At 34.4% G+C, this 72,089-nt stretch overlaps 2 protein-coding genes and 1 pseudogene across 15 annotated transcripts; all 3 read left to right on the forward strand.

Moving 5' to 3' along the window:
• Positions 1-7,486: 7,486 nt before the first annotated feature.
• LOC107024343 (probable disease resistance protein At1g61300) lies at positions 7,487-12,279 on the forward strand. Its single transcript, XM_027913764.1, has 3 exons — positions 7,487-10,758; positions 10,946-11,440; positions 11,600-12,279. Exons 1-3 carry the CDS (start codon positions 8,197-8,199, stop codon positions 11,651-11,653), a joined length of 3,111 nt encoding a protein of 1,036 aa, XP_027769565.1. The 5' UTR covers positions 7,487-8,196; the 3' UTR covers positions 11,654-12,279.
• Positions 12,280-23,924: 11,645 nt separating this feature from the next.
• LOC107026554 (cullin-1-like) lies at positions 23,925-51,822 on the forward strand. Of its 14 annotated transcripts, none has more exons than XM_027913781.1 (32): positions 23,927-24,158; positions 24,262-24,317; positions 24,405-24,588; positions 24,668-24,810; positions 24,918-25,164; positions 30,768-30,967; positions 31,051-31,150; positions 31,886-32,071; positions 37,452-37,499; positions 37,580-37,783; positions 37,906-37,983; positions 38,130-38,219; positions 38,302-38,382; positions 38,464-38,526; positions 40,255-40,290; positions 40,364-40,450; positions 40,566-40,715; positions 40,823-40,878; positions 40,969-41,089; positions 41,163-41,324; positions 41,501-41,644; positions 41,752-41,970; positions 42,063-42,230; positions 42,319-42,770; positions 43,543-46,470; positions 46,631-46,803; positions 46,903-47,014; positions 47,712-47,896; positions 48,381-49,940; positions 50,171-50,496; positions 50,672-51,136; positions 51,215-51,809. In XM_027913781.1, exons 6-24 carry the CDS (start codon positions 30,834-30,836, stop codon positions 42,418-42,420), a joined length of 2,229 nt encoding a protein of 742 aa, XP_027769582.1. In that variant the 5' UTR covers positions 23,927-24,158; positions 24,262-24,317; positions 24,405-24,588; positions 24,668-24,810; positions 24,918-25,164; positions 30,768-30,833; the 3' UTR covers positions 42,421-42,770; positions 43,543-46,470; positions 46,631-46,803; positions 46,903-47,014; positions 47,712-47,896; positions 48,381-49,940; positions 50,171-50,496; positions 50,672-51,136; positions 51,215-51,809. The 14 variants fall into 14 exon arrangements, with proteins under 14 accessions (XP_027769703.1, XP_015083074.1, XP_027769582.1 ...); XM_027913788.1 differs by having other exon boundaries at positions 43,543-44,866; XM_027913815.1 differs by having other exon boundaries at positions 43,543-43,779.
• A 17,912-nt stretch (positions 51,823-69,734) lies between these two features.
• Positions 69,735-72,089, forward strand: part of LOC107026577 — a 29,991-nt pseudogene continuing 27,636 nt past the window's right edge.

Here is a 72,089-nt window from a genome sequence, read left to right on the forward strand (position 1 = left end):
ATCCTATTTAACCCTCCACTCCTAATTTTTATTTCTTTTTACATTTTTTTTATTTTGTGTTAGATATGTATGTACATATATTTTAAGAAAAATAATTTCTATTTAGTGTATCGAATGTAAAATAAATAAGTACAAAATTAAAAATGTCTTGCAACGACAAGTAAAAAATATTTTCAATATGTATTGATCTAAGACAAAATGAAAAAAATTGAAGCGGAGGATTCAGTGAATGGGTACATTTATTTTTTAAAAAAATTAAATATATCCAAATTAGTATTTGAGGGGGGGGGGGATGAAGTAAAAAAAATTATATTATAAAATAAATTTAGAAAAAAAAACTTTAAAAAGTGGTTGGGGGGTGGGGGACGGTGAGAGGAAGTGATGGATTGGGGTAAGAAAAATATTTTATATTTATTTTATAAAAAAAAATATAATTTTTTTGGATATAATTTTTTAATGTTTAATTTTAACTAATACTAATAGTTTATTTAATTTTGTCAAGGTTGAATGTTTTGTCCATGTGGAGTGTGATGTGACAATTTTTAAAAATAAAAGAGAGTGTATTATACACATCATGATGACAGTAATATAAAAGAGAGAGATGTTCTCAAACTAAAAAGTGATAGGTTATGTATGAAATTCACACTTTCAGTAGTTTAGGTATGAAACTCAAACAAATGATTTAGTTTAGGTGTGTTTTTGAAACTTATCTCATATATATATTATATACGAAAAATGATCAAAATTGCCCCTGAACAATGTGAAATAGACCACTTATATCTTTCGTAACATTTTGGGATAAAAAATGCCTCTGCTGTTATCCTAGGAGACCATAAATACCCTCAAGAGTTAACACTCCTAATTTTTATTGACGTGGCAAGCCACGTCGAACTAATCTTTACACCTAAGCGTTGTCAACTAGGATTCACTACAATAGAACTAGACCTTTAGCGGCGACAACAGTCGCCACCAAAGCCCAGAAAATCGTCACTAAGACTTTTTAACATTAAATTATAATTTTGTGTTCTCTTCTTCATTGTTTTTAAAATATCAAAAATAATATCGATTAAGTATGATTTGAAAACACTGTTTTTTTTTTATGTCATATGTAAATGTATAAAGTGTACAATGATGCATTATATAGTAGGAGATTTGAATCAAAATGTATTTTTGATGATTTTTCATAATAATATTGAATGTTTTTAATATTGATATGCAAGTTATTTATTTTAGAAAATTAGGTTGAAATCAAAAATTAATTATCATATTTTTTTGTTTAAAAAATAGGTTGTACTAGCGAATGGTTCTGGAGCCTTAGTCGTCACTAAAAATCACTCATAGTCTTTAGTGACAATATTTTGGGATTTTTTGGCGACTTTGTAGCCACTAAAGGTCAAGTTCTTTTGTAGTGAATCTTAGTTGGTAACGGTTAGGTGGAGGGATTAATCTCATGTGGCTTGCCACGTCACTAAAAATTTGGGCTGTTAACTCTTGAGGGTATTTGTGGTTTCCTGGGAGAACAACAGGGGTAGTTTTGATCCCAATATGTAATGGAGAGTATAATTGGTCTATTTCGCATAGTTTAGGGGCAATTTTAACCCTTTTCCGTTAATTTAATATAAAGCGAAAAGAGGGGGGGGGTCTAATATCCCATCTTAAAAAGGACTAATTTTACCAAGAATCATTTTGGAAAGAACCAAGTTATGCTTAAGTTATGTGTTTTGCATTCACTTCAAATGACCATAACTTTCATTACAGAATGAGTTAGATGCCCCGTAAGATATCAAATGAGAGGTCATGGAATCCTATTTCCAACGCCACTGAGTTTGCTGAATTTCAAATTTAGATGAGGGAGATATGCCCAGCTGAAGTCCAGGAAAACTACCCAGATTAGTGAGGGGTACTTTGGTCTTTTCCATAACCCCATCAACTTAAAACGAATTTAGTAATATTTTTGGGGTCAAATCTGATTTGGGTCAGTTTTCATTATCCTAAATACGCTTAGGGTTTTGAGAGGATTTCAACGTTCGTCAAGATTCAGGAGATTTGTTGACGGATTTCGCCAAATTAAGGGATGTGAGTTCTCATAGTGTTAGGTTCGTTCACCCACATGCCAATCATGCTATTTTAAAGAAAATTCTGTTCTTGAGTTTTTAGGATTGTAATTCTTGATGAGTTTTCTTGAAGTTCCATTCTAAATCTTGATTGTTGGGGTTTTGATGAATTCGTGAGGTGAATCTTAGTGATTTGAGGGTTTGAGTAGATTATCGTGTACTTATATTGGGTATTAAAATCTAAGTAAGTTGAGAAGAAACCATTCGTTTATAGGCGAATTGGGGTCAGAAAATGAGCAAGAAAATTCGTGGAGGAGTTTCTGGGTAGTGGTTGGTGCGCCGCCCCACCAGTGCGCCAGGAACAAGTTCTTGTAGTTCAGGAGATCGCTCCCCGGGCCACTATGTGTGCCAGGGTCTTCTGCCCCACCATTTTTCCATCGTTTTGTCCGTCTGAGTCCTTTTAAGTGTACCTTTACTCTCTATTGATTCTAACTTCTCTAAACTAACTCTAAACATCGACAGATCATCCATGACATGAAATCATAACCCTTGAATTCATAATTCATAATTAATAATTCAAATTCAAGATACTGTTAAGAGTCAAGTCTTGAGAGTTCTTTCGAGTCATTTTGAGAAGTCTTTTACAATCTTTTAAAACTTGCTTCGAGTCATTTTGAGAATCTGAAAAGCTGAAGAATATCAAAAGTGAGGTGCAGGAAAGAGCGGAAGTTGCCCGGAGAAACTTAAAATGCATTTCACGCAATGGCGAGGCTTGGTTAACTAGTGTTGATACCATTTCTGAACATGTGAAAGCTTTAAGGCAAGGTGCACCTGAGGTTAAAAGGGGTTGCTTTTATTGTTGGTGGCTAAACCTGAAGTCACGTTACTCGATGAGCAGGAGAGCTAAGAAAATTACACTGGAGTTGATTCAACTTCAAAATGAAAGCAACAGGCCTTATATAATCTCCTGTGATCATCCAGTTCAAAGGTGAGGCTATGGTGAGGTGTTTGACTCCAGAAAATTGAAAGAGGAAGAGGTCATGGCAGCTTTGAGAGATGACGGGGTTACTATGATTGCGATATGTGGTTTGGGAGGTATTGGTAAGACAACACTGGCTAACAAAATCAGACAAAAGGTGAAACAAGAAAGGTTATTCAAAGATGTCGTCATTGTAACTATCAGTCAACAACTAGATTTGAATAAATTCAGGGTGAGATCGCAGAAGGACTCAGGCTGAAATTAGAAGGGGATAATTTGTGGAGTCGTGGAGATCAGCTGCACACAAGGTTAATAGATCAGAACAGCCACACCCTTGTAATTTTGAATGATGTTTGAGAGGCTCTCCGTGATCTAGAGAAACTTGGAAGTCCCAGTGGTAGCAACCACAACCATCGGTGCAAAGTGACAGATGCATCATGGAAAATGCCAGGGTTTCAACAGTTGGTAGGTTAAAAGATCCCCATCAGGAAGCTAATGTCCCAACGATGGCTCCAGTACGACAGCACACAACGGAGAAATCAACGACTGCTGGATCCGGTGAAACTGAGGAGTCTAGAAATTCAGGCTTCTCGCTTTTCTCTTTCACACCCGATCCTTTTTCTTTAAAAGAAGGGAAGGTAAGGAACTTATCTTCAAATTTGACAATAAACCACATTGCGGGTGAAAGTGGCTACAATAAGAAAGAACCCATTGAAGAGTACAATTCATTTGCAAATCATATTGAGTTTCCCTTTGCCGATAGAGAAGGTGGCTGCCTGCCTGAGATTTCAGTTTCTATCCTCTGCTGAGTGATGGAAGTTTGAGAACTTGTAATTTTGGTGCACAATAATCCACCTCAGGATTTTCTTTTTACTTTGTCATGACTTCCTTTATATGGTTTGATTTGCTTTGAGTTTTTAAAAATTGTCTTTTTCTTACTGATGCAAGGAGAGTAAAAGTTGAGTTGAGAGGATGTTATATATTTCAATGAGTATTTGTCTTTACAGATAGAGGTGGAAACAGAATTTTTAATAAGGAGGTTCAAAATCTGTAAAAATAGACACATGAAGTAGCCGAAAGGGGTTTGACATCTACTATATATACGTATAAAATTATTTTAACCATGTAAAAATAATATAATTTTCCGTCGACCCCTTCCTAGAAGGTAGCTCCGCCCCTGTTTACAGACTACTATGGTTCTTGGTTGCCAAGAACAAGATATCCCTTATATTCAGAATCACAGAACCATGGATCATGTTATTCAGTTCTTTTCAAAAGATTGCCTAGATTGGTTGTTACTTCATTGCTTGGAATCTGAGTACTCTTTCATTTGTTTAGGATTAAGTTTGGTCATTGTCCAACTATATATCTCAGGGACGGATTATGTGTTATGCAAATCATTGAGCAGTGAAAAGTCTATACAGAGATGTACTCTTTTGAGAGTATCAACAAGTTGTAGCATTTCACTTGGAAAATGTTACAAGTTTTGTGAGTAGAAAAAGATCTTTGCACCAAATACTCCTTCAGTCCATTTTTACTGTTTTATTATGTTTAAAATAGACCTTCACTTTTGTTTGTCTGAATCAAGAGATACTTTATTACTTAGTTTCTAAATTACTCTCCTTATTATCTATAGGTTCTCAAAGTAATTTATACTTTTTAGAAGGTGATATAACAAAATTGTTATTCTATCTTGTGGGTGCCCCAAGTTGATGAATTTCTTCAATGATCTAAAATTAATACTACGTTAATAAAGATTGAATTTATATTCTAATATTTATACATATTTAGTATAAAAATTGTTGTCGAGTCCATATTTAGAACAAGTGAAAATGGTACTCTGGCAGTAATGTTTTTAAAAAATACATGAAAGAACGAGGAAATTTACAAACGGGGCTCTATGATAACCTTGAAGTCCACATACCATGCAGCCAACGTGCTGTTCCGATAAATCCCAGGAGTCTAGGCTCCATTACCGGTGCCGGAAAAGGGACGACAGAAGATGGCCGGAATTCTATGCGATTGTGGAAATACAGTAAGTATGATGAATGCAACGACAATGTTTAAGTTTAACCCTATAATGTCAGGTATTCATCTTTCAATTTCAATACCTGAAAATTGGGGTTTTTACTCGTATATATGTTCAAGCTTAAAGTCCCTTAGTGTATTATCTTAGCTTGAAACTAAATCAATTTGTTGAATCTTGCGAAAATGTGATAGTTTAGCTGCTCATATATATATATTATCAAAATTAACAAATGTTACAAAGAAAGTGATAAATTTGTACTTTTGGCCCCATTTTGTGCTAATATTTAAATTTTTCAGCTCAAGCTAAATAACTCTATAAGCTTATATGTTTCATATCATAACATCCCACAAGTTATGCGAAGGATTGTGTAATGCTTTTACTATGAGAGCAACATAAATCTTTGGATAGTGAATCTCAGAAGCGGGGTGCAGCTAGGAGTGGAGGCTGCCCGGAGAAACTTACTAGTCATTTCCATCCACTGTTGAGGCTTGGTTAACTAGTGTTGATACCACTACAGTAAATGTCTCAGGTGTAACGCGGTGAGATAGAATTGAGGTTTCTTCTATGGTTGATGTCCAAACTTGAAGTCACATTAGTTTCTAAGCAGCGAATCTAAGAAAATTGCAGTGGATGTGATTGAACTTTGAAATAAAGGCAACAACTATGCTGTTTTTTCCTGTCGTGCAGTTGAAATTGAAGCTATACCTATGTAACAGCGGTGAGGAGTTCGTTTCCAGAATAATGCAAGTATATTTGAATTCCTTTTGTAAATATGTGTTTGAACATTTCTATGCATTTCGAACAAGGAGAATAATAACCAAGATCATACTTTCATTCATAATATAAAGTGTAGGTTCCTAAATATCATCAAGATACTGAAGGAGGAATTATAAGGGAGGAAGGATCCAGATATTTACTTACAAACAACATACTAATATAAGAAATAAGACTACTCTTGAATAGCTAGCCCCAATAGAATATCGGCATCTTCACACACGCTGTGCACATGCTTCTATTTAGAGGTGGCAAATGGGCGGATTGGGCTGAATTTAGGCGGGTCAAAATGGGCTGAGTTGATAAATAACCTGCCCAAAAGTTACTTGAGCTGAGCTAATAAATGGGCGGGTCAATAATCAGCCCAAACATATGCAGGTTATGATTTCATGGACTAATTTCACCACCTCTACGCCTTATAACAAGGTACCAAATGTAATTTGCTAAGTTTCTAAATCTGCCCTATGCCTTGATCTTTTTCTCATTTTTATGCAGAAGTATAACACAGAAATTAAGCAGCAACCATGTAAATTTTTCTTTCATTATATTGACATCTAATCTGTATCTGTATTTTCTCATGTTATCTTGCATTCTATGTCTTTATATATAATGGTGTTTATATGGGATGTTTCCCAAAAGAGAAAAGTTAAAACTATAACTATGGCTTTATAATAGTTTTAATCAAACCTTCAATTTATAAAATTTGTCTTCAGCATGTTAAAAATTAAACAACATGCATTAGGAGTATTTCCACAATCAGACACCTCTGATTTTAGAAAACAAATTAAAGATTTTAAAAAACCATTTTGGTGCTAAAATCACTTAAAGCTGGATTACTAGGGATAAGGTGATATCCTCCGATGGAATAAGTGATCACATAAAAGGAACAATAAGTAGAAGAAATGACTAGAGCCCTTTCTCCGGGGTTGGAAGTGCTGGAGCTTTACGGCTGCCAAAGCTGGGGCAGACGTCAAAATCTGCTTATTATGAAAAGTATTTTTGGTCAGAAGTGTTTCTCCAAAAAGTAATTTGAGAGAGTAGCCTGTTTATCTTTCACTTTCTTTATGGTGTCATTTGGTTGTAGTAGAAATTATTCTAAAAAAAACATCAAGTAGTCATTTGTGTGAAACTGAAAGGGAAATACTTTGTTAAAAGTGTTAGGTTTTATTTGTCCTGATTTCTTACCATAAATAAATTTTCCTTTTAGGAAAAGGTTTTGGATTGACTAATCCTTTTTCTAGTAGGAAAAGGTTTAGGACTCTATAAATAGAGGAATGTTTCTTCTAACTTAATTAGCATTCACAATGTAGTCTTAAGGGCTTTGAGAGTTTTGGTTAGAGGGAAAATTTATGGTTCACAAGCTTGATATGTTGTCACTTGTGTGAACCTCCCATGTATTCCGAGTGAATTGGTTGAGGTTGTTTCCCTCTGTATTTTGTACTCTCATATTTATAGTGGATTGCTCATCTCCTTTGTGGACGTAGGTCGATTGACCGAACCACGTTAAATCTTTGTGTCTTTTGGTATATTTCTCGTTGTCTTCTTACTCGTGGTGTTTCGAGGTTTGCTTTGCTAGCTTCCGCATTTACACCTGCTTATTTCCGGTCCTAACAAAAAGTTGGAGAGAATGTCTGATCTTTGAGTACTTTGAAAGCAAGTGGAAAATTCCGAAAAGCAACAATTACTTTTCCTTTTTTTCTTCTTTATAGTGTCTGCCATTGCAAGAAAGCATATATTTTGGGAAATTCTTAACATGAGCTTGAGTGAAGGAAGATATGGAATTAGATGTTCACTTCTTTAAAATGTTAGCTAATCAATACTCTCGCTTTAAAGATAATTATTTTGACCCCACTCTTGTTATTCTCAACCCTGAATGCACACGTTATAAATCTCTGTGAATCTGTTGCTTGGAATAACACAATCAAACTCTCCATTACCTCTCTTAAGCTTTCATTTTCACATAAAATTCTCGAATCTTTGATTTTCATACCAAATTCTCCATTTCCCGCTCTCTGATATTTCATTTTCATACCAAATTCTACATTCTTACTCTTTTAGCTTTCATTCCAAATTCTCCGATTGCTCTCTCATATTTCATTTTCATACCAAATTCTCCAATTCCGCTCCTCTCATATTTCGTTAATTCTCATTCCAAATTCTCCATTAGCGCTCTCTGATATTTCGTTTTCATATCAAATTTTACATTGTTGCTCATTTAACTTTCATTTCGACACCTTCCAGTAACTAAGAAAACCAGTCAAAAAGAGAGAATTAGAAAGCAAAAAAGAAAAATAAAAAAGAAATAGCAGAGTTCAGACTTGATAGTTGAAAAAAAGGCTTATTACTAAACTATACTAGCAATGGAATTGTTATCTATTTTTGTGGAAAAAGTCACAGATTGCTTGATGCAGCCAGTTGTGCGAGGGATTGGGTATTTGCTTTACTACAAGAGAAACATCAGATGTATGGATAAAGAATCTGAGAAGCTGAAGAATATCAGAAGTGAGGTACAGCAGAGAGCGAATGATGCCCGGAGAAACTTAAAAGACATTTCACCCAATGGCAAGGCTTGGTTAACTAGTGTTGATACCACTACTGTAGATGTCACAGCTGTAATGCAGCGAGGTAGAACTGAGGTTGAAAGATATGGTTGGTGTCCAAACTTGAAGTCACGTTACTCACTGAGCAGGAGAGCCAAGAAAATTACACTGGAGTTGATTGAACTTCAGACTGAAGGCACCAATCCAAATGCTTTCTCCTATGATCTTCCAGTACAAAGTGAGGTTACATATCGTAACACTGTTGAGAAGTTTGACTCCAGAAAATTGAAAGAGGATGAGGTCATGGCAGCTTTGAAAGATGACGGGGTCACTATGATTGGGGTATGTGGTATGGGTGGTGTTGGTAAGACAACACTTGCTGAAAAAATCAGACATAAGGCAATACAAGAAAGGTTGTTCGATGATATTGTCATGGTAACTGTCAGTCAACAACCAAACTTGAAAGGAATTCAGGGTGAGATCGCAGGAGGACTCGGGCTGAAATTAGAAGGGGATAATTTCTGGAGCCGTGGAGATCAGCTGCATACAAGGTTAATGGATCAGAACAGGCGCACCCTTGTCATTTTGGATGATGTTTGGGAGGCTCTTCATGATCTAGAGAAACTTGGAATTCCCAGCGGTAGCAACCAAAACCATCGGTGCAAAGTGACATTGACGACACGTATCCGAGATGTTTGTGAAGCAATGGGAGCTCAGAAGATCATGGAAGTTGGAACTTTACCTGAAGAGGAAGCATGGATCCTTTTCAAGGAGAAAGTTGGTAATTTAGCTGACGATCCTTCTCTACTTGATGTAGTAAAAGATGTTGCCAAAGAATGCAAGGGGTTGCCACTTGCAATTATTACAATTGCAGGAGCGCTTAAGCATAAAACCAAGCCTTCATGGGAGGATGCCCTTAAACAATTACATGATGCAGAAACAAGAAATATCCCTGGAGTGCACACTAAGGTGTATAAACATCTGAGGCTAAGCTATGATTACTTGGAAAGTGATGAAGCCAGGTATCTTTTTTTGCTTTGTTCTTTGTTCAAGGAAGATAGTAATATTTGGTCTGAAGATTTGCTTACATATGGAATGGGGCTTGGCATCTTTTCGGAAATTAAAAATATAGAAGGAGCAAGAAATAGGGTGTGCCTTCTGTTAGAAACATTGAAAGATCGTTTCTTGTTATCCGTAGGTTCAAGAGAAATTTTTGTCAAAATGCATGATGTGATCCGTGATGTGGCTATAAGTATTGCGTCTGAGGGAGAGCATAACTTTATGGTAAGTCACGATGTTAACTCAGAAGAGTTCCCAAGAAGAAGTTCTTATGAGCATTTCAGTCACATGTCAATTATTGCAAATAAATTTGATGAGCTTCGTAGCCCAGTAGTTTGCCCAAAACTGAAGCTCCTAATGTTACAGCTCTATTCTGAAAAGCCATTAAAATTACAGGACAACTTTTTTGATGGCATGTGTAAACTCAGTGTCTTAAGCATGAGGGGACACAGAGATTACGAGTCCATTCTGTCTTTTCCAGCATCCATTCGGAGGTTGTCAAGTCTGAGGACGTTGTGTCTGAATTATTTAAGGTTAGATGACATATCCATTATTGGGGAACTTGTCACTTTAGAAATTCTCATCATAAGTAATTCTCAGTTAGAGGAGGTGCCAGTGGAGATAGGAAAATTGACCAATCTAATTATGTTAAAGTTTTGGGATGGGTATAAAATACGTAAAAGGATTTCAGCAGGGGTGTTATCAGGACTAGTTCGATTGGAGGAACTACTTATGGTGGGAGTAGAATATTGTAGTTACTCCACCTTGAGGGAACTGGAATCCTTATCAAGATTGACTGCACTGACATTGGGTGACTGTTCTGTTGATGTGATCTACAATAACTTGGGCCTTTCCTCCAAGTTGACACAGTACACTCTTATAGTGGGTAGAGAAGGTTCCAAAAGAACTTCTCAGTTCGACAAGAAAATTTCTTTAGAGGTCACCAAGACTGCCCCATTGGGTGATTGGATCTGCCACCTGTTGAAGGAGAGCGAATTTGTAGAGTCAATCGGAAAGGGCTCTAATAATGTGTTGACTGAGTTACAGCTGAATGGATTTCAGAATGTGAAACGTCTCATCCTCTCTAATTGTGATTTAACATATTTATTGAACATCTCACACAAAGTAATCAAGTTCCCCAATTTATATCAGTTGGATCTTCAATCTCTGGAATGCCTCACTCACTTCTGCAGTGAAAACGTTGAGGGCATTGAGTTCCCTCAGTTATGGAGAATGAGATTCTATGAGTTACCTGAGTTCCAAAATTTGTGGCCTACAGCCAACAAATCCATCACTCACTCAAATCCTCTTTTTCATGAAAAGGTTTGCTTCTTATCATGAAAAAAGAAAAACTTCTTTAAATATGAAAACCAGCTTTATGAATAAAACTTTTACCTTTTACTCAAGCATGAAGATATTTACTCGCACAAAGTCTACACTTTTATCATTATACAAATGACTCGGATATACCCTTTTTATCTAAAAAAATTTAATACTTGAACGTTTGCAGGTTTCTTGTCCCAACCTGAAAGATCTTACCATCTGGAAACTTGAAAGCATAAGTGCTCTATGCTCTCACCAACTTCCAACTGACTACTTCAACAAACTTGAAACATTGACTATATATAGTTGTGGAAAATTGAGAAACTTGATGTCTCCATCAGTGGCCAAAGGTCTTTTGAATCTCCAACTGTTATGTATAGAACACTGTCAATCAATGGAAGAAGTGATCACAGAAGGAGAAGGAGAAGGAATCATCACCTTATTTCCCCTCTTGTTAGAACTGGAGCTTCGCAGGCTGCCTAAGTTGGGGCATTTCTTTCTGACGAACAATGCTCTTAAATTTCCAGTTCTTAGACATGTGACTATCCGAGGCTGCCTTGAAATGAAGACGTTTGTTCAACAGGGAATATATGTGAGTACACCTTTTCTTATAAGGGTGAATCGTGCTAGGATGAAAGAAGATGATCTGAATAAATGGGTACAACAGAGGTTCAATTCTAAGGTTTGTCTTGTTTCATACCTATATAAGTAATTGCTACATAATTCTAATTAGGTTCTACTGCTCTCTTTCCGTTTTAGATACTTATTTACGTCCGATAACTTTCTTTTACTTAATAAGCTAGTCATCTCTCTCTTCTTTTGCATTCTCTGTTTCCTACAGGAACAAAAGGCTACTGATGGCAACATCGCTGAATCTGGTCATGGAAAGAGTTAGGGAAGTAGTAACAACTCAAACGAAATAATGCAAGTAGGACAGCACACAATGGAGAAATCAACGACTGCTAGAAATCCAGGCTTCTCTCTTTTCTCTTTTACACTCGATCCTTTTTCTTTAAAAGAAGGGATGGCGAGGAACTCATCTTCAAATTTGACAACCTATCACATTGCGGGTGAAATTAGATGCAATAAGAAAGAACCCATTGAAGAGTACAATCCATTTGCAAATTGAATTGAGTTTACCTTTTCCGATATAGATAGATAGAGAAGGTGGTTGTCTGCCTGAGATTTCAGTTTCTATCCTCTGCTGAGTGATGGAAGTTTGAGAACTTGTAATTTTACTTTGCTTCGAGTTTTTAAAGTTGAGATGAAAGGATGTCAAGGCTTTTTGGTTGGCAAAATTATTCAGTACTTATGAAAAGATTGAAGACTAGTTTTCTTGGAATCTGATCTCTCTTCCATTGATTAAGGATTCAAATTCGGTATCATTATTGTGCAGTGAAATTCTATACATAGATATACTCTTTGAAGAACATCAACAAGTTTGATAGCTGCTACTCAACCCCAAATTGTATCCCTTCCATTCTATTTCATGCATCAACTAGTATTTTTTTGTTTAGCCTATTTAAGAAAGTGATTTTTTTTCTTTTAAATGTTGTATGGATGTTGTGATTAACAATTTATGGAGAAACACATTCTTTTTTTCTTTTATTTTTTGAGATGGACTAACAAGAAAAATAAGTGACACAAAATTGAAACAGAAAGGATTAACTAATTTGCCATTTTATGTTCATGTTGCACGCTAACTTAGAGATTGATACAGTAATGAATTTAGCACCATCACCCCTTTCTGGATCTTTAAAGACAATTATGTTTTATCAGGTAATGTTCAAGGACTCTTTTTAGAATGACTTAGAGTCCCCATTGGTTTAGAATAGACCCATCGTGATTTGCTTATATGGACTTGGGCAGTTTTTATCATGAGCTAATTTTTTGGAGATGAGTTATGCGCATGTCATATCTTAAAGCATATCTTTCACCTGGTTGCATTAGACTTGTCTAGTGCAGTGTACATCTCTTATATGTGAAGGTTATTATAATGGAGGAAAGTTTACCCCTGTGTGCACCCTAAGGGTAGCGATTGCAAGTTTCATTGTCATAAAAAATTGAGTGCCTATTTTATAATAACCATCACATCTAAAATAAAATTCTACCAGGTAACTCTGATCACTAAATCTTAGGCAGATTGGAAGAAACAGGAAAGGATATACTTCGCCAAAAATTAGAGAGAATGTATGGACAAAGTCTGATCTTTGAGTACTTGGCAAGCAAGATGAAAATTCCCAAAAGAAGCATATACTTTTCCATTTTTTCTTCTTTATAGTGTCTGCCATTGCAAGAGAGCATATATTTTGGAGAAGTCGTAACATGAGTTTGAGTGAAGGAAGATATGGAATCAGATGTTCACTACTTTAATATGTTAGCTAATCAATATGAAAGAGTTGGTTTTGGTTCTTGTGGAATCAAACTAAATGGAAGATGAATTAATATGAATATTTGGTAGGAAGATAATTAGTACAAAATACAAGTCAAAGATTGTATCTTGGTAGGTGAAAGTTAGGCAAACCATAAAATGGTTTGCTATCTTAACCTTGACAATTTTGACACATAGTGATGTCATGGATGACATCAATAGGATGAATTTATTCCTATAAATAGGTAGCTCTTAATTCATTTTCAAATCATCCTTTCACTTGCCTTCTCACCTTCTAAGGCATTGTGTTCTCTCTCTTGTAGTATTTCACTTATATTCTTTGTATAGTGAAATAAATATTGGTGCAGTTGTTCTTTGGTGGACGTAGGATCATTTTGATCCGAACCACGTTAAATATTGTTGTTCTTCCTTGTTCTTTAGTTTCACGTTTCCGCTAACAATTGGTATCAGAGCAAGGTTCTGTCTGAGTATGCTCTGTGGTTGCAGCACAGTCTGAACTTCCACATCAGAAAAGGATTACTTTGGTTTTCTGTAGTTCCAAATACATTGTAGTAGAAAAGGAAGAACAAGTAAAAAAAAAATGAGTTCCATGAAGTTTGAAATTGATAGATTTAGTGGGCGCAACAACTTCAATATCTGGAAAATCCAGATGATAGCGTTACTGCGGAGGGAAGGTTCAATCCATGCTATTGACGGAAAGTACCCCGATAAGATATCGGATTCCGACAAAGAAAAGATTGAAGGAGATGCATTGAGTGCAATCCAACTGTCCCTTGCACCTAACGTACTTTGTGAAGTGAGTACAAGTACCGAAGAGACGGCCAAAGAGTTATGGGAAAAGCTGGAAGGGCTTTACCAGGACCAGTCAGTGACAACAAGGATGTTGTTACAACGGCGTCTTCATACATTTAAGATGGATTCAGGTACTTTGTTGCAAGACCATCTAGATGCGTTCAATAAACTTGTGATGGACTTACAAACTGCTGGAATTAAAAAGGACGAGGAGACACTTGCATGTTCTTTACTATTTTCATTGACTTCAAAATATCGTGATATTGAGAATTCAATGATGTATAGCAAACAACCTATTAAACTTGAGCAAGTGCGGCAAGCACTAAACTCTTGTGATGTGCGGATGCATTTTGAAGGAGACAAAAGTGACGAAGCTAGTGGACTCTTTGTAAGAGGTCGTACTAGCCAAAAGGGAAGGAGCAAATCGAAGTACAGATCAAAGTCTCGTGTGAACAAAAAGAATGCGGAGTGTTGGGGCTGTCACAAGAAGGGGCACTTTGAACGAGATTGCCCTATGTCGAAGTCCAAAGAAAAGGCGAGTGCATCCATTGTTGAGAAAGTACATGATAATGATGATGATTATGTACTAACAACATCATGCAATAATGGAGTCTATGACAACAAATGGATCTTAGACTCTGGTTGTACTCTGCATATGACATTCCGAAAAGATTGGTTCAGCAGCTATGAAACAAGCAGAGGAACTGTATTAATGGGCAATAATGCAACTTGTAAAATAGTTGGCATTGGTTCAGTTCATGTTCGCTGCCATGATGGAATCATGAGGACTATTACAGAAGTCCGTCATGTTCCTGATCTAAAGAAGAATTTGATCTCCCTGGGTACTTTAGATAAACAAGGCTATAAGTACATGAGTGAAGGAGGAACTATGAAAGTGACTAAAGGGTCTTTAGTCATGTTGAAGGCCAAGCTGGAGGATGGCCTCTACACACTTGCGGGAAGCACCATTATTGGCTCTGTAAATGCATCTACAGTGCAGTTATCTAATGATGACAAGGCAAAATTATGGCACATGAGACTAGGCCATATGAGCGCACGAGGATTGGAGATGTTGAGCAACCGCAACCTTTTGAATGGTGAGAAGATCAGCACACTTGAATTTTGTGAGCACTGCGTCTTAGGGAAGCAGAAAAAGGTCACCTTCAGCACTGGCAAGCACAAGACGGGAGGGGTGCTAGACTACATCCATTCAGATTTATGGGGTCCCTCTAAGCTTCCATCAAAGGGAGGAAAGAGGTATCTTCTCACATTCATTGATGATTTTTCACGAAAGGTTTGGGTGCGTTTCCTGAAGACAAAAGGTGATGCTTTTGAAGCATTTAAAGAGTGGAAGATTTTGGTTGAAAATCAAATTGAGAGGAAAATCAAGTATCTTCGCACGGACAATGGCTTGGAGTTTTGCAGTGAAGAGTTCAATGATTTCTGCAAGGTTCATGGGATCGCAAGGCATAAGACGGTCAGGCACACACCACAGCAGAATGGAGTTGCCGAGAGAATGAACAGAACTCTTCTTGAGAAGGCTCGTTGTATGCTCTTACAAGCTAAGATGTCCAAAGTATTTTGGGCTAAAGCAGTTCATACTGCTTCTCATATTGTCAATCGGTCTCCAGCATCAGCGATTGACTTTAAGACTCCGAATGAGGTCTGGTCAGGTGAACCCTCTAACTATTCATACTTGCGAATATTTGGGTGTCCAACTTATTATCATGTTAATGAAGGTAAGCTTGAACCAAGGTCTAAAAAGGCCATATTCGTAGGGTATGTTGATGGAGTAAAAGGGTACAAACTATGGTGTTTGTCTTTACTCAAATTTGTAGTTAGTAGAGATGTTACCTTTGATGAATCCTCTATACTTGATCCTCGTAAAGTTTCTATGGAGTTATCTAGAAACGAGAACAACGAGCAGGTGGAGCTACCGGTGGAGCTTACCAAGAAACGGGATCAAGAGACTCAAAGTGATGAGTCAAAAGATGCAGAAGAACTTGCTTCCAATGAACCATACACAATTGCGAAGGGAAGGGACAAAAGGCGGATACGGAAACCGGAACGTCTTATAGAGCAAGAAAATCTGATTGCACAAGCGTTCGTAGCTGCAGAAGAAGAGATTAAGGATCTCGAGCCCTCTTCGTATATTGAAGCAACTTCTTGCAAAGATGCTGCACAATGGCAGTTGGCCATGATGGAAGAGATGGAGTCTCTTCACAGAAATGAGACATGGGTCTTAGTTAAAAGGCCAAAGGGGATGAGGACAGTTGGATGCAAATGGGTCTACAAAAAGAAAGAAGGTATTCCAGAAGTGGAAGCTGCTAGGTTCAAGGCGAGATTGGTTGCAAAGGGTTTCAGTCAGAAGGAGGGAATTGACTACAATGAGATCTTTTCTCCAGTCGTGAAACATAGCTCAATTCGCGTGCTGCTAGCATTGGTTGCACAATTTGATTTAGAGCTTCAACAGCTTGATGTCAAAACTGCTTTTTTACATGGTGATCTAGAAGAGACAATCTATATGGATCAGCCTGAAGGTTTCCTAGCTGAAGGAAAAGAAGACCATGTATGCCAACTGAAGAAGTCTTTGTATGGTTTGAAGCAATCCCCTAGACAGTGGTACAAGAGGTTTGATGCATTCATGACTACACATGGATTTTCGAGGAGTGCATTTGATAGTTGTGTGTATCACAAGAAGATGTCTGGTAACTCTATGATTTATCTTTTGTTGTATGTTGATGATATGCTTATTGCTGCTAACAACATCACAGAGATAAATATTTTGAAGAAACTGTTGAGCAAGGAATTTGACATGAAGGATCTAGGAGTTGCAAAGAAAATCCTTGGAATGGAAATTTCAAGAGAAAATGGTGTTGTACATCTTTCTCAGAAGAGGTACATCCGAAAAGTTCTTGAAAGATTCAATATGGATATGAGCAAGCCTGTAAGTACACCTTTAGCTTCTCATTTCAAGCTTTCAGAGTTACAAATGCCTCAATCTATGGATGAGGTGGAGCATATGTCAAAGGTTCCTTATGCGAGTGCAGTTGGTAGCATTATGTATGCTATGGTATGCACACGTCCAGATATTGCCCAATCTGTAAGTGTAGTAAGCAAGTACATGGCAAATCCAGGAAAAAGGCATTGGGAAGCTGTCAAGTGGATATTGAGATATCTCAAAGGAGCTCCTGATGTTGGCCTAACCTTTCGGAAAAGTGAAGGTATTTCAATTCTCGGTTATGTTGATTCTGACTATGCAGGGGATCTTGATCGAAGGAGGTCCACAACTGGATACATCTTTACTCTCGTTGGCAGTGCCGTTAGTTGGAAATCGACTTTACAGTCGATTGTCGCTTTGTCTACAACAGAGGCAGAATATATGGCAGCAACGGAGGCAGTGAAAGAAGCTATCTGGTTGAAAGGTTTGGTGGCAGAATTGAGTTCAGCTCAGCTTAAATCAATTCTAAAATGTGATAGTCAAAGTGCTATTCATTTGATTAAAAATCAAAGATTTCATGAGCGCACCAAACACATTGATGTCAGATTTCATTTTATTCGAGATGTCGTAGAAAAGGGAGCTATCAAGGTTGAGAAGGTTATCACAGACGATAACGCTGCAGACATGTTGACCAAAATAGTCCCGCTTGCCAAGTTTGCACACTGCAAGGACTTGGCGGGAGTATGATGCAACTCTAAGAGAACAACTGCTAGGTGGAGCTGGTATGTTCAACAAAGGTTTGATTCTTCTTGTTTCTTACAATGGGATTGCCCAGTAAGCTTAGAAGTTTTGGCCGGAGTTGTTTATACGCATGCTTGGAACACAAACCAAGGTGGAGATTGAAAGAGTTGGTTTTGGTTCTTGTGGAATCAAACTAAATGGAAGATGAATTAATATGAATATTTGGTAGGAAGATAATTAGTAGGAAATACAAGTCAAAGATTGTATCTTGGTAGGTGAAAGTTAGGCAAACCATAAAATGGTTTGCTATCTTAATTTTGACAATTTTGACACATAGCGATGTCATGGATGACATCAATAGGATGAATTTATTCCTATAAATAGGTAGCTCTTAATTCATTTTCAAATCATCCTTTCACTTGCCTTCTCACCTTCTAAGGCATTGTGTTCTCTCTCTTGTAGTATTTCACTTATATTCTTTGTATAGTGAAATAAATATCAGTGCAGTTGTTCTTTGGTGGACGTAGGATCATTTTGATCCGAACCACGTTAAATATTGTTGTTCTTCCTTGTTCTTTAGTTTCACGTTTCCGCTTACACAATAGATAATCAATACTCTCACTTTAAAGATACTATTTTGACAACTTATAAATCTCTGTGAATTTTTTGTTTGAATAACACAATCAAACTCTCCATTGCCTCTCTTAAGCATTTATTTTCATACCAAATTCTCCAACATTCCTACTCTTTGATTTTCATACCAAATTCTTCATTTCCGCTATCTTGTATTTCATTTTCATACCAACTTCTCCATTTTCACACTTTTACTTTCCAGTAGCAGAGTTCAGACTTGATAGTTGAAAAAAGGCTTATTACTAAACTATAGTAGCTATGGAATACTTATCTATTTTTGTGGAAAAAGTCACAGGTTGCTTGATGCAGCCAGTTGCTCGAGGGATTGAGTATTTATATTATTACAAGAGCAACATCAGATGTATTGATAAAGAATCAGCTGAAGAATATCAAAAGTGAGGTGGAGGAAAGAGCTAAAGATGCCAGAAGAAACTTACTAGACATTTCAGCCAATGGCAACAAGCCTGATGTAATCTCCTTTAATCGTCCGATTTGTTATTTGTAGTTTTGATGATGTAACAAACTCAGGGACCTTGTGAAGGTACCCGGTTCTCAACTTGAATAGTTCGTTGACTGCCAACTGGAGAAGGTACAGAAAGTTGGTGCACAGTTCCCAACTGCGTCAGAAATGTCAGACCTTTCCAACCAATGGCAGGGGTGTAAGGAAAGTGTCTTGTCTATACAATGTCATCTTTCACACACAATTTCTCTTTAGTTTTTGCAGCTTGAAAAAGCACATTCAAGAACTCTTGCAAAGGCTTAACAAAATCAAGGAGAAGAATCATTCAAGAACAACCTAAACTCAGGCGTATATTGTGTAGTTGTTTGAGAATATATTCTTTCGGTCTTACATTGTAAACTGATCCTAAATCTATAAAGGAATCAGTGTGGTTTGATTTTAAATTCTAAGTTAAGTAGTTGAACTAATTTAGTGGGTAACCGTTGTGTTGCTTAGAAAATTCTAAGTTGTCTAGAGTAATAGCTTAGTGGGTAGAATAACATCTACTTAGGCTCATCAAGCAATAGAGTTATTGCTTGTTGGTGAGATTAAAAACTTTTTCTCACATTTGTGTAACCGGTTTACTTTTACTTGTGAAGATTAGTGAAACGGTTGGGAAAATCCTGTGAGACGGGTCGTGGTTTTACTCCCTTGAGCAAGGAGGTTTCCACGTAAAACTCCTCTGTTGTTAAACTGCATTTACTTTCTGTTATATCCTTATTTGTGTGTCAAGGGACCTGGTCCAGTGACTGATAGTGGACGCACAGATTCTAACACGATTCAAAGTGAGGCTATACCTAGTAACAATGGTGAGGTATTTGACTCAAGAAAATTGAAAGAAGAAGAGGTCATGGCAGCTTTAAAAAATGATGCGGTCACTATGATTGGGATATGTGGTCTGGGTGGTGTTGGTAAGACAACACTGGCTGACAAAATCAGACAAAAGGCGTAACAACAAGGGTTATTCAAAGATGTCGTCCTGGTAACTGTCAGTCAACAACCAGACATGGAAAAGCTTCAGGATCAGATCGCATAAGAACTCAGGCTGAAACTAGAAGGGGATAATTTTTGGTCGTGGAGATCGGCTGCGTACAAGGTTAATGGATCAGAAGAGTCGCAACCTTATAATCTTGGATGATGTTTGAGAGGCTCTTCATGATCTAGACAAACTTGGAATTCCCAGCGGTAACAACCACAACCATCGGTGCAAAGTGATATTGACGATGTGATACCAAAATGTTTGTGAAGCAATGGAAGCTAAGAAGATCACGGAAGTTGGAACATTATCTGAAAAGGAAGCATGGTGCCTACTCAAGGAGAAAGCTGGTGATTCAGTTGACGATCCTTCTATTCATGGTTCAGCAAAAGAGGTTGCCAAAGAATGCAAGGGGTTGGCACTTGCAATTATTATAGTTGCAGGAGCACTCAAGTGTAAAACCAAGCCTTTGCAGGAGGATGCCCTTAGACAATTACGTCGCGCAGAAGCAAGAAATATCCCTGGAGTGCATGAAAAGGTGTATAAATCTTAAGTGTAAAACCAAGCCTTCGCAGGAGGATGCCCTTAGACAATTACGTCGCGCAGAAGTAAGAAATATCCCTGGAGTGCATGAAAAGGTGTATAAATCTCTGAGGCTAAGCTATGATCACTTGGGAGAAAATGAAGCAAAGTACCTCTTTTTGCTTTGTTCTTTGTTCGAGGAAGATAGTGATATTTGGATTGAAGAATTGCTTAAATATGGAATGGGGCTTGGCATCTTTTTGGGAACTAGTTTCTGAGGACGTGCTTCGCACGTGTGTTTCATGTGAATTTTCATAGATATGTTAGAATGACTAAAGTTTCATGGAAATATATATGTAAATTGTAATGAATAATAAAATGTAACAATTACAAAATAAGAATAAAGGTTTACGCAATAAAACATTCATAGAAAACTCAATTAAGAAGTTTAATAGAAAAAAAAATAAAAAGAAACATATTTAATAAAGAATACAATGTAGACATTATTTTTATAAGACCGATCTATATATAGATGAAAAAATGAGTACAAAATTAGTACATAACTCTCTGAGTTCTTATCGACTCCTTCCATTTCCTATCAAAATTCAAGAGGTTTCTTCATCTACTTTAACTATAGAATAAAAATGATAGCCTAATAATCTTGGTAGGGGTTTCATGAGATAAAAAAGTTGAATTTATATTAGATAGAATAGAAGGAATGTCAAAAGATATCTTAAAATTTTAGTTTAAATATTTGAAGGTTATGAATATGAAAAGATGATAGTTATGAATATTAAGAGTATAAAAGTTGAATAAGTAATTGACAAATAATAATATATAAATGAAGAATATAAAAAAGAGGAAAAATGCACAAGTACCCTCTCAACCTATGCACGAAATCCAAGAGACACACTTATATGGATCAACCAGAGTGTTTTGTTGAAGAAGGCCAAGAAAGCAAAGTATGTAAACTTACTAAATCTCTGTATGACTTGAAACAAGCACCAAAACAATGACATGAAAAGTTTGATTCCTGCATGATTGAAAATGGTTTTAAAACAAATGAGTGAGATAAGTGCATATATCATAAGTCTTTGAATAGTTCACATGTGATTATTTGCCTATATGTTGATGATTTGTTGATTTTTTGCTCTAACATAAATGTTATTGATGAAGCTAAAAATGTACTTAGAAGTCATTTTTATATGAAAGATCTTGGTGAGATAAATTTTATTCTTGGAATAAAAATAACAAAAACATGTGAGGGAATTTTCCTTGACCAGTCACATTATGTTGAGAAAACTTGAAAAAATATAACTTTCATGATTGCAAGCATGTTGCTACTCCTTTTGATTCAAATGTTCACTTATTTCCTGTTGAAAGTGAAAATGATGTGATAAATCAAAAGGAATATGCTAGTATAATCGAAAGTTTGAGATATGTGACTGATTGCACTAGGCCTGATATTGCATACGCAGTAGGAATACTTGACAGGCTTACAGGTAAGATAGGTAATGAACATTGGAATGCTATAACAAGAGTTATGAGATATTTAATTGGAACAAAAAATTGTAATTTGTTCTATAAAAAGTATTCTGTTGTACTTGAAGGCTTTTGTGATGCAGATTAGAACACTTTATCAGGTGATTGGTGTTCTACCATTGGTTATGTCTTTACTTTAGGTGGTAATGCTATTTGTTAGAGATCAAAACAGCAAGCTATAACTTTACCATGGAGGCTGAACCAATTGTTTTAGCTTCAGCTAGTGAGGAAGCAAATTGGTTAAGAGATTTATTGTTTCAAATTTCTTATTTTGAAAAATAAATTCTTCCCATTTTAATTCATTGTGATAGCACCGCTGAAATTGGTAGAGTTCAAAACTGTTATTACAACGGTTAATCCAAATCTATAAGGAGGAAACACAGTAAAGTAAGATTGTATTTGACAAATGGTAACATTGATGTTGATTATGTCAAATCTTGTGATAATCTTGCAGTTCCTCTTACTAAGGCCTTAATGAGAGAAAAAGTGTGGAACACATCGAGGGGGATAGAATTGAAGCCTACAAATCCTTGAGTCATATATGAGGAAACCCAACCTGGGGACTAGAGCTCCTATAACCAGGTTTAAAGGGAAAAACTTATCATATGATGACTTGTTGTAAAAAATTCACTATTTTTTTATTTCCTCCTTATGATGTGAGTGTGTTGTTTTCGGTAGATTGTGAAGGTTGAGTTGATAAAACTCTTAATGAATATATGTAGCCCATATGGATGGAGTGTTAAGCTTACAGGAACACTCTCGACAGATTTCACCTATGTGATGTGTGGAAGTAGGTCAATTCTTGATAATTTGGCTAATTCTAAAAAACACTCATGAAACTGGGATAGAACATGACCATAATGTGCTGGCTTTAAAGCTCATGTCAACACCTTGATTATTATGTGTGATCAGTGATATTTTATTTCCCTTAAGCAGTCATAGTTCAAGTCTGAGATCACTACAACTCTGGAGTAAAAGTTAGTGTTTCACTAAGTGGAGGTTCAATGCAGAGCATACCTTCATTATATATGATAATTCCTTCAGCTGATATACTATCTTGTCTAAAATTAAAATAAGTAGGGGATTGTTGATCAACATTTTAATATTTAGAGTTTGTTTTAATTAATTTGCTTGACATGTTTGGAGTCAATGTGATGGATTTGCTGTAACCGTTGGGCATGTGTGTATATATGGAGCATAACTCTATTAGGAGTTAGTGCAAAATGGCATTTCAGTTTTGCAAAGTTGCAAAATGCCGTTGATGGCATTAATGTCTATTTGATGGTCACTCATATTTTCTTCATTTTCTCATTCTTTACTACTCCATTATTCTTTCTCCATTATACCTTATAACATATATAACTCAGAAGGCCATCATCTTCAATATTTACTACACTATTTATCTTCTTTTTCATTGCTTGGAAGACTTCTTCTAGTATAAATAGTAGTGGTATTCATTTGATTTTAGACATAACACACAACACACAAGAAAATATATGAAGTGAAAGAGTTAGTCAAAAAGGTTCTTATCAGTTGAAAGGAAGTGTTCTTTTTTGTAGAGCTTTGGACTCAACTCTCGTCCAGAGTTGTTGAGTTATACATTGTGAAGGTTGTTGTATCTTGGAGGGGACAAGTCAGAGGATTATTGCTGGATTAGTGAAAACATTTGCTGCAGTGGACTTGAATATCCTTAAAAAGAGCGAGATATCCGCGCCTCAGTCTGAAGAGATTTATTTCTTCATTTTGTTTTTCAATTGTAATCTTACGATTTTATTATTTTGTAAGTTTTTTCACTAACAATGTTTAACAAAATTAACTTACATCTTCATTAATTTTTGGCTAGAAATATATTTCCGTCTCTTTAATAATAATTCTTTTACTTTTATGTTGGACTAAACTTTTTGATTATCTCTTTCCAAATAGTTATTTCTTAATACATTTGATTTTTAAATTTTTCTCATGAATGTCAATATTATAAAACTAAATTTATGTTTTTCCTTGGGTATTAACAAAAGTTAAAAAACTAAGTAAAATAATAAGAAGAGGGTTCCTAAATTTTAAACATTCATTATATTTATAACACAAATCATAATTTTTGGAGACTTTAAATTTTATCTCATGGTATGAAATTAGGAGATTAATCAATTGAAATCGCATGACCATTGGCTCATCTTAGGGTAAATGGCTAATATGTGTCCCGTTTGTCACTTTCTAGGCACTTAAAGTAGCTTTCAAACTTTTCTACAGGCGTTGCTGGTTAGCTCAATGGACTTCTCGCCACATTCTGTGACAACATTCTCAAAATAGGCGGGAGTGAGAAATTGAGTGATGAAGCCATTGAAGAGACATTGGAGAAGGTGAGGTCTTGCTCTATGGATACCTTTCCCTTCTTTTTCCTCTAGGAGACACTGCCTTTCTTCGTACTACTCGAGCAAGAGAGAGCTGATAATAGATTTCACTTGCAGGTGGTAAAGCTATTAGCTTATATTAGTGATAAGGACTTGTTTGCAGAATTTTATAGGTAGATTTACCTCAACTCTGCATCTTAACCACTATTTGAATAGCTTCTTCTCCCTTACAAATTTATGACTGCTTTTTTTTTTTCCAGGAAAAGGCTAGCCGGACAGTTGTTATTTAATAAGAGTGCCAATGATGAACATGAGAGAATTAACCTAACAAAGTTGAAGCAGCAGTGTGGGGGCAGTTCACATCAAAGATGGAGGGAATTGCAAGCTATCCAGATCAATTATACTGAATACAAGTCTTTTAATCTCAACCTCCCAGCAGAAATGGTACATTATATCAATATTTTAATTCATTTTTCTTCTCAAATGTCCTTTCATTGATTCATTTTGTGTTGCGCATTGTCAGGTTAGGTGCGTTGAAGTATTCAAGGAGTTTTATCAAACAAAAGGAAGCACAGAGACTTACATGGATATACTCTTTGGGTACTTGCAACATATATGGAAAATTTGAGCCAAAAGATTATTGAGCTTGTTTTCAATACTTATCAGGTTGATTGTTGGGTTACCTTTTTAAATTGGATTGGCTTAGTTAATTTGAAACATTGTTATTACGTTATCAATGAGAAAATGAGATTGAGACTTCTTCCTTTTCGTAGGCTTTAGCTCTGTTGCTCTTTAATGCATCAAATAGATTGAGTTATCAGGAAATCATGACGCAATTAAATCTATCAATAATGATGTTGTTCAGCTTCTTCATTCCCTTTCATCGTTTCACATGTGAAATACAAGATTTTCAACAAGGAGCAACACACCAAAATAATTTCTTTGACGGATGTATTTGAGTTCAACTCAACGTTCATTGACAAAATGAGGAGGATCAAGGTTAAATTAATGATGAGTAAGGTTAGCCATTCTACTTTGAATTATTGCACTACATTACTGACCCCCGTGAGGATATTGCTGTAATGGTATGAAGATACCACTCCCTCCTATTGATGAGAAGAAGAAGGTAATTGAAGAAGTTGACAAGGATATGCAATATGCTATAGATGCTTCAAGTTGTGGGGGTGGGGGATTGGGTGGCTAACAGGAGATAATAAACTTGAAATGTCACTTATACAACTCATTTTCCCAATATTCATTAGTTTTCTCAGAGAAAATATTTTTCAAGATCAAATACAGAAATTTTGGAAAATATAAACTACATTCTAAAAAAAGAATAAGAAAAGAGTACTCAAAACACTTGAGGTAAAAATGCATAAAATCCAAAAATAATAGGGATTAATTTGCAATAACCTTTAATGAAAAACCAAGTACTACGGCAAAAATAGAAATAGTTAGAAGTATATGGGGTTTTCCGAGGAAAAGAAAAACACATAAAAGGGGAAAGAGAGATTCACATCTGTCCCAATTCTCTTCTTCTCATCAATAGTTCGTGGTAGCTCCGTGTTGTTCCCTCATCGGGTCTAGACTCTCCGATCACTCTTTCGGCAAATTCCTTTGCTCTCCGTGACATCACAGGTATATTTTCTTGTTAAATTGTGAGATCCGATTCGATGTACGTTGTTCCACGTATGTATATACATATGATGCATAGTTGATGTGCTGGTTTTGTTTTAATTGCTTCTTCCTTTGCTTTGGATTGATCCTGATATTGAAACTACGCTGTTTTCTTGTGGTTGATTTTGCAATCTTCCGATCTGTGATTGATGGACTAGTTTATGTTGTTTTTTTTATTCTCTATAATTGATTCTGAGCATGAATGTTTTGTTCTTTCGAAGTTAGGCATAGTGGAGGCTTAGTGTTCGTTACTGGTAGGGTTTGAGTTAAATTTTTGATTCATTCTTTGTTGCAACTGACGACATTCATGTGAACTAGAAATTCAATATGAACTACTGATTCCAGAACTTTGTTTTATGTCATTAACTGCCTGAAACGTTAGATTTTTCAGCTATGTTGCTCGGATTCTTCAAAATTGTCGATGGTTGTGCCTCGGATCCTCCAAAAATAGTGTATTTTTGAAGGATCTGAGCAACTTAGCTTTTTAGTGTCTTTGATGTGTATTTTCTTTTGGCATTCTCAGTTTAATTTACTTACTAAATTTATATACGGTTATAAATTTTTTTTAAAATAAAAAATAAAAATCCTCAATAGAAATAAGTACAAGCAATGGGGGTTCAGGCCTTACCTTGTCAATCCTAATGAGACAACAAACCTCTACTTATTTACAAGCATGAAAAAAATAAGAGCTAGAGAGAGCTAGGTATTCTATGATCATCACAAAATTTGTAATACACTCTATGATGATATTACAAATGATAATACTTGAAAACTGCACAAATATAAAATCCAAGAAGAAAGTTGAGTTATCAACCTCAAACTTATTTTTACAAATGCGTGAATTAAAAATGATAAATAGTCCATCTCCATGTAAAGTAACCTGAAGTATTTTCATCTTGTCTTCTTCAAATTTGTCCAACAAAACTTGATATTTCATCATTTCTTCTTGGATGTATTTGATCTTGTTGAAGCTATTGACACTGTCATATGGTTCTGCTTTGCCCATATCGGTAGGTGTCCTGGGACAAACTATCCTGTCACTTTACCATCCCAACTGTGATGCCTTCCATGTGTCTTCTTTATGATTTTGTTGCTTCTACTTTTTTTTTTTTTTTGAAACTGGTAATGTTGTATTCCTCAACATTAAGGTATGCTGGAGACCTCCAAAAGGTAGTAAAAAGCTAAAACAAAAACAAGAAACTAATTACAGTAATTCTAAAAGATCTACTAATTGTTCAGCATTTTCTATACAATGTTCTTTACACCAAAAGTAAAAAGTTGCAATGCAGCTCCCTTTGGTTGCTGAATGTTGTTGAATCTAATCTACAAAGTTTCTTCCATTCCTCTCCCTCCAGATAGTCCACCAGATAAAGTGTGGGATTACTCTCCACCACTTCTTCTGTGTCTTGCTTCCCCCTCTCCTAATCCAACAACTTAACAAGTCTGTTGTGTGCTCTGGCATTGACCATTTTATCTCTGTTAAACTGAGGAACATAGTCCAAAGCTGAGATGTGACTTTACAATGGAGGAACAAATGATTATTTGTCTCTCTAGCATAACTACATAACATGCATCTGGACACAATTGGCAAACCCTTTTTCTGCAGGATCTCATGAGTGAAGCAAGCTTTCCTGATTACTAACCAAGCAAAGCACTTGACTTTAGTAGCAGCCATACTTTCCCATCCCTAGACATTTTATCAAAGTGTATGCCCAACATATTTTCTTCCTCATCCTCATCAAAAGGATCATCACCCAAATCACTATCATAACCCCTAGTTGTACTAAATTCTGATGCTCAGGCCTCTTGTTCATTCTTCTTTGCAATTATACTTTTATATACAAATTCCAAAGCTTGTGGACTTGATTTTTTATTCAAAATAGGAGGTGAAACATGCTCTTCTTCATCAACCAAATCAGCCGCCTAGGAGTACTCATCTTCCTTTATTTTTCTTTGGAGACCTCATGAGATGAGGTATTCGATGTGACGATGGGTGACTTGATCGGTGAATTTGGTTTGAGCAACATGGCAGCCTCACTTTCTTGAATAATTTTAGCTACTTCAGAATTAAAGATATATAATGTAGGATTCATAACACTTCCAATTTTATTTTGGTCTGCATGCTACATGCTCCAATTGGCGTGCTATACATTATCATCAAAATCGGCTCGAACCAAAGTTTGCTCCTTCGTGGGATTTGAATCAACTAACTCTAATTATTTCTCCACCTCAAGTGCTTCAAACGGATTTATACAAACAATGTCCTTCGGTTCATCAGATTGCACCCCTAGATTAGTAGTTAGCTGCTGCTTATTTTCAAGACGTGGATATTTACTTCGACTTGCCGAGGAACCAATACACATAGAAATTGATTTTTTGAGCAATTGTTTTCCAATTCCCAGTTGCATTTTCATCACGACCAGAAATTTCAACTTGCAAATCGATAGGTTCCAAATGTTAAAAATCTCAACATTTTGATCCTTCAAATTTATTCTGTCCATTAATTGCCAAATTCTCAAGTTGCACATCAGATTTTGGCGTCTGTATAGCATCATGAAGTTTCTCAGGAGTATGCTTATTACCTTGCCTCATACTTGAATTTTCAGCAGCAACTTCATTTTCTTTTATCTCTTAATTTTTTGCGCAAATTGTGCATCGTTGGATTGATTTGTATCCACAATGAGTTCCTCTTCAACCTCAACAAGATCAGCTAAATTACAGTTTTGTTTGTTGGGAGAAGTACTTTTTTGCCGTGAAAACTCATCAGTTTGAGGAAGAGGAACTAAGGATAACATTTGATTCCCAGAAGAGAAGTTTTCTGACAGACTGACACTGCTTTGCCTAAACGCTGTCCAGAATTTGGCGCACCAAATTTTGATCTTGAACACCACTCTTTTCCTCCCCTATCTCAAATCTTTAAGTGTTCCTTCATCATCCTTTTCACGAACTTCCAGCCTATTTGAATCAGCTTTTTTAGCATTGAGATGAACACGAAAATCACCTTGAAATTTTTCTCCTTCAATATGATTTTCACTGACCGCGGCATCAACTTGACCATCAGTGAGAGTTCGACAATCAACTTCTCTATGTCCCTTATGTTTACATCTCTTACAATAATATGGTAAATAATCATACCCAATTCTGAACAGTATAACAGTACCGACAAATTTAATCGACCTACTAGTTTTTGAAAAGATTGCAACATAATCTTCCTTCAAAGTGAACCGCAACAGCACATGTCGAATTTCTAATAACCCAATGTTACATTCACCCTTAAATCCTAATTGTGGAGGCAATATTTTTCGCAAATCTGGAACTTCAGGCCTTCGATATGAGAATTTGGCAATGAGAGCGTATTTTAGATTCTCCTCCGTGATAAACACTTCAAGGTGTTTGGAGTCAAAAATCACCATGGGTTCTCCATGTAAAAGACTGACTGGTTTGAGAGATTCTCACTATATCGTTGATTCTCGCTGATTGACGAAGCATATGTACGACCTGTATTAGGGTTGGCGTTTTTCTCTCCCAGAACCATAGGCTGGGGAGAGGGCGAAGCAGTCATGGTTGCTATTCACGCCATATTTCGATTGAGAGAGAGAGAAAAAAAAAAGAAATTTTGGGTTTAGGGTTCCCCAATTTTATTGTTTTTATATACGTTTTTTGGAAAATATTGTATATGGTTTTCTTTTTTGATGGAACCCTGAAAAGATTTTAAAAGTTCATTTATTTTAGAACCAAGTGTGCGATTTTGGTAACTCAAGTTTATCGAGGTCTTAGTTAGGAATAACATGGTGAAATTTTTTCTTGTGGAATTCCTATCAAGTTAGGGTCTTCAGGAACCAAGTCAGAATCGTTAGGAATTAATCAATTAAATTGAAAGTTATACCAGCTGACATGTCTCCTGCCACAAAAATGATGTCTGAAAAGTGCACCTTTCCAGGGCAAAGGATCTTAAGACCTTGCAAAACAATTCCTGAATCAATCCCTATATAGAACTTAGAGTAGAATTCCTTTTCACCAAGCAATAAGCATGAATACAAAGTAAGCTCACATAAATCATGTGTTATACCTGTGAGTTATTTTGATGTGAATCATGAGCTTAGATGATTTGTTGGCAAGTTAATATCTATAGCGGATGAGGTAATTACTTAGGGTTTTTATTTCAGCTCGATGTAGGCAGTCTCTGCTGCACATTATTGTACTCTTGTGGAACTCTCTCTTAGGCTTTTTTTGTGACATGTACTTTTACTTTAAGATTATCTCAGCACTTCTATAATTATAGAGTTTGGACTTGTTTAGTTACTTAAATAGTTCATTTGTTCTTCATAATACATTATACTGGAAGTCCTATACACCCAACTAAATATCTAATTCAGAGTGGTAAAGAATATTTAGAAGACCAAGATCATATCGAACCAATAAAAAACCCACTACCTTTTCCAATTAGGCATCTATAACTATGGTAATCCGGGATATTTCTAGCTAGTGAACATTGATTCGTTCCTTTATTATTGGATTCTATTCTTGTCCTCCTTTATCTTCTCACCTCTTTGTATTACTTGAATTTAAGCCTCCAATATGTAATCCTGTATCCTGTTCTTGATTTTTTGTCATATTCTACAACCCTTTTTATAATGAGACCCAGATATAGCTCGAGGTACTTGTGCTATTTTTAGTATGTATCGCTCCTTAACGGTCCCCACTTTGAAGCCTTAAAACCCAAGTATTCTGGTCCATATTTCAAGGATAAAACCAAGTTTGTAGCCTGTCCAACATCAGATTTTAATATATATATTAAGAGCATTCGTTCTGTCATTTGTTTGTTCATTATCAACAGTAAAGTCAAATATTAATGTGATTTGATTTTCTGACCGACTAAAAAATTTCTTGATTTTCTTACTAGCTTTTGTTGAGTTTAGTTGGTGATGTTATTTAGTTTGGAACAGGGCAACAGGTTTTTGGAATTATTGTAGGGTTGCATTCTGTTAAATTGTGAAGATATTGAAATCACAATGAACCAACTTAGCACAATCGATCTGGAACATGGATGGGGCATCATTGAAAGGGGCATTACAAAGCTGAAGAACATACTAGAAGGGCTGCCTGAGCCTCAGTTCAACTCAGAGGACTATATAACGCTGTATACGTATCCTTTTAGACTCCCACACTGTTAGGCATGTAGATAACTTGGATTTGATTCACCTTTTGTTTCCTTAAGTCTACTAACAGGACCATTTACAACATGTCTTCTAAGAATCCCGTAAATAATTGTTCTCAACAGCTGTATGACAAATATCGTGAAGCTTTTGAAGAATATAACATAACAACGGTAAGGGTAGCTGCAGTTTTCATTCACATTTCACTTCAGTAGAAATTAAACAAGGTACTACAATAAAACAAGAAAAACAAGAATGGAAGAAGTATTATTCTTAATTTTTCTTTGATGTTTGTTATATCCATGTTCCGTTCTTGATTGTCTGCTCTCTTTGTATCATTCTGGAATGTTGGAAACTTATAAAAATGATTATTTAATAAAGAAAAGGAAAATCACTAGTCTGCTGAGCCCTTTGTTGCTCTTTTATTTTTCAATTTTAGTCATGTAACAAAGAGGCCTTCCATGTGAGAATTTGGCTATGAGAGCGTATTTTAGATTCTCCTCTGTGATTCTATTTTGTGCCCTCAATGATTTTATTTAATAAGGGTCCATGCACAAGTATCAACTTTATTTGGGTCTGAATGTAATTCAGGCATTGCTTTCCTAGGAGACAATATATCTTTTAGTTTTATTCCCATTATTATATGATTCAAATTTAGAAAGGCTGCTCTTGCTGCTGCTTCATCCCATAGAATATTAAGACAGGGATACGGGGAAAGTAGATAGAAGTTTCAAAACATAGCTAAATTACATGGATTTTTTGTTATGTTATTTAAGACATGCAATTTTGCTTAGTAGTTTAAAATGACTAAAACTCAAATTTAGCTTAAAGTTTGTTTACCTAATTTTTGTTTCTCCAAATAATTCTACCTTCTCGAAATTTCACATTGCAATTCAATTTCGAAATAGGTATTGCCTTCTTTGAGAGAAAAACATGATGAGTTCATGTTGCGAGAGCTGGTAAAAAGGTGGTTAAATAATAAGGTCATGATCAGATGGTTGTCGAGATTCTTCCATTATCTTGAACGCTATTTTATTTCCCGGAAATCTGTGCCAGGACTTAACGAAGTTGGAGTAACTTGCTTCCGTGATCAGGTAATTTATGGTTCTCCTTCTCTTTTTCTTTTCGTCATAACTGTATTTCTATGGTCATCTATTAAAACATCTCCACCTGATCCCTTGGTTAAAGCACCGAGTTCAGCTCATACTATTTTGATCTTTCTATTTCTATTTTCTGGGTTTTGCCTCTTCTAGAATTTGGTTTTCAGTTTGATAGTATACTAGTCAACTGCTTCCACATCCTTACGGGAAGATTCTATCATTTAGTCCCTCTATAGGAAATATGGAAGGAAAATAGAATTTTTTAGAGAATGCTCAAGTTTATTATAGGCTACTTAAGGTCACTTGAGATAATTACTATCATCAACTACATCTCTATTTATACTAGTATTAATGTAAATCAAAGGTCTTGCACAAATAACTAAGAGCCTGTTTGGTTCAGCTTAAAAGCTGGTCAAACTGACTTAAAAGCTGGTTTTTGACTTATTTAGCTGTTTGGCAATACTCAAAATAACTTATTTTAAGTTAAAAAAACTTATTTTAAGCCAAAAGTTAAAAGCTGGGGTAGGGGTGCTTTTTTTTTAGCTTATAAGTTATTTTAAGTTGACCACGTTTTTATCTTTTTGCCCTTAATATTTTTATACAATCTCCAAATTACCCACATAACCCTAACATCTCTTTCTTTCATTTTTCCCTTTTCACGTTCGGCATAGCAACTTCAGCACTTTTATCCAAACGCATAACTGCTTATTTTAAAAATAAGTTTCAGCACTTTCAAAAGTACTTTTTTAAAGCTGCTTTTATTAAGCCCATCCAAACGGGCCCTAAATACATGTATCGCAATTTACCAGATACATGTATTACGAAATTATAAAAAGATTTCTTGAAAAACTAAAAACAATTTCGGAAGACTAAACATAGATGCATTAATTCCAATACTCCCCCTTAATGCATTTGCTTGATAACTTCAATGCGTTCTCGAATATAGCAAATTTTTTCTCTAGGAAGTGCTTTGGTGAAGATGTCAGCAAGTTGTTCTCCTGTCTGACAATAATGCAACTGAATTTTGCTTGTTTGACAATAATGCAACTGAATTTTGCCTTTCTCTTGTGCTTCTCGGATAAAATTATACTCGACGGAAATATGCTTTGATCTTTCATGGCTGACTGGATTTTTGACAATTACAGTTGCTGATAACACAATACAGAATAATCCCTCTTTTTTGTTTTTCACCAATGTCTTCAAATATTCTCCTAAGCCAAATAGCTTGAAAGTAGCCTTAGTTGCTGTAAAGAAAAATCTGCTTCAGCAGAGGATTGAGCAACAACACTTTGCTTTTTTGATAACTAAGAACAAATACTTGATCCAAATAAAAAAGTATAACAAGAAGTACTCTTCATGTCATCTATACTTCCAGCCCAATCACTCTCAGAATAACCAAATAAGTTCAAATGTCCAACAAATTTGTACATTATTCCATAATCCATTGTTTCTTGCAAGTAGCGTAGAACACGCTTTGCAGTTCCAAAATGCACTTGGTTTGCCTCTTGCATGAATCTGGATAATAAATTAGCAACAAACATAATATCTGGCCTCGTTGAAGTAAGATATAGCAAACTTCTAATCAAGCTCCTATAAAGTGAGCTATTAGTTTTCTTTTTTCCATTATCTTTTCTGAACTTCTCATTTGTTGCTAATGGTATGGTCACAGACCTGCAATCCATCATTTTAAATTTTTGAAGAATACTTTTGGTATACTTCTTTTGATAAATAAAAATTCCTTCTTTCACTTGAGAAACTTCAATGCCCAAGAAATAATTTAGCAACCCAAGATCACTCATTTCATAGGCTTACATCATATCTTGCTTGAATTCTTGCATCATCATCACATCATTTCTTGTAAAAAGCAGATCATCTACATAGAGACAAACAATGATAATGTTGTCATGTTCTTTCTTTACATATAAAGTGGCTTCACTTTTGCTTCTCTAAAAATTATTTTTCAGAAAGTATGTATCAATTTCATTGTACCATGCTCTGGGAGTTTGCTTCAGCCCGTAAAGAGCTTTTATTAGCCTATACACCTCCTCTTCACTCCCTTGAACAAAAAATCCTTGTGGTTGCTCCACATAAATCTCTTCATCAAGTTTTACATTAAGAAATGCAGATTTAACATCAAGTTGAAATATCTTCCATTTCTTTTGTGCAGCAACAATAATTACAGTTCTAATTGTCTCAAGACGAGCAACTGGAGAGAAAGTTCCATAAAAATCAATATCTGCTTTTTATGTGAAGCCTCTAGCAACCAACCTTGCTTTGTGCTTTTGAATATCTCCTTCCTGATTGAGTTTGATTTTGTAAATCCATTTTAGACTTACAACTTCTCTTTCCACAAGTTCCAAGTATTATTTTTTTCAATCATTCAAATTTCTTCTTCTATGGCTTTCTTCCAAACATCATGTTTTATAGCTTCTTCATAATTTTCTGGCTCAACACTGGCAAAGTTACATCTCTGATAAATGTCACTCAACACTTTTGTTCCTTTTGGAGGCGGTTCTTCATCATCTGAATCTGGAATGTCTCCCCGTTGAGGGACATCTTCTACTTTCTCATCTTCCTCTTGATTTGAAGATATGATAAACGTATTCTCTATCTTTTTATACTTCCAATCCCGTTTTGTTTCTTCAACAAAAATGACATCTCTACTAACAACAAGTTTGTTAGTTTTGACATCGAGAAGCCTATATCTTTTACATCACTATAACCAATAAATATATATTTTTGACTTTTTTCATCCAATTTTGTTCTTTTCTCAGCAGGTATGTGAGCATAATAAATACACCCAAAAATTTTAAAATGACTTACAGAAGGTTTCACTCCACTCCAAACTTCAACTGGTGTCTTGTCCTTTAGTGCCTTTGTTGGGCACCTGTTAATGATGTACACTAATGTATGCATTTGGCAGCCCTTTCTCATTCATCATAGTTCTGGCCATTTCAACAATTGTTATATTTCTTCTTTCAGATTCCCCATTTTGTTGAGGAATATACCCTGTTGTAAGTTTCTTCTGAATGCCTTCATTTTTGCAATATTCTTCAAATTCTCGACTTGATTATTCACCTCCTCTATCACTGCGAATGATTTTGATGCTGCGACTTTTTTGCTTCTCAACAAGGGCTTTAAATTTCTTGACTGTAGCAAATGTTTCTGATTTTTCTTTCAAGAAATAAACTCAAGTCATTCTTGAGAAATCATCAATAAAGATTAGAAAATACATTTGACTTCCAAGAGATGGAGTCTTCATTGGTCCGCAAATGTCGGTATGAATTAGTTCCAGAAGTACACTTGCTCTCCAAGACACCCCTTTTGGAAAAGACTTCCTATGTTGTTTTCCATTATACAACTTTCACATGGATCCACCTTAGTATATATCTCAGGAAGGCCTTGCACCATGTCTTTCTGTTTGAGAAGCTTCAAACCATGAAAATTCAAGTGACAAAATCTTTTGTGCCAAAGCCATCAATCATCTATAATTTCATTTTTTAATGCATTGTAATGAAATTGCAACGGGAAATTTCTTTTTATCATCTTTACTTCAACAATGACTTTATTTGGCTCAATTTTATCATAAATCCTGCAATAATTATCTCTAAACACAAGAGAATAACCATTTTCCATGAGTTGACCAACACTAAACAAATTTTCTTCCAAGTCAGGAACATAAAGAACATTATGAATTTGCTTACCGCTTCCTTTCATGTTGATCGAAATGGTACCTTTACCTTTTGCATCAACTAAGGCTTCATTCTCCATTCTCACTTTAGTACTGATGCTATTATTAATTGAAAGGAAAGTCTTTTCATCTCCAGTCATGCGATTACTACAACCACTATCAACATATCATTCATTGCTTTTGTTGAAGCATCAGATTTAGAAGCAAAGAAAAGGTTTTCTTCCCTTTATTCCTCCTGTTTTCACAAAAATTTGCTTGCTCCCGTTTCTTGTGCCAACAATCCTTTTCAGTGTGGCCAAACTTTTTACAAAAGTTACATTGGAGCATGCCTTTGTGCCGATATTTTTCTGCATTGTGATTAGTCTTTTTGCAAACTTTACATGAAGACTAGAGATTTTCTCATCTTTTTCTTCAACTTTATTGGAAGAACCATCATGATCCTGCTTTTTTTTGCTTGTAATTCTTCTTCTGTTGATTTTTTGAGAAATTTTGAGAATTCTCATTTGTTTTAGACTGGAAAGCCGCCTCATTAGGTTGATCTTCACGAAAAGATCTTTGTTTCTCGTGTGCACGAAATGATCCAACTAGCTCTTTGATGGAAAACTTAGAAAAATCTTTCATTTCCTCTTTGATTGCAACAATGTACTCATACTTTTCTGTGACACAAATTAGAATCTTTTCCACATCTTGTTGGTCAGAAATTGTATCACCATGATTTCTCATTTCATTAAAAATATTCATGACTCTTGTGCAATATTCATCTATTTTTTCAGATTCTATCATCTTCAAATTTTAAAATTCTTTTCTAAGAGTTTGAAGATTTATAGTGCGTACCTTTTCGTCACCATACACCTCATTTTCCAGAGAATCCAAAAACAATTTTTGCAAAATATGCTCTTGAGACTCCAATTTGGATTTTGCTCAAGGCTTTTGCATCTTGACGATACTTAGCCTCAAGATTTTTCATTTCTGCTGCTGTAAAATCACCATTGTTGTCTGGCTCTTCAAAGCCATTTGCAACAATAGTCCATAAACCTTCAGCTTCCAAGTGTGTTCTCATTCTTATCTTCCAGTATTTAAAATCAGTTCCATCAAAAAATGGAGTAAGAACAATTGGAGAATCAACACCTTCATTTGTTTTGGCTTCCGTATTTTTTCTTCACCTAACCGCTGATTAAGAACGAAACCTGCTCTGATTTTAATTTGTAGGAAATATGGAAGGAAAATAGTATCTTTAGAGAATCTCAAGTTTATTATAGGTTATTTAAAACCACTTGAGATGATTACTATCATCAACTACATCTCTATTTATACTAGTAATAATGTAAATCAGAGGTCTTGCACAAATAGCTAAATACATGTATCACAATTTACTAGATACATGTATTACGAAATTTTAAAACGACTTGACAATTTCGAAAGACTAAACATAGATGCATTAATTCCAACACCCTCCATCCCAATTATGTGAAGGTGATTGACTGGTCACGGAGTTTTACGGCAAAAAGAAAGATTTTGAAACTTGTGGTATAAGTAAGCTATAGAAACTTAAGTAAAACAAGAAGTTTGAAGTTAAATTGTTACTAATATGAAAGATGTCCCTTTTTGGGGACTAACTAAAAAGATAGAATATCACATAAATTGGGACGGAGGTATCTTACTGGCAACTGTTTTCTATTTCAGGTCTACCAAGAGTTGAATGGAAAAGTAAGGGATGCTGTTATATCTCTGGTATCCCTTTTGTCTTGCTTTGAGTTTTCACTACCATTTATTTTTTCCTTTTAATTGAGCAACAACATTCCCCTAACCAGATTGATCAAGAGCGTGAGGGAGAGAAAATTGACAGAGCTCTCGTAAAGAATGTGATGAAAGTATATGTTGAAATGGGAATGGGGTTAATGGTTTATTATGAGAACAGTTTTGAATCTGCAATGCTCAAGGACACATCGGCTTATTATTCTCGCAAAGCTTCTAACTGGATCATCAAAGATTCATGTCCAGATTATATGCTGAAAGTTAGTATACTGCGTTTGCAACCCCTTAATTCTGCATTCTTTCCTTGTTGCTTCTTCTGTATGCCCTTTTTCCGGTTAAATTCCATATGTTAACCTAAATAATCATGTCAATGTTTCTTTAGGCCGAGAAGTGCTTGAAACAGGAGAAAGATAGGGTCTCTCATTATCTCCATTCAAGCAGTGAGACAGAGTTGCTTCAGGTTCATTCCAGCTCTTAATCTTTATTCTTCACTGGAATTTTAGCCTTCAAAATGGGGGATGTTGCTATCAGTTTTTATTGTTCACATCTTTTTTTTTTCTGCAACTTTAAATCATCTGCAACTTTACTATTCTCACCTTTCTGCAGAAAGTGCAACATGAGTTGTTGTCTGTGTATGCCACTCAACTTCTTGAGAAGGAGCACTCTGGATTCCATGCGTTACTAAGAGATGATAAGGTAGTTAGCAGCATCTTAATGACCATGTTTTTGATTATTATTTTTTTTGCAGTAATTGACACAGTCATGATTAATTTATTAGGTTGAAGATTTATCAAGGATGTATAGGCTCTTTTCTAAGACCCCTCGAGGCTTAGACCCTGTGGCTAATATTTTTAAGCAGGTTTGTGATCTCATGACCTCATATTCTCGATTGTATGCCTATAAGTTACTTCATGTATCCTTCTTTTTAATCTAAATGCAGCATGTTACTGCTGAATGGACAGCTTTGGTGAAACATGCTGAAGATGCTGGTAGGAATAAAAAGGTTTGTACAATCTACCCTTTTCTCACAAAATCCGTTTCTTTCCCTCCAAAACACTCACAAAATCTTCAAAAATACATAATAGCTCCTTGCGGATTTTCTGTCGTCCAGATCGTTTTCTGGTCAAAAATTGAAGCTTTTAACTGGAAATTACTCCACATGACAAAAACCTCTTCAAGATCAGCCATTGTAGTTCTACATTGTTGTAGAAGCTCGAAATATTTCATCCATTATAGAAGAGCTCGTTTTTCCAGCAGCCTCTTTCCAGTCGTTTTTGCAGTGACATTTTGTTGTAACATTTCACCATTCCAGTAGCTTATCTGACCTATAAGAGATCCATCCCCGTGGTTTTTCTTTTTTCTAGTATTTAATAATCGTCAAGCAGTGAGCAGTAGCATCGAGCATTGCTGTCTTATTATGTCGTTTGCTGAATATAGTGGTGAATGGGAGGAGACTTCAAAATGTTGAAAGTGGAACCCTCTGAGTAAGGTGACAGTGTCCATTGTCCTGCGTCACAATGGTACTTATGACGACATGGTGAGGGAATTAAATTATGAGCCTAGAAACTTGATCATTAGTTATTTGATGAATGCTGAGGGAAAAATTCATCCATATTTCATAACAAATGATAGGCAGGCGAGGTTGTGCTTGTTTGATTATGTCCCTGATGGTTCTAGACTAGTTTTCTGGGTTAAAGTTGTTGAGAGGCATGAAGAAGAAGAAGGTTCAGCACCATTAGGGTGGGGGTGGGTGGGTGGATTGTCCCTAGAAAATGCTTGATGTGAATATTAAAGAAACGGAAAATCCATTCATTAGAAAGCTCATGCTGCTTCACAATACATCAAGTAAAAAGTTACTGTAAACTCAGTGAAAAAAGTTAGAGACAAAAAGTTCAGGGACCTTTCTCAGAAAGCAGCAATCCCTTGAAAAGGGGAGATGACTGCTAAAATATATTGTGCATCACATCTTGAGCTGTCAGTTAGTGAGACTAGCTATTTATTGCCGATTAGAGCATTTTACTAATTTTTTTTTTAAAAAAAAATCGGTTTACCACCTGATGTTCAGTAACCATATTGGGGCTCGAGTAACCGAATTCAGCTAGGATGTCTCACACTGGGGTAAAGTGCTCGTTATTAATGCGTCTCCATAACCAAGGGAACTCGAACCGGAGACCCGATTAAGGAGTAAGGAGTACTTACCACTCCACCACAACCCTTGTTCGTAGCATATTGCTTTTCTGCTTTTTTTAGTTTCCATATTGCGCTTATGATTAGTTTTGTTCAGAGATTTCTTGTTAACATCATATCTTCTCTTTTGTATCAAAAGCATGAAGTCACAAGTTGGACTTCCATCTCAATGATTGTTTTGTTTCATTTAATTTATTTGTCCTTCAGTAAATGATCATTGATGATTTTGGTGGTTGAGAATGCTACTTAAAAGAGATGGTAAACGTTTCTTTAAAGCAGAACCCCCCATTAAATTTGATACTTATCCAAAATAAAGTGCATAAGCAGTTGCTTAGGGAACCAACAAGTTCTTTTTGTCTCCTTTACTTCTTTTATGTATTTTAACTTTTCTTCTTCTGCTGGTTAGAACAATGTCAAAATTAATTCATTTCATCTTTTTAGGGATGATTCTCTAAAAGATGAGACTGATATTTCTTTGTGAGTGCATTTAATATAATTGCTCAATGTCTTGCGTTCTTTCTGATCAACTAGTGTTCTTCAACAGGCAGATAAGAGAGATGTGGTTGGTTTGCTGGAACAGGTAATCCCTTAGTAAATCTGTTATCTGATCCTTTAATATGTTTTCGCCGGTTAACTTATTTCTGAATTTTCAGGTTTATGTTCGAAAAGTAATTGAGCTTCATGATAAATATTTGGCATATGTGAATAGTTGTTTCCAAAACCACATACTTTTTCACAAGGTATGTGTTGGAAGGAATGATAGTTGTCGAATTTAATTGTTCTACTCTGTGCATTAGGTCTATGCATAAGGGCAAAAGTAAATTGCTAATATCTGTCCCTTCTGTCACTTTCTAGGCTTTTGAAGAAACTTTTGAGCTTTTCTGCAACAAGGGTGTTGCTGGTCGCTCAAGCACTGAACTTCTTGCCACATTCTGTGACCACATTCTCAAAAGAGGCGTGAGTGAGAAATTGAGAGATGATGCCATAGAAGAGACATTGGAGAAGGTGAGCTCTTTCTCTATAAATCCCCTTCCCTTATTTTCCTCTAGAGCATCTGCTTTTTCTTCGTACAACTGGAGCAGGAGAAAGCTGATAATAGATTTTACTTGCAGGTGGTAAAGCTGCTAGCTTATATTAGTGATAAGGATTTGTTTGCAGAATTCTATAGGTAGAGTTACCTCTACTCTTGTATCTCAACCACTACTTGGGTAGTAGCTTCTTTTCTGTTACAAGTAAATGACTTCCTTTTTTATTTCAGGAAAAAGCTAGCCCGGCGGTTGTTATTTAATAAGAGTGCCAATGTTGAACATGAGAGAAGTATCATAACAAAGTTGAAGCAGCACTGTGGGGGGCAGTTCACATCAAAGATGGAGGGAATGGTAAACTACCCAGATCAATTATGCTTAATTTGAGGCTATATTCTCTGGTGACATTCTTCTTCTCTTCCTATAGGTCACAGATTTGATATTGGCAAGGGAAAATCAAGCCAGCTTTGAGGAGTATGTGAGCAAAAATCCAATAGCAAATCCAGGAATTGACTTGACGGTGACTGTCTTGAAGACTGGCTTCTGGCCTAGCTACAAGTCTTTTGATTTCAACCTCCCGACAGAAATGGTATATCATATTATCTGTTAAATTTCATTATGCAGTTGAATTTATCTTGGTTTTGCCCTTGTTCCTCTTGGTGAAGTTCTTTTCTTTGGGCAAAGAGTGATGCATGTTTTTTTGCTTGAATCATATTTCTGCTCAAACTTCTTGTCAATGATTCATTTTATGTTGCACATTGTCAGATTAGATGTGTTGAAGTATTTGAGGAGTTTTATCAAACAAAAACGAAGCACAGGAAGCTTACGTGGATATATTCTTTGGGAACTTGCATTTTAAATGGAAAATTTGAGCCGAAGTCTATTGAACTCGTTGCCACTACTTATCAGGTTGATTGTTGGCTTACTTTTTGAAATCGGATAGGCTTAGTTAGTTTGAAACATTTTTATTGCCTTACCAATGAGAAAACGAGATTGAGATTTCTTCCTTTTTGTAGGCTTCTGCTCTGCTGCTCTTTAATGCATCAGATAGATTGAGTTATCAGGAAATCATGACACAATTAAACCTGTCAGATGATGATGTTGTTGGGCTTCTTCATTCTCTTTCATGTGCTAAGTACAAGATTCTCAACAGGCAGCCAAGCACCAAAACAATTTCTCCGACTGATGTCTTTGAGTTCAACTCAAAGTTCACTGACAAAATGAGGAGGATCAAGGTACAATAATGATGAGTAAGGTTAGCCTTTCTACTATGAATTGTTGCACTACATTACTCACCCAGTGAGGATATTGCTGTAATGGTATGCAGTTACCTCTCCCTCCTGTTGATGAGAAGAAAAAGGTAATTGAAAACGTTCACAAGGATAGGCAGTATGCCATAGATGCTTCAATTGTGCGTATTATGAAGAGTCGTAAAGTACTGGGCTACCAGGAACTGGTTATCGAATGTGTTGAGCATTTGGGACGGATGTTCAAGGTATCCTCAGGGATAAACTTCTACTTCTCAATTTTAATGTTCTTATCAAGTTCAGCTGAGCTAATTACTTTGTTTTGAATACTCATAGCCTGATGTCAAAGCTATCAAGAAGAGAATTGAAGATTTGATAACTAGAGATTACCTTGAGAGGGACAAAGATGAACCAAACTTGTTCAAGTACTTGGCATGATTTGTGCAAATCATGGTGAATGTGTGATGTTTACAGGAATTCTGCAATCTACATAGGAGGAGAAACATGCCGCCAAAGATGATGACGGATTTCTGCAACTCCTACCTTCCTGGACCTTTTATTGCCTTGCATCAGGAGCTTGAATCATTTTGTACAAATGGTTAAGAACTAAAGATCTCAGGAAAAGTAGAATTGCCTCTCAGATACTTGAGTTGAGATTGCCTTAACTTCTTCCAGTCTTATATGGCCCTTTCGCGTGCTCTATTCCGTGTTTTGTCACCTACCTGTTCGAGTTTTGAGTAAAAATAATATTCTAGTCAACAGCTTACCTCTCTGGATTCAGCACAATGGTAATTACTTTCAGTATATGCTCGACAATCCTACTTTCTTGGTTCTTCGTAGATTGTGATTTGGACCTTGCTGGTCCTTGTTGGGTTTTCTTTCAACCTTGGGCAAGTTTATTGGATCCGGAATCTCATTACTCAACAGTTCTCTATTGAATGAATCAATTGTTTAAGTTTAAGGTCCATTATCCCAAACTTTGCAGATGTGAGAAACTTGTAGCTACGAAATGACATTCAGACCTGAATCTGAATTGTGTATGGCTTTGTAGATAGAAGATACCAGCTCGATATAATAACACTCATAAGGTTACCAAAATATGCTTATATAATTACAAAACTAGCTAGAAACAGAAATTATGAGAAACACCATATGTTTACATAGCCGGGTCAAGTGTGTAATGGCTCTGATCTGACACAAATCATCCTCGAGCCTAGAGCCAAATCTTAGGCATGTGAAAGTACACAAGTGTTGGTGATAATAGCCTTTTTAGGTGGCGAAATAGCTTTTTGCCTAGTGTGTGTAAATTTTTTACCCTTTAAGTAAGCCATTACATATGAAAAAGATTTTGAATTTTGTTATTTTCTTGCTCTCTTTGTTATATCGATTTCATATTTATGTTCTTGTGGCATAACCAATATTCGTTCTTTATTATTGTTTCATCAACAGCCCAAAAAAGAAAAGGAAAATAGTTTGATCAATATTAAAATTCACTTATACTTAATCCCTTTATTACGTTATCAATGAGAAAACGATATTGAGACTTCTTCCTTTTTGTAGGCTTCTGCTCTGCTGCTTTTTAATGCATCAGATACATTGACTTATCAGAAATAATGGCGCAATTAAACCTATCAGATGATGATGTTGTTTGGCTTCTTCATTCCCTTTTATGTGCGAAGTACAAGATTCTCAACAAGGAACCAACCACCAAAACCGACTGATGTATTTAGTTCAACTCAAAGTTCACTGGCAAAATGAATTGTTGTAAATGTATGCAGATACGTAATAATGAGTAAGGTTAGCCTTTCTACTATGAATTGTTGCACTACATAACTAACCCCGTGAGGATATTGCTGTAAATGTATGCAAATACACGTCCCTCCGGTTGATGAGAAGAAAAAGTTAATTGAAGGCAGTATGCTATAGATGCTTCAAGTAGTGGGGGTGGGGGATTGGGTGAGTGAGAGGAGACGATAAACTTGGAAAAAGAAACCATTAATGACAAGAAGAGAATTTAGTGAGATGTGAATCTCTCTTTCTCCTTTTATGTGTTTTTCCTTATTTCTCGAAAATCCCCTTATACTTCTAACTATTTCCATTTTTGACGCGGTTAAGCCCTGAAGCGAGACTCAAAATGTGTTGAGCGCTTCAGTTCGCTTTATGTGCACTTCTATATTGTCACTAAGGTTCTAAGGCAAACTTTTTCTTGCCAATGGGCCTCTTCGGAAGAATTGAAACTATACAATTGATATTTCACTTTTATCATAATGTTTTTTCAATTTCTATGGTCATATATTTGTTATGCATGTTTATAACTATTAGTCTTAGACTAAACATATATATTTGTATATTTTGTCCCTTTGAACTTTTTTTAATTAAAGCTCACACTTTATTTGTGTTTTGCACTTTAAGCCCCATTGGACCTTAGAGTTTTTTTGCTCTTTTCGCCTTTGATAACACAAATTCATTAGCAAAATCATTTTCCTCGAGAGAATATTTTTTTTAAGCATTTTGACCATTCAAATATTAAAAATCTGGAAAACACCGACAACACTCTCAAAAAAGAAAAAGAAAAGAGTACTCAAGCACTTGGGGTAAAAATGCATGAAACCCCAAAATAGTTGGAATACATTTGCAACAACTCTGAATGAAAAACAAAGAAATTACCCCGGCAAAAATGGAAATACCTAGAAGTAAGTATAAGAGGATTTTCGAGGAAAAGGAAATTACATAAAAGGGGAAAGAGAGATTCACATCTCACCCGATTCTCTTTTTGTCATCAATGGTTCCTACCTTCCTGGCAGCTCCATCTTATGACCTCATCAGGTCTAGAATCTCCGATCACCCTTTCGGCAAATTCCTTCGCTCTCCGGTGACATCACAGGTATATTTTCCGGTTAAGTTGCGAGTTTCGATTTGATGTACACTATTCCTACATATGTATATACCTATGATGCATAGTTGATGTGGTGGTTTCTGATTAATTGTTTCTTCCTTTGCTTCAGACTGATCCTGTTATTAATTTTGTTTCCAGTAGCTATTGAAATTGTGCTATTTTGTTGTGGTTGATTTTGCGATCTTCAGAGGTGGATTGATGGACTAGTTTTATGTTGTTTTTTATTTCTCTATAGTTGACTCTGAGCATAAGTGTTATTTCCTTTTGAAGTTAGGTATAGTGGAGGTTTAGTATTCATTACTGGTAGGTTTTGAGTTTAATTTTTTGTTCATTATTGTTGCAACTAACGGCATTCATGTAAAATAGTGTAATGTTGAAGTATTTGAGCAACTTAGCTTTTCAGTGTTTGTGATATGTATTTTCTTTCGCTATTCTCAGTTTTATTTACTTACTAATTTATATAAGTATATTGGAAAATGTTGTATACGGTTTTCTTTTTTAATGGAACCCTGAAAAGATTTTAAAAGTTCATATCTTTTAGGGCCAAGTGTGCAATTTTGGTATTTCTAGTTTATGTAGGTCCTAGGAATAACTTGGCAAAACTTAGTTCTTGAGGAATTCCTATCAGGTCAGGGTCTTGGGGAACCAAGTCATAATCGTTAGGAATCAATCAATTGTATGGAATGTGCTTAGAGATGTGTCATATGATACCAGCCGACATGTCTCATGCCACCAAAATGTTGTTATCATGTGAGTACTAGTCCAATAAATACAATTTCCTGAAAAGTGCCCCTTTTCGGGGGTAAAGGACGTGAAGAGCTTGCAATAAATTGCTGGATCAATTCCTAAATAGAATTTAGATGTAATAAGCATGAATAAAATGTAAGCTCAAATGAAATGAACATAGATGATTTGTTGGCAAGTAAATATCAATAGTGGATGAGGTAATAACTTAGCGTTTTTATTTCGGCTGAATGTAGGTAGTCTCTGCTGCACATTATTGTACTCTTGTGAAGCTCTCTTGAAGGCGTCTTTTTTTTTGTGACATGTACTTCTCCTTTACGCTTATCTCAGCACTTCTAAATTTTGAAGTCTGGACTTGTTTAGTTACACAAATGGCTCATTTGTGCTTGATAATTTATTATACTTCAAGTCTTATACATCCAACTAAATATATAATTCAGAGTGGTAAAGAATCTTAGAAACAAAGATGACACTGAACCAATAAAAAAACTCACTACCTTTTCCAGTTAGGCATCTATAACTGTGGTAATTTAGAATATTTCCAGTTAGTGAGCTTTGATTCTTTCCTTTATTATTGGATTTTATTCTTGTGCTCCTTTAGCTTCTCTCCTCTTTGTATTACTTGAATTTAAGCCGCCAATATGTAATCCTGTTTCCTGTTCTTGACTTCTAGTCATATTCTTCTACGCTTTCTATTGTAAGACCCAGAAACGGCTCAAGGTACTTCTGCGACTCTTTGTATGCATCGCTCCTTAACAGCCGCACACTTTGAAGCCTTGAAATCCAAGTAATCTGGTCATATTTCAAGGATAAAGCCAAGCTTGTAGATTGTCCAACATCAGATTTTGGTATTTAATAAGAGCGTTCTTTCTGTCATTTGTTTGTTTATTCTCAAGAATAGAGTCTCATATTAATGTGATTTGTTTTTCTGATTGGCTTATAACTTGCTTGATTTTCTTTTTAGATTTTGTTGAGATTAGTTGGTGATGTTATTTAGTTTGGGAACAGGGCCACAGGTGTTTGGAATTTGTGTAAGGTTGCATTCTGTTATATTGTGAAGATATTAAAATCACAACGATCCAACATAGCACAATTGATCTGGAACATGAATGGTGCTTCGTGCAAAGGTACATCACAAAGCTGAAGAATATTCGAGAAGGGCTGCCTGAGCCTCAGTTCAGGTCAGAGGACTATATGAAGCTGTATACGCATCCTTTTAGATTGCCACACTGTTAGGCATATAGATAACTAGGATTTGATTAACCTTTTGTCTCCTTAAGTGTACTAGCAGGACAATTTACATCATGTGTACTCAGAAGCCCCCACATGATTATTCTCAACAGCTGTATGGCAAATATCGTGAAGCTTTTGAAGAATATATCACAACAACGGGTAAGGGTAGCTGCAGTTTTCATTCATATTTCACTTTGGTAGAAATGAAACAAGGCATTACAATAAAACAAGAAAAATAAGAACTGAAGAAGTATTATTCTTAAAAAAAAATTGCTGTTTGTTATATCCATGTACCATTCTTGATTGTTTGCTATCTATGTATTATTCTGAAATTTTTGGAACTTATAAAAATGATTTCTTTAATAAAGAAACAGAAATCATTAGTCTGGTGAGCCCCTTTGTTGGTATTTTATTTTTCAATTTTAGTCATGCAAACAAAGAGGGCTTAGTATGGGTAGTTTTCTTGGTGCCCTTTGTGATTTTATCTTGTGCCCTCTATGATTTTATTTATAAGAATCCATGTGCAAGTATCAACATTTTTTTTGGGATCTAAATGGTTATGTAATTCAGGCATAGGCATATTATCTTTTAGTTTTATTTCCACTATTATAAGATTCAAATTTAGAAAGGCTGCTCTTGCTGCTTCTTTATCCTATAGAATATTTAGAAAAGGATAGGGAGTAAGTGGATAGAAGTTTCTAAACGCATCTAAATTTCATGGATTTTTTTGTATGTTATTTTAGGCATGCAATTTTGTTTAGGAGTTTAAAATGATGAAAACACAAACTTGGCTTAAATTTTTTTTACTTAATTCTACCTTCTCTAAATTTCACACTGCAATTCAATTTCAAAATAGGTATTGCCCTTCTTTGAGAAAAAATAAACATGACGAGTTCATGTTGCAAGAGCTGGTAAAAATGTGGTCAAATCATAAGGTCATGGTCAGATAGTTGTCTCTTCCGGTATCTTGACCGCTATTTCATCTCCCAGAGAGCTCTGTCGGGGCTTAATGAAGTTGGACTAATTTGTTTCCATGATCAGGTAATTCATGGTCCTTCTTCTCTTTTCTCTTCTAATCAAAGTTCTGTTTTATGGTCATCTAGTAAAACATCTCCAACTGATCCCTTGGTTAAAGCACTGAGTTCAGCTCATGGCTTATATATTGATTTTTTTAATTCTGTTTTCAGGGTTTTGCCTCTTCTAGAATGTAGTTTCCAGTTTGACAGCATACTCAACTGCTGCAACGTCATTTTACTAAAAGATGTTATCATTTAGTCCCCATCTCAATTACGTAAAGGTGTTTGATTGGGCACGAAGTTTAAGAGAAAAAAGAAAGAATTTTGAAACTTGTGGTATAAAGTATGCTATTGAAACTTTGTGGCATAAAGTAAAACAAGAAATTTGTAGTTAAATTGTTACTAAATATGGAAAGATGTCCCTTTTGGGGGGACTGACTAAAAAAGAAAGAATATCACATAAATTGAGACAGAGGTAAAATCTTACTGGCAACTGTTTTCTGTTTCAGGTCTGCCAAGAGTTGAATGGAAACGTTAAGGATGCTGTTATATCTCTTTCTTTGAGGTTTCACTACCATTTCTTTTTAACATTTAATTGAGCAATAATATTCTGAAAGCTGCTGCAAAATTCAGATTTTACGATCTGACAATGGCATGGAGTACACTTTTCATCAGTTTGGTCTATTTTGTGAGGAAGCATGGATTGAACATCAGCTTACTGCTCCTTATACTCCAAAACAAAATTGAGTTAGTGAGAGAAGAAACAAATTTATCATGGATCTGGCAAGATGTATGTTGCACGCAAAGAATTTGCCAAGGATGTTCTGGACAGAGGCAGCAAATACAGCTGTGTTTCTACAAAATCAACTTCCCTCAAAAACTGTGAAAGATAAAACTCCTTTTGAAGCATGGTAGGGAACAAGCCTCCACTGCATTTTCTTAAAGTGCTTGGTTGTCTTTGTTTTACCTATGTTCCTCAGGTCAAACGGGATGAACTAGCCAAGAAGGCTGCCCCGGACATTTTTATCGGGTATAGTAATGTTTCAAAGGCGTACAAAATCTTTCAACTTGAAGGTGAGAAGATAGTTATCAGCAGTGATTTCCACTTCATGGAGAATGCAGAATGGGATTGGGATGACTCAAGTAATTCCGTCTACAAAACAAGCTCGTGGTTAAATGAAAGGAACGATGGTCCACCAATCAGGGGAACTCAATTGCTCTCTGAAATATATATGAGAGATGCAATGTTGTGATTCTTGAACCTGCTAACCCTAAAGATGCTCTCAAAGACCCCAAGTGGAAAAAAACACAATGGAGAAGGAGCTGTTTATGATCGAAAAAATGGTAAGTGGCAGCTTGTTGACAAACCTCAAGGCAGAAAAGTAATTGGGGTAAAGCGGGTGTTCTGAACCAAGCTAAATGTTTATGGTTCAATCAACAAGCATAAAGCAACGCTTGTAGTTAAGGGTTATGCGCAGACATGATCAGATTGCTTATAACTATTTTTGCACAACGTTGCTGGAAAGTGCGTCAGATGGATGTCAAATCAACATTTCTTAATGGCATTCTTGAAGAAGAAATTTATGTCGAGCAACCTCAAGGGTCTGTACAGATGGAAAGGAAGATAAATTCTACCGAATACATAAAGCTCTTTATGGCTTAAAACAGGCACCAAGAGCTTGGTATAGTCGAATAGATGATTATTTGCTCGGCTGCGATTTTGAAAAGAGTCTTTCAGAATTCACACGGTATGTTAAACATAATAGCAGTGAGATACTTGTTGTTTCTCTATATGAGGATGACCTTTTGATTACACGGAGCAGTGAAAAGCTAATTGATGAGTTCAAGCAATATATAATGCAAGCTTTTGAAATTTCTGATCTTGGTCTTATGACATGTTTCCTTGGAATGGAGATTACACAAGGAAAGGTTGAGTTCTCCGTTTGCCAGAAAAAGTACGCAAAGGAAATCCTCAAAACCGTTTCTCAAAACATAATGTGATTGAGCTTCATGATAAATATTTGGCATATGTGAATAACTGTTTCCAAAACTGCACACTTTTTCACAAGGTATGTGTTGGAGCAAGGGATAGTTGTCTAATCTAATTGTCCTACTCTGTGCATTAGGGTAAAAGTAAATTGCTAATACTGGAGAAGGAGAAAACTGATATTAGATCTCACTTGCAGGTGGTAAAGCTGCAAGCTTATATTAGTGATAAGGACTTGTTATCTCATCTACTACTTGAATAGTAACTTCTTCTCTGTTATGTTACAAGTTTATGACTTCCTTTTTTTTTCAGGAAAAAGCTAGCCCGGCGGTTGCTATATGATAAGAGTGCCAATGATGAACATGAGAGAAGTATCCTAACAAAGTTGAAGCAGCAGTTTGGGGGGCATCAAAGATGGAGGGAATGGTAAGCTATCCAGATCAGTGTTCTCTGGTGACATTCTTCTTCTCTTCCTGTACGTAGGTCATAGATTTGACATTGACAACGGAAAATCAAGCCAGCTTTGAGGAGTATTTGAGCAATAATCCAATAGCAAATCCAAGAATTGGCTAGACGGTTACTGTCTTGACTTCTGGCCTAGCTGCAAGTCTTTTGATCTCAACCTCCCAGCAGAAATGGTATATCATATCAATATGTTAATTGGCATTATGCAGTAAATTCTATCTTGGTCTTGATCCTTGTTCCTCCTGCTGAAGTTCTCTTTGGGCAAAGAATGATGCATGTTTCTTTACTTCAATCATTTTTCTTCTCAAACGTCGTGTCATTGATTCATTTTATGCTGCGGATTGTCAGGTTAGATGTGTTGAAGTATTCAAGATGTTTTATCAAACAAAAACGAAGCCCAGGAAACTTACATGGATGACTCTTTGGGAACTTGCACATAAATGGATAATTTGAGCCAAAGACTATTGAGCTCGTTGTCACTACCTATCAAGTTGATTGTTGGCTTACTTTTTGAAATCAGATAGGCTTAGTTAATTTGAAACATTTCTATTACGTTATCAATAAGAAAACGAGATTAAGGCTTCTTCCTTTTTGTAGGCTTCTGCTCTGCTGCTCTTTAATGCATCAGATAGACTGAGTTATTAGGAAATCATGACGCAATTAAACCTATCAGTTGATGATGTTGTTTTTCTTCATTGCCTTTCATGTGCGAAGTACAAGATTCTCAACAAGAAACCAATCACCAAAACAATTTCTCCGACTGACGTCTTTGAGTTCAACTCAAAGTTCACTGACAACATAAGGATGATCAAGGTACAATTATAGATGAGTAAGTTTAGCCTTTCTACTATAATTGTTGCACTACATTACTGACCCTGTGAGGATATTCAGATACCTCTCCCTCCTGTTGATGAGAAGAAAAAGGTAATTGAAGATGTTGACAAGGAAAGGTGATATGCTATAGATACTTCAATTGTGTATATTATGAAGAGTCATAAAGTATAGGGCTAACTGGTCATGGAATGCGTTGAGCAGTTGGGACGGATGTTCCAGGTATCCTCAGGGGGATAAACTTCTACTTCTCAATTTTATTGTTAGTTATTCAAGTTCAACTGAGCTAATTACTTTGTCTTGGATACTCCATAGCTTAATGTCAAAGCTATCTAGAAGAGAATCGAGAATTTGATAACTAGGGATTACCTAGAAAGGGACAAAGATAACCCAAACTTGTTCAAGTACTTGGCATGATTTATGCAGATCATATAAGTGATGTTGGTATGAACTTCTGCAATCGACATAGGAGGAGAAACATGCCGCCTAAGATGAAGACAAATTTCTTTAACTCCTAGCTCTCTGGACCTTTGATTCTCTTGCACCAGGAACTTGAAACATTTTGTACAAATGGTTAAGATCTCAGGAAATAATACAATTGCCTCTCAAACATATCATTAATTCTTAAATGACAATTTGCTGGTTAGAGCGATAATGATTAGTATGAAGTACTTATAGTGTCTTATGTGATAATATGTGAAGCTCAGCTAATTAAATTAGCATATGATATAATTCGGAAGTATGCATTAAGAAGATGATTAAATGAAAGTTCTTTCATATGTAATATAATTCTCTCGTATCAATTTGTTTGATGTACTTTCTTTTTAGTCCATTTAAAAAAGAATGATCCTTTTCTTTTGGAAAAATGCATAAGTACTCCTTCAATCTATGCCTGAAATTTCATAAACACACTTATACATACTAAGGTTCTATTACCCCCTGAAATTATTTTATAAATAATTTTCTATCCCTTTTTGGTATATGTGGGCCGTGGCACTTGTTTGAAGAAAATGTCAACACATGTTGGGTCCACAAGATGGTGTCACGTAGGTCGAAAAGGGGGAGAAAAATATTTATAAAATAAGTTCAGGGGTAATAAGATCTTAGTATAATATAAGTGTGTCTGTGGGATTTCGGGCATAGGTTGAAGGGATACTTGTGCATTATCCTTTTTCTTTTTAGCAACTTTTTATTTTAATTTTCACAATGACATGTTTAACATATAAGATTAAAAGATATTTTGATACATTTAACAGATCTTTTATTTTAGACAACAAGATTAAAAATTCTTTTTATTTATTTAAATTCCACATTCAAAATGGATCATTCAATTTAAAACAGAGTTTTAGTCATGAAATATTAAGATGGTGGATATTAATGTCCATATGCACTAGTATTCGATGCATGTCAATGTTCATATGCACTAGTAAACTTGACTTTTCAAGTTACTTGAGACTTATAAATAACACTAGTCTTTGAAAATGTGTGTTGCTTGTTTGTCTCTTATTATTTAAAAAAAAAAATTCAAAATATAAAAAAATATACTTGTATTGCACGTTATTTAGTATAAATATTTGTAAATTATTTACATACAGTTACAATATGTATATATATTTATTCATAAAATTATGTAATCAAAGAGAAGGAGTGTAACATCAAAATAGCTAATGAATTCTAAAATAAAATGAAATAAAGTAGACTAAAAACAATAAAATAGCTAATGAATTCTAAAACTTTTAGATAACAAAAATTAAAAAGAGAAATAGTTATAGTTTGTAAGAATAGAGGAACTTCCTCAATAACTAACAAAAACATAAATAGTTCTATCTCTTTTATTTTGCGTATGTGATGAATAATTACATCCATCAACGATCATTCATCAACAATTATACTTTAGAATAACAAAGTGTATGCATTAACAAAAAGTGATTGTGCTGAGCAATGTATCAATGTAATTACATCCACCAATAATCATACATTAGAATAACTAAGTGTATACATTAATACAAAGTGATTTTGAAAATAATTCTTTGGTATGTATAATTACAAGTTTGGAATTAAAAGTCATTTAAAAATTAATGATATACATAACATTTATGAGAATTAGATTGGTTAAAGTTGAGATAAGTAAACTAAAATCTAAATATGTGTGTCATATTAAGATGTATGGTAATTCAAAAGACATTTTCGTTCTTTAATGTTAAGGATATTTCAGTTTTTAAATGATATAATTTATTGTCTTTTGTTGTTACTATAGAACTCCATTTTAGAATAAAAAACAAATTAAATATTCCGTTAATTAATTCTACTAAGAAACATAATATATTATACCATATAAGTATTATATAATATTTTATTAATTAGTTTTTTTAATAATATTTAAATTTAGTAAAGGGGTAAAATTGTAATCTAACTTTAAAGTTAAGATCTTTTCACTTATAATAATAAATAATAGTTTTTGGGCTCGCCCCTATATCAATCAATACACTTTTTTTAAAAACAATATAAAAATTATTAATAATAAGTTCTAAATTTAACCAATAAAAACACAAAGTTGCATAATACAATAATATTTAGCAATACATTTTTTCTTTTTCAACGCTTCCTCTTCTTTCGTTATTAGGGATATTTATTTACAAATTTGAAATCACACCACGATTTTATTTTCATACAAGTAGTAAACCATTTATATATTCTAAAAAAAAAAGCACTAAATATGATGGAAGTTATTTTTTGTAGATTTAATTATGAGAAAAAACTAATTACATGAATTATTCAATTATCTTATCCAATAACATAGATTGTAGGAGAATTACATAATGCAGTAGTATTTGTTATCAACCTGTATTTATAAGGTTAGCCAATAAACAGAAACAGAAATAAGATGAAGCGGAAAAAATACAAAATAATCTGAGTCCACAGAAACTACTGTGTCTCCTTAAGAAATTTAATCCCCTCACTGTACNACGCTTCCTCTTCTTTCGTTATTAGGGATATTTATTTACAAATTTGAAATCACACCACGATTTTATTTTCATACAAGTAGTAAACCATTTATATATTCTAAAAAAAAAAGCACTAAATATGATGGAAGTTATTTTTTGTAGATTTAATTATGAGAAAAAACTAATTACATGAATTATTCAATTATCTTATCCAATAACATAGATTGTAGGAGAATTACATAATGCAGTAGTATTTGTTATCAACCTGTATTTATAAGGTTAGCCAATAAACAGAAACAGAAATAAGATGAAGCGGAAAAAATACAAAATAATCTGAGTCCACAGAAACTACTGTGTCTCCTTAAGAAATTTAATCCCCTCACTGTACCCGAGGTTATGGATTAATTTCTCCAAGATAAAATGGATTAATCTTGTTAAAGAAATAGTGGTACCTCAAACTTCTTTTAACATCAGCGAACTTAAGAACAACAACAAGTCACACAAACTCAGTCGATCGACACTTTGATTCTTAGAGAAAAATATATGCAGAGAAGGAAAATTTCAGTGTTTGAAAAAAAGAAAGATGACTTCCTTTTATAGCCATATACAGCAAGAAACGTGTCTGTTCAAAAAAATCTGTTCAGACCCGTTTTATCCAGAAAGTTATCTCTTTTGGAAAAAATAACAATTTTTTAGAAAATGTGTCTGATAGGAAAATAACTGATTTTTCGGAAAGTAACGACTTTTCGAAAAGAGTAACAACTTTTTGGAACGTTACCGTTACCCGCGAATTAATTCTGTTAATTAACTAATTAACTAACGTTCTGAATTAATTTATAAGAGATAATATTAATAGGATTATTTGATTAACAAAAATTGATTAAATAAATTTTGTCCAAAAATTTTATCAATCAATCACATCGTTTGCCAAATCCAAAGCCAAAGCCGAAGCCGAGTGAGCGACGACGGCGCGAGAGGACACCTTCTTCTTAGCTCTTTAAGAAGTAAAGGAAGTGTTTCCTTATATAAGGAGAATAATTTCCCTTTCTTTTGCCGATATGGGAGAAATGACTTTTCATTTGCACTTTGCGAATGACTTTTCATTTTCCCTCCAAAATAGTTCCATCACTTTTCATATTCTCTCTTTTCATATTCTCTCTCACACTTGCTAAACCCAACAATCCCCCACATGAATGGGGAATGGTTATTGTTAAAACATATGCATGAAAAACTTGTGTGTCTTGTAAGTAAAGGTTAATCGCAACTGGATAAGTAGGTTTCCCTTAAAACTTTTCGTAGTGAACATATATCGGATATACTCGGTCAATCGGTAGATTTGATATATTTGAACCGTCGAGTTTTGGTGTATACCTAGACAACATAAGTCCTACAATCAACCCTTGAACTGTTCTTATTTCTCATTGTTTTGTTTGTTTCAGCCATGAACACATCTTGGATAGTAAGTGCTTAGAGAACTGGCCGTACCGGATTCTCCTTGAAGTGGCTTACACTTCACACTCACATAGGTGATTTCTAAATGTGTTATCCCGTAGATGCACCATTTGATATACCCTGTATCAAACTTAGAAACCATTAAAAAGTCCTTATGTCTTTATCCTTGTTACTGAACATTGTCTTATCATGAGAATGGACCATAAAATAATTTTTGACAATGTTGAACCGTCATCAATGACTTTGTTTTATCTCCTTGAACCTAGAACTTGGGATCTCCAGTCTTCTAGGTAGAGTTACCGCCACGATGACTTGTTCTCGCCCATAGTTCCATTCCCGTCGATGATTTCTCAACTCCAGTTTTATATTGGCTAATGAATCTATTGCTTCATCCTTACCATTTAGCAAATAGATATAACAATATCTAGTGCAATCGTCAATAAAAGTTATGAAATAATTTTTTCCACCACGTGATGGTGTTGACTTAATGTCACAAATATCAGTTTAAATCAATTCTAAAGGATTTGAATTCCTTTCAACATATTTGTAAGAATGCTTAGCATACTTTGATTCAACGCAAATTTGATATTTTGATTTATTACACTCAAAATTTGGCAAAATATTTGAGTTAATCAGTTTTAGCAAGGTTTTGTTATTAACGTTTCCTGAACGTTCATGCCATAAACATTTAGACTCAAGCAAATAAAAAGAAGCAAAATCTTTATCCATATCAACTGTAATTACATTGAGTTTGAAAAGCCATCACTGAGGTAGCCTTTTCCTACATACATATCATTCTTACTTACTACTACTTTATCAGAAACAAATACACATTTGAATTCATTTTTAGTCAGAACAGGAATTGAAACTAAATTCTTTCTCAATTCTGGAACATACGAGACCCTATTAAAGTCACCAGCTTGCCTGATGTCATCTTTAATAGAATCTTTCCAGTTCCTTCCACCTTTGCAACAACGAAGTTTGCCATAAACAACTTCTCATCTGTAGGTGCTAGAGTATATGACAAAAATAATTTTTTGTTGGCACAAACATGGCATGAAGCACCAGAATCTATCCACCACTCTCTTGGATTTCCAACCAAGTTACATTTTGAAAGCATTGCACAGAGATTGTCCATTTCTCCTTTGGATTCAGCCAAGTTTACTTGATACTTCTTTTTCTTGTCCTTCTAAGGACCCCGACATTCAGTAGCCCTATGACCATGTTTACCACAATTGAAGCAGTTTCCATTGAATTTCTTCTTAGGAGGATTGCTTTTTTAGCCAGATGTTTTCTTTCTTTTCTTTACTTTTGTGGGATCTTCTTCAACAATATTTACTCCAGCTATTGTTGAGTTATCACGTGACCTCTTTTCTGCAGTCTTATTATCCTCTTCGATTCTCAACCTTATTATGAGATCTTCAACAATCATCTCCTTGCGTTTATGTTTCAAATAGTTTTTGAAATCCTTTCACAATGGAGGTAACTTTTCAACAATTGCAGCCACTTGAAAGGCATCATTCACAATCAATCCTACATTAAAGATTATGTGAGTATTAAGGAAAAACTTAATATTCTAACATAGGCATTAATTTATACCTTCAGCAAGGAGATCATGGATTATGACCTGCAGTTCTTGAACTTGGGTGACGACGGTCTTATTGTCTATCATCTTATAGTCCAGAAATTTTGCCACAATGAACTTCTTCATTCCAACATCCTCTGTTTTTTACTTCTTTTCTAAAGCATCCCAGAGTTCTTTTGATGGTTTGACATTGTTGTACACATTGTACAGATCATCTTTCAAGCCACTCAGAATATAATTTTTACACAAAAAATCTAAGTATATTCATGCTTCTGTTACCAAGAACCGTTTTTCAGGCAGAGTATCATCCGACATAACAGGAACATTCTCATTTATGAACCTTTACAGACTCAACATAGTGATATAGAAGAACATCTTTTGCTGCCATCTTTAAAAGTCGACTCCAGAAAACTTTGCAAGCTTCTCAGTCGGCGCTAAAGCAGCATTTGAATGATTGTTGGTAACCGATGTTGTTGCAGCACTCACTGTTTCAGCATTCACTTGACTTAAATTGATCATTTTCTTTCTGTCAATATGACAGATAATTTTAGTATTTGAAATACTAACAGTAAAGAACAAATCTTTACACAGACTGTTTCTTATTTAACGATAAAGTTTTTATGTTCTTTTAATAGTTAATAGAATGAATTTTAAAAATTCAAGCAGAGTAGAAAACTATAAAGGTTATAATCTCCAGAAACCTCAAATAGAGAAACTTATTAAATTTCTTAAGATTGTTATCAACCTGTATTTTATAATTTTAGTCAATAAATAGAAACAGAAATAAGATGAAGCAGAAAAAATACAAAATAATCCGAGTCCACAGAAACTACTGTGTCTCCTTAAGAAATTTAGTCTCATCAATGTACCCGAGGTTATGGATTAATTTCTCAAAGATAAAATGGATTAATCCTGTTAAAGAAATAGTGGTACCTCAAACTTCTTTAACTTCAGCGAACTTAAGAACAACAACAAGTCTCACAAACTCAGTCAATCAACACTTTGATTTTGAAAGAAAAATATATGCATAGAAGGAAAATTTCAGTTTTTGAAAAAATGAAAAATGACTTCCTTTTATAGCCATTTTCAACAAGAAACGTGTTTGTTCAGAAAAATCTGTTCAGACCCATTTTAGGAAAATAACGGCTTTTCGAAAAGTAAGAACTTTTCAGAAAGAGTAACAACTTTTTGGAATGTCACTGTTACCCGCGAATTAATTTTGTTAATCAACTAACTTTCTGAATTAATTTATAAGAGATAATATTAACAGGATTTATTTGATTAACAAAAATTTATTAATCAATCAATCACATCATTTGCCGAAGCTGAGGCCGAGCGAGCGACGACGACGGCGCGATGAGACACTTTCTTCTTATCTCTTTAAGAAGTAAAGTGTTTCCTTATATAAGGACAACAATTTCCCTTTTTTTGCCGATATGGGATAAATGACTTTTCATTTGCACTTTACAAATGACTTTTCATTTTCCCTTCAAAATAGTTCTCTCAATTTTCATATTCTCTCTTTTCTTTTCCCATTCACACTTGCTAAACCCAACAGTATTATGCATACATTAACATATATCATAAACACCGACATTAATTTAATCACTACAAGATAATCAACTTGTTATAACAAATATAATCTTTAAAAGAAGATTTGTACATCACACATGAAAATGAAAAATTTATTTTGTTCTTCATTACTATTATTCAAGAAAAATTAATCAGTTTACCTTCTTTCAATCGAAAAATTGAATGTAACAAACAATGAACTAAGTAAAAATATGCAACACTAAAATGAAAAATAATACATACCTAACAATAAATAAATGTATATGCCGCCTTTAATCTTCTTGAAAAATTCATCAAATGCACTGAAATGACTAATATTCTAGTCAAAATATCTATATTCTCCAAGAAATTAATGTCAAAAAACTAACAAAACAACATATATATTCTTTCTCACACAAGTAGGTTTGTTTTACCTTATGAATCTTGAGTAGATTTTTTGTTCAAACGAAAAACTTTCTAGAATTATTTCTCATTTGTTGCGTTAAAAACATAAAATTTCGATGAAAGAATAAAACAAAACATGTAATATGAGTTCTATCCATATACATATATGTATAAAACTTATTGATCAAAAGAAACATGAAAAATTAGAAGTAGAATTTTGTGAGATAAATCAACTCACATGCTATTGTCACGAGAAGACAGCAAAATAATGCATTTTGTGGGGAAAATCATGTATATAATTTTGTTAAAGATGATTCTCAATTATATTCAATTTATCACGTGAATACATCAATATATATACATGAGTTTCTTAGAGAATAGGACTTCAAAGTTGTCACGGCTAAGGACTCCTAATCTGAATATAATTACACGACTTCTTCTAAACAGATTCTTAATAATCAGTAAATAAATACAAATAAACTTATACTCAAACTCCTAGGTGACATTATATTTACACTTTCCCTCAAGTTGAGCAGAGAGTGGAACTACTGTCAACTTGCTCTTCAAATCCAGAAATCGGCCACTTGATCATGGAAACTCACATATCTGACTGATAAGGTCTTCGCACGAACCTTGTCACGGACAAAATGAAAATTTGTGTCCACATGTTTAGTTCGGGAATGAAAATGGGATTAGATGTTAGGTAAGTAGCACTGAGATTATCACATCAGAGAATAGGAAAAGAGGTGGTGTAGCAACCAATCTCTCGAATGAGATGTTCGATCCATGTCATTTCAGAAGTAGCAGCAGCTAATGCACGATATTTTGCCTCTGTGCTTGACCGTGATACAACTCTTTGTTTGTGATAAGCCCATGAAATCAAATGAGAACCAAGAAAATTAGTGAATCCGGTGGTAGAGTTGCGATCATCAATATCACCTACCCAATCGGAATCACTATAGCCATGAAGTAAGGTGGATGACCCAACCATGAGATTTTGTAGCCTTGACATAACAGAGAATACGCTTGATGGCAACCCAATGAGAATCCATAGGACAATGCATATATTGTGATACTTTATGTACCGCGGATGCTATATCATGTCTAGTAAACATTAAGTATTGTAGAGCTCCAACGGTAATTCTATATAGAGTTTGATCATGGAATGGACATCCTACAGTATTGTAGAGCTTAGATGAAGATGAAGTTGGTGTGGATACAGGACCACACGACCCCATTTGCACACGATTAAGGAGGTCCGTGGCATACTTACCTTGTGATAAATGCAATCCTTCAGGTTTCCAGTTTGCTTGAATTCCCAAGAAATAAGACAATTTTTCCAAGTCTCTAACAACAAAGTGAGTTTTCAAATTGGTAATTAGAGCTGCAATATTATTAGAATTAGATCCCACAACTAGAATATCATCAACATAGACTAAAAAGAACAACTTTACATCGGCATTCGACAAATAAAAAAAAGAGCAATCAGTTTTTGATCCCACAAATCCTAGAGAAAGAAGCACATCAGCTAAACATTTGTTCCACATGCACGGAGCTTGTTTGAGACCATAGTGAGATCGTTTAAGTAAACAAACATGATCTGAACGAGAAGGATCAACAAACCCGGGAGGTTGAGACATGTAGACAATCTCATCTAACTTCCCATGAAGAAATGCATTGGATACATCTAGTTGAGTGGCATGCTATTGATGAGACACTACCAAGGACAACAACAATCGTATGGTATCCGGCTTAAACACTGGACTAAACGTATCAGCAAAGTCGAGACCCAGTCGTTGATGATATCATTTAGCCACAAGTCTTGCTTTATAGCGATCCAATAAACCATCTGACTTTAACTTTCTCTTAAACACCCATTTACAACCAATTATATTTTGAGACGGGGATGGTGGAACTAGTTCCCAAGTACCATTTTGAATAAGTGTATTATACTGCTCCGACATGGCGTGACACCAATGAACGTCCTTAATAGCCTGTGAATGGCAATAGGGTTCCACTATTGCCGATGTTGGTGTCGTACTGGACATGGAGAATGGTTTATTTGGCTTTAAAAAGCATGTTTGTGTTCGTGTGACCATTTTTTGCAAAGAAGGGGTTGATGGACAGACCATACTGACAGCAGAGATGTCCCCAAAATTATCAGAACGATTCATATTAGAAGAATGAGGATTTTCTGCAACTATACATGGTGAAATCAAGGCTACACCATGAGAAACGTCATCTTGTGAAGGAGGGTCAGTAGCATGTGTGTTTCCAGGAATAGGATCAACATATGATAAAGGTCTAGTATTTGTCGAGGATGCGATAGATGGAGATAGAGAAGGCTGATTTGAAATGGGCGTCGAACTGAAAATTGTGGCATCATTGGTGGAACACTGGAAGGAGAAACAAAGTTCTGAAATGGTAAAGTAACACTGAGAGGATCTGATTTAACAGTAGTTATAGATGGAGGCACCACAACATCCTGTGAAACAAAGGAAAAATATTTTCATCAAAGATGACATGACGAGAAACATAAAATTTTGAGAAAACAGGGTCAAAACATTTGAATCCTTTTGTAGCTTACTATAGCCCAAAAACACACATGATTTAGATCGAGGAGACAATTTATCCTTTATATAAGGACGCAACCACGGAAAGCAAAGGCAACCAAAAACACGCAACAAAGAGTAATCTGGATCAATGTTAAATAACACATGAAATAGAGTTTTATTGTTTAAGTGTGGAGTTGGTAAATGATTTATAGTATACACAGCGGTATCAAATGCATTCGTCCAAAATTTATGTGGGACATTAGAATGATGTAGCAATGCTCGACCAGTTTCAACAATATGCGTATGTTTTCTTTCGGCACAACCATTTTGTTCAAGGGTGTATGGACAAAAGAACGCTGCACAATTCTATTATCTCTCAAGTAATTCGTCAATGCTTGATATTCTCCCCCCCCCCCCCCCACATAAGCTTGAAAGTTTTTAATGGGACGACCAAAATTTTATTCAACAATTGTACGAAATTGATAAATATTGAAAGTACGTCAGATTTAAGACGAAGGAAATAAATCCATGTATATTTGCTAAAGTGATCAAAGAAAATCACATAATATCGATACCCTTCGTTTGAAACAACTGGAGCAGGTCCCCAAACATCTGAACAAATTAGGTCTAAAGGCCCAGAGGCTTGAAAACTAGAATCACGAAAAGGAACTTTATGACTTGTACTGACAGCACATGTAGAACATAAACTAGAAGATTTAGAGGAAGGGACAATGACACTAGACGACAATGTTTGACGAACAGTAGGAAGTGTTGTATGAGCCAAACGAGCATGCCAAATCCCTAGAGATGCAGCATAAGATGCAGGCGCAAATGACTTCAACACAGGAAGAGAATACAATCCATCTTCACTCGGGCCTGTGTGTAGTATGTCCCTCGTCGCCAAGTCCTTAATCAAAAAATGGTAAGGAAAAAATTCAATTGAAACTTGGTTAGACTTAGCAAAAGAACTAATAAACAATAAATTTTGAGCAGATGTTGAAACATGTAGGATGTCATCAAGATCGAATTATTTTTTTCAAATATAACGATTGAACTCTTACCAATGTGGGGAATAGGAATTTTAGAACCATTACCTATAGTAACTTCCTCAGGACCTTGGTATTCAGAATGAATACCCAAGTTTTCAAGATCAGTTGTAAGATGATGTGTAATGCCGCTATCCATTAACCAATTTTGATGAGAAGGAGTTCATGCTAAATTGGAAATTGGTTGTCCAGAGACTTTATTGCTAGTGCTACCCCTAGGAGATGGACACACACGTGCAATATGACCTTTACCTTCACAGTTATGACAAATAATTGTAATTTCCTCGTGACGTGATTCAAGTGACTTGGTAAAAGGACGATAAGAAGGTCCAAGTCCAGCAAGAACGAATTCTACCAGATCATCATTTGGAACCGGATGCTGCAGTGCAGCCAACTTATCTGCTATTCCCTTTGCCTTTTGTACATACGACTCAATACTGGCATTGTCACGACGCAGAGTGTGCAACTGCGATTTCAGTTCACGAATGTATGGTCTTGATCTAGATGCATATGCAGCAACAAGTTTGACCCAAGCTGCACGAGCAGTTGTTGTTCCGACCAACTGAGGTAAAATACTTTCTAAAACAGAAGCAACAATCCAACTAAGAACAAGTTGGTCTTCACGTAACCAAACCGTGTACGTTGGATTAGATTTGGTGTTGGTATCATCCAAAAATTGTGTTGGTATCAATATGATGATTCAAACCACATGAAAATATCATAGGCATAAACTGTCTTTCATAGTAAATAGTTCGAAGATGTGAGTTTCACAGGCAACTAATGTGCGAGGTTTGGAGAAGACGAGAGCATCATGGAAGAGCCACTGGTTTCACCCATCAAATCTATTTCCTCGATTAAAAAAAATATCGGGTTGGTTTAACCTCTGGCTCTTGATACCATGTTAAAGATGATTCTCAATTGTATTCAATTTATCACGTGAATACATCAATATATATACATGAGTTTCTTAGAGAATAGGACTTCAAAGTTGTCACGTCTAAGGACTCCTAATCTGAATATAATTACACGACTTCTTCTAAAAAGATTCCTAACAATCAGTAAATAAATACAAATGAACTTCCACTCAAACTCCTAGCTGACATTATCTTTACAAATTTTATCAATGTAACTCTTCAAATTCTTTAACTTGAAAGTAAATAAGAGATGTTTTGAAATGTTTGGACTTCATTTATTTGAATGACTATTTATCTTTCATTATATCTTTATTCTTTTAAAGTTTATTACCTAATTATTTATTAAAATATACTTTTACATTTTAAAAATAGAAAAAAATATTTAGGTGAAGGGTAAGATGGTAATCCAACTCTGAGGTTAGGAGCTTCTCACTTATAATAATAACGAGTATTGGAAACGTGCCTTGCACGTTTCACCTCTGTTACTGTTATAATTTATATAGGACCAACTCTTGTTGATATAAAATTGCTCAACATTGTATGAAGTACTCCTATCTGTGTTTTTGTGCATATAAAATAAACGCTTTTTAGTGTTTACTTTCTATATAATCAGTAAAAAGTTTACTTTCTGCCTAGAACTTAAATATCAACAATTTTTTTTTGAGGGGGAGGGGGAGAGATAATGAGCAACTTCTAAGGCTAGAACAATATTTTTACTAATTAGAATTATCACTCAAAAATTATAACCCCCAAGGCCCCAAGATTGAAGTTTCTTGGGACATAAACACTCCAACAATCATTAAAATAAAAAAATGAACGAAGGGCATAAAACAACAGGAAAAATAGTGACCAATAAAAAATATTACATGATAACTATTATATGAAAAATATGTGCAATCAAATTAATTTGTTTTAAAAAAACTTAAGGAAAGTATACAATAATATTATACTTTAATGGAATCTTGAGTCATTGTAGTAGAAGTGTTGAGGACAACACTTTTTTTGCAAAATTCTCGTGGCCACCAACTCTGTGTGAATGACAATATTAAGATTAGTAACTTCAAAAGAAAAATAAGTAATTTTCAATGTGCATAAAGTATGCATATTGTACACTATGCTAAGATAATAAACAACACAACAATGAAACAAAACTTATCATTACTTTTCTTGAATAAAACCTCAACATTCATAATATTTGACAAAAATAATAGAAAGACGACTACCATGTTGATAACAAAATGGTCAATCTGATGGCGCATCGACGTTTTGAGCTAGTCAATGAAATATTTTAAACAATTTAGAAAGCTTTTTAGAAGTACAAGAAGTTACCATGAAATATAATACCTTCTTAGTTATGATAGATCAGGTATAAGGTGCTCGATTGCATGTGCAATTAGCTATCCATTCATGATTGCTACAAAATTGCGTATAATCAAATTTGATATTCTATAAAGGTGAGATGTAAGAAAATCGTCTACAAATCATACTATCGTTCAAAACAATCTAAATATATATCATAGAAATATTATTCGCTTCTACATGAAATTTAAGGTTTATAATAAAAATAAGTTAAAAAAAACAAACAAAGAGATAGATTTGCTAGTCAGGAAACATACCTCAAAGCTTGATGGTCTTTGTTGTTATTCATGTTCAAGAAATAATTTGGGAGTGACATCTCCTCTTTCTTATATTTCTAATTTTTAATTGTTAATTTGAGCTAGGAGATACAAAAGGCCTATTTGTTAATTAGTATTTAGGAGTTGGAAAAGTTTTGAAAGTAAACGGATGTCTTTTCCTATTACGAGTAGAATCTTCGAATTAATAGAATTTATATATATATATATATATANTATAATACATGATACATTGTATATAAAATTGATAGTAGATATAATTGGAATCATAAGAAAGCTCTGATTTTGTCTCACAATTTATATTGCTCTCTTGTAGTAGTAGTTATCTTATTTTACTTTAATTATATGACGTGTTTCTAATTTATCCCTAAGATATACATGATATGCATAGCCAAAATGGTAGAAATCCTCCTCTAAGTATTTGGGTATGTATTTTACCAATCATGTACTTATAAGCAAGATTTGTGTTATAAATATAATATCATTTTCCCTTGTTATATAACACTAATTTGATAACATGAGTTCTTAAAAGGATATCGGACTATATTTAAGATGTTTATGTTTGTAATACTATTGATATAATGGTTACATCAATTGTAAATGAATTTTAGTTTTTATTGTCATTGTTAGTACCCTAATCTTTAAGAATTCGTTTCAGGGAGGATCTTACGATCTATCAATTAAAATATCTCCTTGTGTGGTGTAACGAAGAACTCTAGAAAAGATCCACTGAGACTCCATCCACGGTCACATGGAAATCTCTTCGTACTTGTCAAGGACAAGTGAGATCTTTGATCTTCGATCTGCGTGCTTGAGAGTAGCTTAAATAAAAAAAAGTCTGATCTAGCTTGAATTTGGCATGCCCGTCCGTCTACTACTATGTCCGAAAATGGTGATGTGTGAGGGTGTCGCTATGCCCCTTAATGAATTGAATGGTCCTTCTACCTTTATTTGATTCTGACAACTGACATAGATTTCATGAGACCGGTTTGTCCACTATTACTAGAAAAAAAACCTCCCTTCTCTCAATGTTAAGTGACTTTCAGTTTCTTTCTTTCGCTATTAGGAAAATATGCAACTTCTATTAGCGTTGGATCTTAAGTTGAATTGTTCGTGTCACATGTAAAATATTTTTCAATGATGATTTATTAATGTCTATTCATTTAGATTCCTTCCCCTTCTTAAATATGCGTTCAGTATTTCATTTCGGTATTTTTTTTAAATTTACACCTTATGTGTATTTCTATAGGAAAATAATAGGGTCGGCTTAATATAACCCTAATGGGCCATAAAAACACCCCCTATGGATGGATCCGTTTTTTTGGGGGGGGGGGGGAATTACGCGGTTAAGCAAATTTATACTATTTAATTACTCATCATAGCTATAGTTTGCTATAATTAGCACTCACGAATAACATTATACATTAATTATGTGGGCTGACTTCGAGTTTGTATAATTAGCTACATTTGTATATGTATAATTCATCAAAATGTACAAATACATATGCATAGTATACAATTATCTAATAAATATACATATATAATTCACCTCTCTTCCACTCTATGTCCTCTCTCGCTCGCCTCTCTCCTCACTCTCTCAATCTCGCTCGCCTCTCTCCTCTCTCTCCCGATCTCGCTTGCTTTTTTTACAAATATATATGTATAATATACATATACAATTCACCTCTCTCCCACTTTTTTCCCTCTCTCTCGCCTCTCTCCTCTTTCTCCTAATCTCGCTCGCCTCTTTCCTCCCTATAACATGTAGTTACGAATTGTAATTATCAAACTATAATTATGAAGAGTAATTAAGGCTATTTTTAGTGGCTATATGTGTGAGTTCCCCTTTCCTTAATATATCTCACGGTTCTCTTTTATTGCTTGTCAACATGTTAAATCTTGATTAATTTGATATCTACTTACTAAGTCTAGATATCAGGTCTAGTACATATCATAACATATATCATACTCATGACTATCACTTATCAGGAATTCAACTCATTTTTTAGTCAATTTCCCAAATGGCAACCCAAGTTAAGGGAATTCCTTAAAATATCATTTATGTTTCATTTAGGACCAAAATATCACTATTTTCCTCCAAATATACCTGACAATTCAAAAGCATCATTCTCTCCTAGTTGGCATGACATGTCATTAAAGTCTTTTTTTAATAATAGACTAATTTAATTCATTAAACTCATTTAACTAATATAATGATCATATTGTTTTTTAATATTTTTTATTAATATATTAAGAATAAATTTTCATACTCAAAATCTTTTATCATAATTAAACTTTTTATTTTTTTAGGTTATGCAGAATGCGTTTTTAAAACTTACTATAATCTCATCAATTTTAAATACTTATAAACACATACATTCAAAAGATATTGATATACAAATCACTCATGAACGTTAATTTTACTTCAATTAATCATAAATCATATAATAAATCAATAATATTAAAGATCGATTAATTATAAAAAATAATTATTTGGGTGCTTTGAAATCCATATATACTTACAATATCTTTTTTTTAAAAGAAAATAGTAAGTGAATAATATTTATAGAAAATAAAATTTTGATCTTTATTTATCAGTATATTAATTTCATATAATATGTATATTATGAATTAAATAAGTAAATTTAATTAATTATTAGTTTATTAATTTATGTTTTATTGTATGAAAAATTATAATATTATAATATAGAATAAAAGAATAAAAATAAAAATAAAATTTAAAAAAGTTAAACAATAATTTTCTCTTCCTTACTAGTTTTTTTGTCAACCTTACAAATTTATCTAAATACTTTTATTAAAAAAATTATTTAAAATTTTCAAATAATTTAGTTAGTAATTTTAAAATTATCAGGTAATAAGTGCACACAAAGATTTTTCATTGAATTTTATTTGGTGACAATATATAAAGTTACTAGACTCTTTAAATTACTTTTCTTATAATCTTCATAAATTCTCATGTAATTTATAAGTTTGATGAATTAAATAGGTTTAGTATTTTTTTAAAAAATGATTATTAATGACTAGAATTTAAGGAGACTTTTGAGGTATATAGTATTTCTAATGGATAAAAAATATAATATTATTCACTTTATTCTTTTTTTTCTTCAAAAAAATAATAATATCGGAAGCTTGAATTGCAAAATATACAATTAATATTATTGTATTGACCTTTAATATTATTGATTTATTATACAACTTATGATTAAATTGATGTAAATTAGCGTTAATAAGTGATTTGTATATCAATATTTTTTTGAATTTATGTGTTTATAAGTATTCAAAATTGATAAAATTATAGTACATTTTAAAAATGTATTCTTCATAACATAAAAAAAATAAAAAGTTTAATTATGATAAAAGATTTTAAGTATGAAAATTTATTCTTAATAGATTAAAAATAAATTAAAAATAATATGATCATTATTTTAATTGAATAGGTTCAATGAATTAAATTAGTCTATAATTTTTTTAAAAAACTTTAATGACATGTCATGCCAATTAGGAGAGAGCGATGATTTTAAAGTGTCAAATATATTTGAAGGAAAATAGTAATAGTTGAGTGATATCTTGATCCTAAATGAAACATAAATGATATTTCAAGGAATTCTCTTAACTTGAGTGACCATTTAGGCAATTTACTCCTCATTTTCATACTTTTTAGGAGTCTTAGGACACATCTAACTAACCATGTGATATTAATTTCAATTTTTTCCAAAACTATTTGCCTATTTAAAAAAAAAATTGATTTATATATCCATAAGTTCTAAAAATTATTAAAACTATCCATAAATTTATCTTACAATTTTATAATGAATATGTTCCGTTAAAAAATAAACTTGTAGCATAATTGATAACTATCAACAACAACAAAATAACAATAAAGGCAAGAGCAACATATTAATCACTTACTCAAATTTGTCACTGATTCAATTACAATTATAATCTATCAAAAATAAATTGTCTTAACTTTCTCAATTTTATCACTCAAATTAGACTTAAACTTTTTCGAAGGAGATAGTAAAAAACATTATTGAAATTATAAATCATAGATATTTTTTTACAAAATATAAAAGTTTGGAGTGATTATTGAATTTTGAGAAAATGCACAAGTACCCCCTCAACCTATGTTCAAAATTCCAGAGACACACTTATACTATATTAAGGTCCTATTACCCCTGAACTTATTTTATAAGTAATTTTCTATTCCTTTTCGGCCTACGTGATACTAGTTTGAAAAAAAAAACTCAATCAGCATTGGGCCCACAAGATAGTGCCACGTAAGCCGAAAAGGGGTAAAAAATTATTAGTAAAATAAGTTTAGGGGTAATAGAACCTTAATATAATATAAGTGTGTATCTGAAATTTCGAACCTAGATTGAGGGGTAATTATGCATTATCCCTCAGAATTTTTAAAAGTTTCACATATTAGAACTTGAGCCAAATTCTAGTGTTTGAAAACTTAGAATACTTAATATATTTGTCAAATGTATGACCAAACACCACTTACCAAATTCCCCTCAACTTTTCCAAGTTTTTCTCAATTTTGACACAAATGTTTTCAAAATCACAGTTTTCACAATGTATGTGTTGGGGCGAAGGATACCAAATTGTTCTACTCTCACTGTGTGCATTAGGGTAAAAGTAAATTGCTAATGTCTGTCCCCTTTGGAGACGTTGGAGAAGGTGAGTTCTTGCTCTATACATCCCCTTCCCTTGTCCTTAAGCCCTAATTTGAAACATTTTTATTACCTTATCAATGAGAAAACCAGATTGAGATTTTCTTCCTTTTCGTAGGATTCTGCTCTGCTGTTCTTTAATGCATCAGATAGATTGAGTTATCAGGAAATCACGGCGCAATTAAAGCTATCAGATGATGATGTTGTTCGGCTTCTTCATTCCCTTTTATGTGCCAAGTACAAGATTCTCAACAAGGAGCCAAGCACCAAAATTTTTCCGACTGATGGCTTTGAGTTCAACTCAAAGTTCACTGCTAAAATGAGGAGGTTCAAGGTACAATTAATGATGAGTAAGGTAAACCTTTCTACTATGAATTGTTGCATTACATAACTGACCCCGTTAGGACATTGCTGTAATGGTGCCTCCTGTTGATGAAGAAGAAAAATGTAATTAAAGACGTTGACAAGGATAGGTAGTATGCTATAGATGCTTCAATTAATGGGGGTGGGGGATTGGGTGGGTAAGAGAAGACAATAAACGTGGAAAAAGGAACCATTTATGAGAAGAAGAGAATCGAATGAGATGTGAATCTCTCTTTGCCTTTTTATGTGTTTTTCCTTTTGCCTCGAAACCCCCTTATACTTCCAACTATTTCCATTTTTGTCGCGTTTTAGCCCTGAAGCGAGGCTCAACGTGTTGAGAGCTTCAGCTCGCTTTATATGCACTTAAATATCGTCATCAAGGTTTTAAGGCAAACTTTTCCTTGCTAATGAGCCTCTTCTGAAGAAGTGAAACTAAACAATTGATATTTCACTTTATCATAATGTTTTTATAAATTTCTATGGTCATATATTTGCCATGGATGTTTATAATTATTAGTCTTAGGCTAAACATAGATATTTGTATATTTTGTCCCTTTGCGCTTTTTTTTAATTAAAGCCTACACTTTATTTGCGCTTAAAGGCCGATCGAACCTTAGAGCTTTTTTGCGTGTTTTGCATTTGATAACACTGATTCATTAAGGAAAGTCATTTTCCTAGAGAAAATACTTTTTAAGCATTTTGACCAATCAAATATAGAAAATCTGGAAAACATAGGCAACATTCTCAAAAAAAAGACAAGAAAAGAGCACTCAAGCACTTTAGGTAAAAATGCATAAACCCAAAAATAGTAAAGATATATTGCAATAACCCTAAATGAAAAACCAAGCTATAATTGAATATTTATGTGAGCTTGCTTTTTATTCATGCTTATTGATCGGTGAAAAGAAATTCTACTCTAAAATTCTATTTAAAGATTGATTCAATAATTCTTTGCTAGCTTTTAACGTTTTTTGCACTGGGCAGTTATTGGACTAGTACCCACATAGTAACAACATTTTTGGTGGTATGAGACATGTCGGATGATATCATATGATACATCTCTAAGCAGATTCAACACACTTGATTGATTCCTAACGATTATGATTTGGTTTCCGAAGACCTTGACTTGATAGGAATTCCACAATTCTTAGGACCTAGATAAACTAGAGTTACCGAAAAGGCGCATGGGACCCTAAGTGACATTAACTTTAAAAATCTCTTCAGGTTCCATAAAAAAAGGAATCGTATATAACATTTTCCAATAAATGTATATAAATTAACAAGTAAATAAAACTAAGAATATCAAAAGAAAATACTCATCAAAGACACTGAAAACTAAGTTGCATTCTTAAAAATACACTATACATGAATGCCGTCAGTCGCAACAAATAATGAACCAAAAATTAAACCCAAACCCTGTCGGTAATGAACACTAAATCTCCACTGTACCTAACTTCAAAAGGACAAACGACTCATGCTCAGAAATCAACTATAGAGAAATAAATAACAACATAAAACTAGTCTATATATCACAGCTCTGAAGATCGCAAAATCAACCACAATTAAACAACACAATTTCAATAGTTACTTGAAATAAAATCAATAACAAGATCAATCTGAGCAAAGGGAGAAACAGTTAAACCAAAAGCACCAAATGAACTATGCATCATAGGTAAATACATATATGGGAACAATGTACATCGAATCGGAGCTCACAATTTAAACGAAAAATTGTGATTTCACAACAGAGCGAAGGAATTTGCCAAAAGGGTGATGGGAGAGTCTAGA

The sequence above is a fragment of the Solanum pennellii genome, chromosome 1, assembly GCF_001406875.1.
Source record: "Solanum pennellii chromosome 1, SPENNV200".
NCBI classification, from domain to species: domain Eukaryota; kingdom Viridiplantae; phylum Streptophyta; class Magnoliopsida; order Solanales; family Solanaceae; genus Solanum; species Solanum pennellii.

Excerpts from the sequence above, each read along its gene's own strand:
- LOC107024343 (XM_027913764.1), top strand. The coding sequence starts at position 8,197 with ATGGAATTGTTATCTATTTTTGTGGAAAAAGTCACAGATTGCTTGATG. Across the intron at positions 10,759-10,945 it reads ATCCTCTTTTTCATGAAAAG|GTTTCTTGTCCCAACCTGAA; the intron begins GTTTGCTTCTTA and ends GAACGTTTGCAG. Across the intron at positions 11,441-11,599 it reads AACAGAGGTTCAATTCTAAG|GAACAAAAGGCTACTGATGG; the intron begins GTTTGTCTTGTT and ends TGTTTCCTACAG.
- LOC107026554 (XM_015227561.2), top strand. The coding sequence starts at position 30,834 with ATGAACCAACTTAGCACAATCGATCTGGAACATGGATGGGGCATCATT. Across the intron at positions 37,984-38,129 it reads GTGAGACAGAGTTGCTTCAG|AAAGTGCAACATGAGTTGTT; the intron begins GTTCATTCCAGC and ends ACCTTTCTGCAG. Across the intron at positions 41,090-41,162 it reads CATCAAAGATGGAGGGAATG|GTCACAGATTTGATATTGGC; the intron begins GTAAACTACCCA and ends CTCTTCCTATAG.